Below are 72,089 nucleotides of genomic sequence, written 5' to 3' on the forward strand. Positions count from 1 at the left end.
GATGGAGAGTATGATGTTTATGCACTTCTTTTGTCCTATGAAATTGTAGGGTCAAAACTAAAATTTTAAAATCTGCTCCAGAACATTTTCTCAAATTCAGGGTTAGCTTTTATTATCATAGATTTTAAAAATATTTATTGAGCATTTAACATGTTCTCGACTCTGTTCTAGGTACTGGGGATTCAGCACTGACCAGGACAGATGCTGTCTCCACCTTTATCAAGCACAGAGTTTAGTGGGGATGGTACCGGTATGCACACCATTTATTAGTGCTACACTGACAAGTGCTACAAAGGAGATTGCAACTGCTCTGATGTTACACATCGAGGGGGCCTGTCAAATGGGAATGTGGTGTGGGAGCAGGGCAGCAGAGATGATTTTTTTAAAAGTGAATGTGGTTTAAATGGAGGCCTGAAGGACAAAGAGAGACTAGCTAAGTACAGAGGGAGAAGAAGGAAGGATGCAGAGGTGGAGGGAGTGACATGTGCCAAGGCCCAGAGGCAGGTGCTGAAGGAAGGCTCACGTGGCTGGACTGGCAAGCGCGGGTGTTGGAGGGGTAGGAGTCCTATCACCCAGGGCCTTGTAGCCAAGGCAAGGGTTTTGTCATATCATAGAAGCCATGGAAAATCAGGGATCGGTTTGAAGCAGGGAAGTGACGCTGGAGGGCAATTAGAGACAACAGGGGCTTGGACCAGGATGGAGGGTGTGGAACTAGAAAGAGATGCATTTGGGATGTGTTTTGGAGATAGAGTCAACAGGACTTAGTAAATGACTGCACGTGGAAAGGGGAAAAGAGGATGTCAAGGAAGACTCTATGTTTTTAACTTGAATGATTCTCTGGATTTTGTGCAGAGGAGCAAGTTTTGAGGGGAAAAGGGTGAGCTCTGTTTGGGACATGCTGAGCTTGAAGTGTCTATAAAACATCCAAGGATGATGTTTGGTTTAGAGATCTGGGATGGGGAACGCTTTTGGGAGTCGAGCAAATAGGATCAGCAGTGGAGGGGGAGGGAGTGGAGAGTGAGGAAAATAGAAAGCCTAGGACAGAACCTTGAAGAATCCCGAAGTTCATAGGTTGAGTAGGGGAGGACGAGGTGGCTAAGCAGGCTGAGAAGTGGTCAGTGAAGTGGGCGAGAGAGCAGGGGGCGGATAATGTTGTGGAAGCCAAAGGAAGAGAGCATCTCAAGAAGGTGGTGGTCAACAGTGCTGAATGCTGCTGCAAAGTCAGAATAGAAGAACAGAGAAGGCTCTACTGTTTCCAGCAACTTCCATGCTCTTCCTTGGCAAAGGCAGATTTTGTGGAGTTTGAGGGTATGGAGTGGGTTGTACTATAAGTGAAAGATGAGGAAATCTGACTGTGCAGGAGAGGAGATAGGGCATGGAGCTGGGGACAATGTGGGACTGAACAAGGGGTTTCTACAGATGGAAGAGACTTTAATAGGTTTCACTGCTGATTAGAAGGATCTATTATTTGACAGAAAGAGGTTCAAGATATCTTCACTGGAGAACCCACAGGGGATGTGGCTAGAGCCCTGGGAGGGGTGGTGGCCTGAACAGAAGGACACACAGCCCCCACATTGTAAAAGGAGGCAAAAGGGAGGAGAAGATGGCAGAGTTCAGGAGTGTATATCTGATTGGATGTTCTGTACTGGGGTTGTTGGCTGTAAGCTTTCCAGTGGGCGATATGGCTGCACCATGTGTGGGGGAACTCCTACTGCATTCCTCTCGGGCTATCACCTTCCCCCCGGAGAAGCTTCCAGTATCCTGTGTAGAGGGCAAAGGCCTACCTGCCTGGATGTGGAGAGCTGAGTGGGAGAAGAGGGTTGCTGAACTCAGCTTCTGGTATGCATACATTCATTTCATCTTCTCCTTCTTTTAATACTAGAACCCTGCCTCCAGTTGCCTGATGTTCTGTCCCAAGCCTGCATTTTACTTTCTCCAGAGATTAAATCTCCCGTCTCCTGACCAGGTAAGGCAGAAGGTATTCTGGAGTGGAGGGGAGCTAACTGCTTCTCAAACCACGTTTTCAGCTCCCCTCCCTCACCCCTACTTCCAGAAGCACCTGGAGCAACCATTTCCTGAGCATTTTGAAGATGCAGCAATTTAAGTTGTGTTGAATCCCAGCTTTCTAAGCTGCCAGCCTTGATTTTCATCTCCTTCCCAGCTCCCAAACCCTTGTCTCCTCTCAACTTGTATTCGGTCCTACTTGGGCCCAAAACCTTCAGACGTACAACACCAGTCACTAAACACAAAATGAGAAAAATTTAGGAATATGTTTTACACTTCTTAGTAGAGTCATTAAAGAAATATTCTTTAAGTTCAGAGAAATTTCTTTTCCTGAAGTCTACAAAGAAACTTTATGAAAACATTAGCAAAACTCCAAAGGAAAACGACAAATTCTTTTCCCAATGCATCATTTTTTGATTTTCGTTTTCTGTTTTCCAGGTTCTCAAATAGTTCTGTTGCATAGGCGTTCATAATTTCATAAAAAGAATGTCTTTCTATGTCAGTAATTGTTGGTTCGTAAACGGGAGCATCCCCCCACCCTTCCAGGGCCCCTCCCTCTGTCCTTTGGAAAGCACATGAACCGTTGCTGGTCAATAGCAACCGGAACAATGCTTTGATCTTCTAAAAGAGCTGGAGGAGCCTTATCCTCTCCTTCTAAGAAGCCCTCTGGTCCTGTACTTAAGTAATTAGGGACCCGACACAGCAGGCTGCAGCGGAGCCCTGGACTCCGTATCTTTCCCACCAGTCGGCCAGCAGGCCTCACTGCCTCCCTATTAGAATCTCTTTCTGGGCGCTTAACACCGAGTCCGACCCGAGGAAGTACAGCGTTTCAGGGTTAGAGAGCACGCTAGAAGCCGTCGGGTCCAGCGATCCGCCCAGGCCTCAGTATCCACCACAGCATCTCCGGCCAGTGCCTGTTCCCGCGGCCAGCGGCGGAAAGCTCAGAACTACATTTCCCAGACTGCCTTGCAAGCGTGGTTCTACGCGTGATTTGGATTCCACCACGCAGGCGTGAGACCTTCCTCTGGCGCGGCGCTGAGCAGGAAGAGGGTCGTGTCGCACTGTTGGAGGCTGCGGAGGCAGTGAGTTTGTGGTTGCAGCTTCCTGCTGAGAGGCTTTCTGCAGCGCGGGCGTCCCTGTGCTTCTGAGGCGGGGAATCGTTCTTGGAAACTGGCCCTGGAGTCTGCCTCTCCAGCCCTTACCGGGATTTGTGTAAGCCACGAAATACTCAGTAATTAATCTCTTAAACTAGCCAGGGTTTCTGTTGTTGGCAAGAAAACCCTTTTTTCATGTACCCTCAGACTCTGGCTGACATATTTAATATATATCCACCAAGTGACGACCTATGACAGCCCAGTCACTGTATGCTGTCTCATTTAACATCACAACACCCTAAGATATAGCGTTATCCTCATTTGGGAGATAAAGAAACTGAGATTCAAGGAAGTTAAATATCTTTCCTAAGGTTTTATAGCTAGTAAATGGCAGAATCTGGATTTGGACACATAAATCACTTTGTTCTTTTCCACACTAGTAACCGAGAGTGTCCTCTGAGATACCACGGCTTTGCGTGAAACCTCCATTTCTTTCCACCTGGCACTCCACTCTATAGGTCCCCAGGCTTCATTTCACTCTCAGTTTTTTCTTCCGAGATACGCACAATCCCATGCTCATCTTTTTCTGCAGCAGCCTGGGGAGAGAAGGGCTGGAGTGCAGTTCAGTGCTTCTCAAACTTTCACATGCAAGTGGACCCCTGGAGACATTGGTAAAATGCAGGTTCCGAGTCAGGGGTCCGGGGTGGGGCCTGAGGCTATAGTTCTAACAAACTCCCAGGGGACCACACTTCGGGTAGCACGGGTGGCCTGGCATAGCATCTCGCTTTTGAGTTTCATCACTACCACTTATTAACAGTGTGATCTGGGGTAATTTATTTATTTAGTCTCCCTGAGGCTCTTGTTCCTCATCTGTAAAATGGGGACAATATTATGAACCTCACTGGTGAGTTAAAATTAGAAGAGATGATAACACAGAAGAGCATCCCACTCATTTCAGTTAGAATCAGAGGTGACATCTTTGTTGACATTAAGGCTGCTTTCCAGACAGAGCATTTAAAATTTGGCTTGGGGACCCAGAGTGCTCCGGTTATGGCTTCAGTTCTCTACGCCACCTAGGAAAGGTGGTCTTAAGGGAGATATGTCGAATCCTAAACCCCAGTCCCTGTAGAGGTGAGCGTGCTTGGAAGTAGGGTCTTTGCAGACGTCATCAAGGTGAGATGAGGTCACACAGGACGTGGGTGAACCCTACTCCATTGCAACTGGTGTCCTAACAAGGGGGCGGAGACACAGCGACAGGGGCGGCTGCCATCGCCCCCGGAGGAAGAGATTGACCGGAGATTGACGGGCAGCCGCTGCGGGCCTAGGACTGGCAGCAAACGGCCGGAGGCGGGGAGGAGCGAGGAAGGGGTCCCCTACAGGTTTCAGGGGCGTGGCCCGGTGGGCACCTTGGGTTTTGATTTCCAGCCTCGAAGGCGGTGAGACAATGGATTCTGTTGTTTTGAGCCACCCGGTTGTGGGGATTTGTTACAGCAGCCCTGGAACTACTACACCTCCAGGTTCAGGTGTCCAATCGCTCCCTCCAGCATAACTGCAGAAAAGCAAAGCGAGTTCCAGGTTTACATAGAGAGAGAGAATAGAATCGCATTTCTTAAATCCTCTAAGGAAGCAATCAGGATGCATCCAGGCCTGTGGAGCCTGTAGCCCGCCCAGAGCCAGTCTGAACCCCTGGGAAGAAGCAGCCCCAGGACAAGGCAGGTTAGAGGGTCCCCTCACAGCGTCCCTTCATCGTTTCCTTTCTTGGAAGAGCGGTTTGTTCTCTCTGGTTGGAGTTTTGAGCATTTCCATCCAGGACTCTTGTCAAGGCTTCATTTTTAAGTCAGACCTAAAAATGGGCCTTGAGCTGAAACTTGTAAGATGGGAAATTAGCATATTTGAAAGGCGGCCAACTGGTCTTCCCTGCTCTTTTTTTTTTTTTTTAATTTTATTTTGAAATAAATTCAAAGTTATAGGAACAGTTGCAAAAACAATACAAACCCCATACACATGACTCCAGCATACCCTGATGCCCCTCCCCCGATACCCCAATCCACCAACTTTAACATGCTGTCACACCATTTCTTTCCCTCCCTTCCTATCTGTCATCCATCATCTGTTGCTCTGTCTTCTGAACATATGAGAGCTAGCTGCACACATCCTTGAACAAACACTACACTTCACATATACATTTCCCATGAACAAGAACATTCTTTTATGCAATCCCATTAAATGCAGCTTAGAAGTACAAAAGATTCAACATTGATACAAAGCTTACATTCTATATTTCCTTTTTTTTTTTCCCCTTTATGTCTCAACTGTGTCCCTTTGAGCCTCATGTCCTCCATCCTCAGATCCCATCCAGGGTCATCCTTGGCATTCAATTGTCATCTATTTAGACTGTCTTTTTTTTTTTTTTCCTCAATTGTGGAAACATATATACAGCCTAAATCTTCCCATTCCACCCCCTCCCTAGCATTCCGTTAGTGGGATTAATCACATTTAGAATGTTGTAATTCTATCTCCTTCCCACCATCCATTACTAGAAATTTCCCTTCACCTCAAACAGCAACCCTACACTCATTTCTTAACTCCCCATTGCCCCTTCCCCCATTTCTCTTAACCCATACTCTACTTCTCATCTCTATGGTCATATTCTCTGATAATTTCTTTGTGTTTACTGTGGGGCTTAAAATTAACCTCTTAAATCCGTATCAGTCTTGTTTTTCTTTGATACCAACTTAATTTCAATAGGACACAAACTATGTTCCTATACTCCTCCATTTCCCCACCTTTATATAGTTCTTGTCAAAAATTACATATTTTACGTTGAGTTCAAAACCACTGATTTGTCATTAGAGTTTGTGTATTTTATATCATGTAGGAAGTAAATAGTGGAGTTTCAATTCAAAAATTATTGGCTTCTATTTGTATTCCATTGTGGTCAGAGAATGTGCTTTGAATATATTCAATTTTTTTTTTTTTTAATTTATTGAGGCTTGTTTTATGTCCCAGCATATGGTCCATTCTGGAGAAAAATCTGTGATCACTAGAGAAAAGTGAGTGTCCTGGTGATTTGGGATGTAAGGTTCTATATATGTCTGTTAAAATTCTTTATATCTCTTTCTCCTTTCTTTGTTTCTCTGTCAGTAGGGCTCCCTTTAGTATATAAAGTAGGGCAGGTCTTTTATTGGCACGGTCTCTCAGCATTTGTTTGTCTGTGAAAAATTTAAGCTCTCCCTCAAATTTGAAGGAGAGTTTTGCTGGATAAAGTATTCTTGGTTGGAAATTTTTCTCTCTCAGAATTTTAAATATGTCATGCCATTGCCTTCTCACCTCCATGGTGGCCACTGAGTAGTCACTACTTAGTCTTATGTTGTTTCCTTGGTATGTAGTGAATTGCTTTTCTCTTGCTGCTTTCAGAACTTGCTCCTTCTCTTCAGTATTTGACAGTCTGATCAGAATATGTCTCGGAGTGGGTTTATTTGGATTTATTCTATTTGGAGTTCACTGGGCATTTATGCTTTGCATATTTATATTGTGTAGAAGGTTGGGGAAGTTTTCCCCAACAATTTCTTTGAATACTCTTTCTAGACCTTTACCCTTCTCTTGCCCTTCTGGGACACCAATGAGTCTTAAATTTGGACATTTTATTTTATCTATCGTATCCCTGAGATCCATTTCAATTTTTTCGATTTTTTTCTCTATTCTTTTTTTTGTTCTTTCATTTTCTGTTCTGTGGGCTTCTAGGACACTGAGACGTTGGTCAACATCCTCTAATCTTGTATTATGAGTATCCAGAGTCTTTTTAATTTGGTCAACAGTTTCTTTTATTTCCATAAGATCTTCTGTTTTTTTAATTTATTCTTGCCATGTCTTCTTTATGCTCTTCTAGGGTCTTCTTTATGTCCCTTATATCCTGTGCCATGGTCTTATTCATGTCTTTTATATCCTTTGCCATGTTTTCGTTCCTCGATTGTAGTTCTTTGATTAATTGTGCCAAGTACTGTGTCTCTTCTGATATTTTGATTTGGGTGTTTTGGATTGGGTTCTCCATATCATCTGGTTTTATCATATGCATTAAGATTTTCTGTTGTTTTTGGCCTCTTGACATTTGCTTTGCTTGATAGGGTTCTTTCAAGTTGTAAAAAAAAAAATACCAACCTAATTTTTCAGAAATACAAGTTGGTGGCATACACTTTCTCTAACTAACCAGCAGATGGCATCTGCGAGTCACCTATACCCCTCAGGTCAGTTCTCCTCAACTGTGTCTTTGTGGTGTGTGGGGAAATGATTCTTGTGGGGTTCAGTTGGTGAACTCAGTTTGGGTGTGTTGTTGGAGCTCTCTGCCATGAATGTGGGGTGTGTGTCTGGGTGGTTAGGGAGGCAGGGCAGCTTTAATATTCAAACCTCCCCGGTGTTCCCGAAGATTCAAGGCTGTTGCAAGAGTCTAAGCCTTCATTTCACTTTTCCCCCAGATTTTCTCTGTCGCTGACCCACAAACCACCGGCATTGACATAACATCCCTGGGTTTTCCAAGCGGGCCCCCCTTCTCAGCTGTGATCTTCCAGGACCTTTGCTGTGGGAAGGCTGTGCTATGTCACAAGTGCTCACCGTCCTTCAAAGGAAGCCCCAGGCCGCCGGGCCATGCAGGGGTGCTCTCTGCCTGATGCAAAGATGGCTGAATGGGGTGTCTCAACCCTCCCCCCCCTTTTTGCACAGTTCCTCCTTCCCAGCTCCAGGACAGCTGGCGCAGCTCTGGGCTGTGGGCATGGCCCCGGGCAGGAGTGTCTCCAGCCTGCCAGAGAGCCAGCTGCAAGCAGCGGGGGTTCTTTCTCCTTCTGGCTCTCCCCTCTGCTCCCCTAGCCCTGAGGGAATCTGCAGCAGGCTATCCCCCACGCCAGACACTGAGAGGTTGGCTCAGCCTGCTCCTGCCATGCTTCACTGCACAGTTCCCATTGTTGCAACTGCAGCCGCTCCTGGGTTTTTCCCTTTTTTTTTTTTTTTAAAAGAACCAGTCCGTCTCCAAATGCCAACACCTGGCTTATCCACACCACAGCACGGCCGCGGGTCTTTCAGCCGGCTTAATCGTTTCAGAATGCGGACTCCTGGTTTCAAGTGCACGGCCCCTGTGGTTCTAGCAGACCTTGTCCAGCTGGTGCATCACTGAAACCCATATTCTGGGTCACCTTCTGGTTTTTATCTAGTATTTTTCACGGAGATGTTTTTTTGCCCTGTCTCACCTAGCTGCCATCTTAGGTTCTCTCCCGTGCTCTTCTAAATGACAAAAAGCGTTTGTCAGCTGTGGGGTCCTTTTAAAAACTAAGCAGTAGACCTGGACTTTAGCTCTTACACACAGAAGCTCACAAGACAATCGTCTCTGAGCCACCGGGATGGTGTCTACAGAAGGGGGTGCTAGCCCCAAAGGGCTGTCTGCTGATCTGAAGGAACCTGGGCATTTAATTAACAAAAGAGTTGGAAGCCAAGGAACTCTGTGTTTAATGTGGGACTCGTGGAAGCGGCCGAGACCCCTGCTGGCTTCCAGAAGGCCCTTCGGAAAAATGCTGACCAGCCAACCGACAAATATTTATTGGGTTCCTTCTCTCCACAAGAGACTAGTTAGAGATTTAGAGCTGGGGCTGGGGAGTGATAAAGAAAGAAGTATGCAATTGAAGCAGGAGGGTTGTCTGCATCTAGAAAGATTCACAAGCACAAGGTTAACAAATGCGCCTTGTGAAAGAAATAGCCAGACAAAAAGTGGTATAGAAGCTCAGGTGGGGAATGTCTATGAGAGTCGGAAAAAGGTGTGTGTGTGTGTGTGTGTGTGTGTGTGTGTGTGTGTGTGTGTGTGTGTGTGTGTGTGGCAGGGCATGTGGAAGGAACAATTGCTTTGGAACTAAGAACATCTGCTTTGCCAGTTACTAGCTGTGTGACCTTGGCAAATTTCTGAGCCTTTGGGAAATGATTTTAGTAGTAGGACGGGGTTGTTGTGAAGATTAAATGAGATAAAGCATGTAAAGTGCTTAGCATCTAGTGCTGGGTAGTTAGCATTTCTAAATGGTGGCTACACCAGTTTTGGGATTTAAATAATCGAGAAAATGGTTCTGGTTGGAAAGCCTTGAAGATATGGGCAGCAGGTAGGAATGTGGGGTGTGCTGACTCTGCGGCAAAGAGGGCAGGATGTCTGTAATCCCCTCCCCTCTTTTTGTGCATGCTAGGTACGTAATTGTGGGTTATTTTCTCATAATTCACATGAAAGGACTTAAAGTGTTTTTCCTACAAAACAAGCTGGAGATTAATATAACTAACTAGGGCTGCCAGATAAAAAACAGGGTGTTCCAATTGACATAATTATTGTAAAACTCATTGATATTAAAAAGTTATTCATTGTGTATCTGAAATTCAAATGTAACCAGGTGTCCTGTGTTTGTGTATGTGTGTGCATGTGCTGATTCTGTCAACATTATAACTAACACCCATGCACCTACCACTCAGAGTTAACAAATGTCAGTATTTTGCTGTATTATCTTGAGCTATTTTTATGTTTTAAATTAAAAGCTACACATCACAGCTGAAATCTCTTTGTAACCTTTGCCAAGTAATTCCTCTGTTCTCCCCCAAAGATACCCACTATTTATTGTATTAGTGAACCTTGTTATTGAGGTGCTTTTCCGCTTTTACTACATGTGCACATATCCGGAAACAATATATACTCCTGTTTTCTTTGCTTTACAAATTTAAGATAAATATATCTTATGGGACTTCTTTTTTCTGCCACATAACTTTTCCATTTTAAACATATAAAATATTTGATACCAATATTATATATATATAATATGTAAGATATACATAGTATTAAAAATAAAGCCTGTACCTGTGTATTCACCACCCCCCGTAGGAAATAAATGATCACCAATACTTTCGAAGCTCTTCTGCTACCGTGAATTTAGTGCTTATTGTTTCTTTACAGTTTTACCACAATATGTATAATCCTAAACAGCATGTTGTTTAGTTTTGAATGTTTTAAACCAATTATAGAAGAGTATCATGTTGTGTGTATTCTTCTGAGACTGTTTTCTTTTTATTTTGTGTATTTGGTGGGGTTCATTCAGTGGTGGGTATAGTTTTGGTTCGCCGACTTTTTCACTGCTGTATAGTATTCCATTGAATAAATGCACCACATCTTGAGCTGCTGTTGGGTGCCTGGGTTGTTTCACAACAAACAGTGCTGCTAGCAGCATTATTGCATGTTTTTTTCTGGTGTAAAAATGCAAGAATTTCTCTGTGGTAAATACCTAAGGGAGGGAATTTCTGGCTCCTTGCATTATTGTATTTATCATTTTTCAGTGTGGTTCTACTAATTTATAACTTCCTGTAGTTTAGAGCAGTTTACACCTCTGCAATGTGTAAAGGTTCTGGATGTTTCAGTCTCTGTGATATCTGCCAGTCTGTTGGGGAAAAATGATGTCTTCTTGTGGCTTAAATTTACATTTCCCTGATTCTTAATGATGTTGGGATTCTTTTCATAGGCCATTTGCTTTTCTTTTTCTGTAAAAAGATTGTTCCAGTCCTTTGTCCTGTTGTTTCTCTTTTTTTTTCTATTGTTTCTCTTTTATTTATTTATTTATTTATCTTATTTTTTCTTATTTATTTATAGGAATTGTTAATATATTTTGGATATTAATCCTTTGTTGGCTATATATGTTGCAGATATTTACTTCTGGTTTGTGGCTTGCCTTTTCATTTTCTATGGTGTCTTTTGATGAGGAAACATTCTCAATTTCAATAGGATCAAATTTATTAATCGTTTTTCTTTTATGGTTAGCACTTGGTGGTTTATTTAAGAAAGCCTGTCCTGTTTTGACATCCTAAGGCTGTTCTCTTATGTTTTCCTCTGAGAGTTCAAAAGTTTTGCCTTTCATATTTAAGTGTTTAATCTACTTGAAACTGATGTTTGTCTATGGCGTAAGGCAAGGATCCAGTTCCATATTTTTTCCCATTGCACCACTAACTATCCCAGTGTCAGTTATTGAGAAGCTGAACCTTTTCTCATTGATCTGCAATGCTGTTCTTTTCAAATGTGCATTCTTCTGTTCCATCAGTTTGTCTGTCTTTGTACTAATTCCATGCTGTCATAGTCATCATAGCTTTATGATAAATCTTGATGTCTAGTGGAACGTGTGTCCCTGCCGCCTTCTTCACAGTGTCCTGACTATTCTCAGTCCTTGACTTGCAGTGTAAGTTTTGATGCAACACATTTCTGTAGGATTTGTCCATGTCAGTATATATAATTCTGTGTCATTCATTTTAAGTGCCATTTAGTTTTCCATTGATGGTGTATTCATCAATTGTTTGGTTGGCTTTCCAGTGCCCCACTAATGAACACTAAATGGTTTTCCCTTTTTTTCCCTTAGCACCTGTTGCTGCAACACCTTTTCTTATGCCTGTCTCCTTTTGCCTACAGTTTCTAGTGATTAATGGAGTTATTGAGTTATGGGGTATGTGCATCTTCAAATTTAATATATGTTGCAAAATTACTCTCTAAATGTTGAACCACTCCCACCAATAGTTTTAGAATTTTACTGTAGTTGAGTTACATCTTCTTTTTTTTTAAACTTTGTTTATCGAAAAAACAAATAACAACAAAAAAACACATTTCAAACAAAACAAAGCAAAGGATTAAGAAAACAACCTAAAATAACTACTTTGCTTCCAACATGTTCCTACCATACCCCAAGAAAATTAATAAACCAAATCTCAACAAAGGAATAGGAAGAACAAATAATCTAAAATAGCTACATTGCTTCCGAGATGGAGCAGGAACTCTTTTGATATCACAAAATAGTGGCCATGTTATAAATTTTACAGATGAGGATATTGTTGCACTATTCTCACCATAGACCTGCGTCTTCTGAAACACTTAGGTTGTACCTTTTTTTCTTTTTTTTTCTGAAAACTGAAGGCAGCAGTGTGATCTGATTGATGTTTTAATTTGCATTTCCCTCTCTCCATGCAAGGCTTGTTTTTGTATGTTTATTAGCTATTCAATTTCCTGTTTCTGTCAATTGATTATCTTTCTGTTGGACTGTCTGTATTCTTTGTAATTTGTTAGGAAATCACGTTACATTATAATTACTCATCCTTTGTTGTTCATTCTGGCTGAAGTTATCTTTTCCAATTCTGCAGCTCATTGGTTGGGGGTTGGCAAACTATGGCCCTGACCTATGACCTGCTTTTACAGGCCCTTAAGAATGTTTTTTACATTTTTTAAGGATTGTTAAAAAAAAGAAAAGAAAAAGAATATACCACAGAAGCAGCCTAAAATATTTACTCTCTGACCATTTAAAGAAAATATTTGCTGATGCCTGCTATGTTTTTGTCACTGTTGAATGGAAGTGTTGGATTTCAGTGTAATATAATCCATCAAATTTTTTTCATTATAATATTATAGAGTATGAATATGGTTGTGTTACTGGCTCTGGTCTCTTCATCTATCACAAGGTCACAACCACTTTTAAATTTATTTATGTTCCCAAAAAGTCTTGATATCTGATAGGATAAATCTGCCCTCCCTCCATCCATATGCTTCTTTAAACAGTTCCCACCAAATCACATCCCTACTCTGTCATGAGGACCAAGGTTGATTCAGTGCATGAACTGACTTCACGTTTACACATTTCCATGGCCAGAACTTGAGATTCAAAGGTGGTGGTGGTGGTGGTTGTTTTCTGGCTGATTGTTTTTACAGCTATTCCTGAAAGGAAATGAGTATTTTCCAGCCCATGGCATTTGTGTGTATTAGTGATAATTAGGAAACTTGAGAGAACAGACTCATTTTGAGGACATCTGTTTGGCTTTCTCTGCCCTTCTGCTCCTTCCTGAGCAAGAGCTGAGCTCTTAATTAATTACTGCTTCTACTGAGCAGGATTACCCCCTGAGAGGGGAAGCAGCTTGCACTGATGAAAGCAGAGCAAATAATAAATTGCTGTAAATAGCCCCCCCCCAAAAAAAGTTTACTGAACATTTACATTTTTAAATATGAATAGGTACATGAACCAATCTTCTTAGAGGTTTGTCAATTAAATTCACAGTCATTCCAAATTCTAACTTAACTTCAGCCGCCAAAATGATTGACAGCAAAGCAGAGCCAACTGGGTTGCAGTTGCATTTTAGGTCTCGATAGTTGTAACTGAGAAGTTAGGATTTAAGGGATGATTATGATTGCTGAATCATTATATAGATATTCCTTTTTATTTGCTAGTCTATTAGAGTAGACAGAGGGAAATACCTGATATCTCTGAACTGTAATCCAGCTGCCTTGATCTCAGATAATGTTTGTACAGCCTTTTCCTTCTTGTAATTGTAAAACCTTGTGGCTAAACTTCACTTGTACCCATTTATCCAGTTTTTCGACTTTAGAGTCTTATGATCACTAAAGACAGCCCCTAATGTTTATGAATGAAAAGCTTTGAGGCAACCCGGAACTAACCCACCCCAAGTCCAAATCTTGATAATCGAAGCTGGATTTAACCAAAATGGGCCCACCTGATGTGCACAGTAGCTTAGATTTTAAACTACAAGTCACCTATACCTCGTTATGATACTGAAAACCACGCCCATCATCATATTAAGGCGGCCGTTTTCTTACATACATTCTGTGACTAAGCATGTTATCGGTCTGCACATGCTCAATAATTAGATCACCTCTAATTACAGCATCTGGGGCCACTGTGCTCATTATCCTAAAACCTGCCCATCTTTTGATTTATTTATTAATTCACATTAATTCATTAATTTATTTATTAGTTCACAAATTTACAGTTCTAAGGTAATGAAAATGTCCCAATTAAGGCCTACCTTTGCACTAATATCACATTGTCTTGATAATTGTGGCTTTATAATAAATTTTAAATTAAATATTGTTAAGTCCCCCAATTTGTTCTTTTTAAAAAAATGTCCTGGCTATTCTAGGTCCTTTGCATTTTCATATAAATTTTTTAAATCAGGTTGTCAGTTCCTATAAAAAAACAAACAACTTCCTGGGAGTTTGATAGGGTTTATGTTGGATTTATAGATCAAATTTGAGGGAGAATTGCTATTTTGCAATATTGAGACTTCCAATCTGTGAACATGGAATATCTCTCCATTTATTTAGATCCTTAATTTTTCTCAACAATATTTTGTCATTTTTGGTGTTCAACTCTTGCCTGTCTTTTTAAAATTTATTTTTAAATATTTTATTCTCTCTGATGCTATTTTTACAGACATGACACCTGAAAATAAAGACAGTTTTACTTACTCCTTTCCAATCTGGATGTGTTTACTTTTTGTTGTTGTTTTGTTTTTGCCTTTTGTACTGGCTGAATCCTCCAATACAGTTTTTAAAAGAAGGGACGAGAGAGAGTGGACATCTCTACTTTCTTTCTGATCTTAGGGGAAGGCATTCAGTTTTTTCACCAATAAGCACGTTAGCTGTGAGTTTTTCACAGATGCCCTTTTTCAGGTTGTGGAAGGCCTCTCTCTTCCTATTCATTGAGAGTTTTTAACACAAATGGGTGTTAGATTTTGTCAAATGCTGTTTTCTGCTTCTGTTGGAATGATCATGTGGATTTTGTCCTTTATTCTATTTATACAGGATATTATATTGTATTAATTGATTTTTCAGATGTTAAAACAGCCTTGCACTTCTGGAATCTTTTTTTATATGTTGCTGGATCTGTTTTGCTAATATCTTGCTGAAGAATCATGCATCCAATATTCATGAGGGATATTGGTCTGTAGTTTTCTTTTCTTGGTATGACTTTGTCTGGCTTTGATATCAAGGTAATACTGACCTGAAAGAATGAATTTGGAAGTGTTCTCTCCACCTCCATTTTCCGAAAGGATTTGTGAAAGATATTATATTTTGCTTAATTATTTCGTAGCATTCATTAGTGAAGCTATCAGGACCTGAGCTTTTCTTTTTGTTGTTGTTTTGTTTTTTCTTTTGTGGAGAGTTGTAACTAAACCAATTTCTCTACTCTTTATAAGTACTATTCGAATTTTCTATTTCTTCTTGAGTCAGTTTTGTTATCTTTCTGTCTTTCTAACAATTTGGTCGTTTCATCTAAGTTGTCTAACTTGTTGCCATAAAGTTGTTCATAATTTTCCTTTATAATTCTTTTAATTTCTGTAATTTCAGTGATTATGTCATCTTTTTCATTCTAGACTTTTAAAATTTGTTTCTTTTTTTCTTGGTCAGTCTAGCTAAATGTTTCTCAATTTTATTGATCTTTTCAAATAACTAACGTTTGGTTTCATTTATTTTCCTCTATTGTTTTTTCTGTTTTCTGTTTCACTGATTTCTCTTCTAATTTTTATTCTTTCCTTTCTTCTGCTTTGTTTGGGTTTAGACTGGACTTTTTATATTTCTTATATTTTCTTAATTGTGGTCTTAGATTATTGATCTGAGACTTTCTTCCTTTCTGATATATGCATTTAAAGCTATGAATTTCCACTTAAGCACTGCTTTAACTGCACTCAAGAAATTCTTATATGTTGTGTTTTCATTTACATTCACTCAATATGTTTTCTAATTTTGCTTGTGATTTCTTCTTTGACGCATGGGTTATTTAGAAGTGTGTTATTTAATTTCCAAGCATATGGGATTTCCTAAACTTCTTTATTTTGTTGATTTATAATTTAGTTCCATTGTAGTCAGAGGACATACTCTATATTGCTTCAATCCTTTTAAATTAATTGGCCTTTCTGGGGAATATGGTCTATACCGGGAACTGTTCCATCTACACTTGAAAAGATTGTGTATTCCTTAGTCAGAGGGTTCTATTTTTGTCATTTAGATTGAGTTGGTTAGTAGTGTTCAACCCTTTTATTAGTTATTGAGAGTGGGGTATTGAAATATCCAACTAGTGTTGTTGAGTTGTATATTTTGACTTCAATTCTGTCACTTTTTGCTTCATGTGTTTTGAAGCTCTGTTTTTAGATGTATATGCGTTTGTATTTGTTATACTTCCTGATGTATTGACTCTTATCATTATGAAATATTTCTTTTTTATTTCTAGTAATATTTTTTATCCTCAAGTCAATTTTGTCTGATATTAGTGTAGCCATTTGAGCTCTCTTATAGTTACTGTTTGGTATACAATTTCTATCCTTTTACTTTCAATCTCTAACTGTCTTTAAATCAAATACATATTTCTTATAAACAACATATATAGTTGCATCTGTTTTTTATTTAATCCAGTCTCACAATTTCTGCCTTTTGATTGGAGTGTTTAGAATCTGACAAGTTTTGCTCAAGCCGAGTCACCTTAAGCCAGCAAGGCCTCTGTCCTTTGGTGGTGTGCGTGGATAGGGGAGAACATTCAAAGTTCAGGCCATTTTCAAGTTTGCTCCAAGCTTTTACTAACCACCCAACATCTTTCCGTTTCCTCTGTGTCTTGTGCACAACCTCATGGTTGGCCAGGAGTGCATGGTCAGCTTGGCTGTCTCCAGCCTCTGTCGTGTACACACACAGACTCAGCCGAGAACACGCATGCCCCAATCACAAGTACAACCCCGAGCTAATAGAGACACTGCTTTTCCTGCTCACCAACTGCCAAGATTCACATTTCCAGACCATCTAGCTGGGCAGGGTTGTCATCCACTGCTCCAGATCAAGCAATCCTCCTTTGATTGCAACTATGAAGCCGCTGACCCTCGTGGCCTGCTCTACCCCGGCAGAACATTCTTGTCACACACCCTGGGCATGGGTGGATGGAAGCTATCCCAGATGAGAATGTCACAGGCCACCCCCACCCCCCGTTCTTACCAGAAATTCAGTAATGTGTTCATGCATAAATGCCTCTTAGATTGTTGTATGCCTTTGGTCCGTTTCCAGAATTCTGAAATTGTTTCTGACAATGTTGTCTAGCTTGAAAGCTGTTTTTCGAGGAGAGGATTTGTTGACCTTCCCACTTGGCCACAGCTGGAAATCTCACTGTCACATGTTTTGAATTTGAAAAGAGTTATTAAAACATTTTAATGTGTACAATCCCATAGTTTTTAGGGTGTTCACAATGTTGTGCAACCATCACCACTAGTCTAATTCCAGAACATTTCCATCACTCCCAAAAGAAAACCCATACCTGTTCACAGTCGCTCCACATTCCCTCTTCCCCTCATCCCCTGGTAACCACTAATCTGCTTTCTGTCTCTATGGATTTGCCTATTCAGAGCATTTCGTATAAGGAATCATATGTTATATGGCCTTTTGTGTCTGGCTTCTTTCACTTAGCATAATGTTTTTAAGGTTCATCCATGTCATAGCATATATCAGAACTTTGTTCCTTTTATGGCTGAATAGTATTCCATTGTATAGATATGTGACATTTTGTTTATCCATTCCTCCATTGATGGACATTTGGTTGTTTCCACTTTTTGGTTGGCTATTATGAATAATGCTGCTATGAACATTCATGTACAAGTTTTTGTGTAAACATATGTTTTCAGTACTCTTGGGTTTGTACCTAGGAGGAGAATTGATAGGCAACTCTGTTTAAGTTTTTAAGGAACTGACAGACTGGTTTCCAAAGAGGCTGTACCATTTTACATTTCCACCAGAATTTTTGAGGGTAACAGTTTCTCCACATCCTTGTCAACACTTATTATTTTCCATTTATTTTTATCATAGCCATTCTAGTGGGTGTGAAGTGGTATCTCATTGTGGCTTTGATTTGCATTTCCCCAGTGAGCATCCCTTCATGTGCTTATTGACCATTTGTGTATCTTCTTTGGAGAAATATCTATTCAAATTCTTTGCTTATTTTTTCATTGGGTAGTTTGTCTTTTACTTTTTTCGTTGAATTGTATATTTGTTTCCTAGGGCTGCTGTAACAAAGTACCACACACTGGGCACCTTAAACAACAGAAATCTGTTCTCTCACGGTTCTGGAGGTGGGAAGCTCAAGATTAGGGTAATGGCAAGAATCCTCCTTTACCTGTTTCTTGCTTCTGGTGGAGTTCGACAGTGCATGGCCTTCCGTGGCTGGTGGCTGCATAACTCCAGCTCTGCCTCAGTCTTCACGTGGGCTCCTCCCCTCTGGGTCTGGGTCTGGGTCTCTTCTTCTCTTTTTATAATGACCCTGGTCATGTCAAACTAAGGGCTTACCCTACTCAAGTGAGACCTCATCTCAGCTTAACTGATTACACCTGCAAGGACCCAGCTTTCAAATGAGGTCACGTACTGAGGTACTGGGGTTGGAACTTCAGCATATTTCGGGGTGGGGTACAATTCAACCTATACCAAGTTGTAAGAGGTCTTTAAATATTCTGGATACTGGATCCTTATAAGATATTGCAAATATGTTTTCCCACTCTCTGGGTTGTCTTTTCACTTTCTTTATAGTGTCCCTTGAAGTACAAAAGTTTTTAATTTTAACCAATCCAATTTATCTTGTTTTTCTTTTTTTGCTTAGGCTTTGGGTGTCACATTTAAGGCAGCTGTAAAAGCCTTAAATATTTGTTAGACACATCCCTTCTTTCTCTTAAAATTCTGTAATTTAGATTGTTCGTATTTCCCAAACCTGAATATTATCACAGAATAGCCATATCATTCTTGCTGACATTGTAGTGAAGTTCTTTAAGCTTTCTACTCACCAAAGGAAGATCAGAGGCTTGTTAAAGTCAACAAAGCTATGAGCCCCATTATTCTAGAGGGGCCTCTAAACTGGGCTAAAGGTGAGTTCTTATCTGTCAGAAATAAGAACAGTGGCATTGAAAACTATTTCATTAAGAGCAACTGGAAGTTTCAGGACTTAACATTGCCTGTTAGATCCCAAAGACTGCTCTTACCTCACTTGTTATAGAGCCGAGTTGCACAATCCTGGTTGAGCTGTGATCCTACTCTAAGGGGGTTTAGCTAATGAAATGGTTGGAGACCTTCACCATGGGACAATTTCCCCAAAATAGCATTCCTCAATAGGGTGTTAGAGATGGCATGTTAATGTAATAGTAGATTTTTGTATGTGTGTTTTGACATTCATGACTTTAAGTTTTACAGCATCCCTAAGTAGAAGATAGAAGGTGTGGTGGTTTGGAGCTGTGTGTACTGTATAAAAACATGTTCGTAAACTTAATTCATTCCTGTAGATGTGAACCCATTGTAAGTAGGACTTTTTGATGTGGTTACTTCAGTTAAGGTGTGGCCCACTGTTCTAGTTTGCTAATGCTGCCGAATGCAAAACACCAGAGATGGATTGGCTTTTATAAAGGGGGTTTATTTGGTTACACAGTTATAGTCTTAAGGCCATAAAGTGTCCAAGGTGACACATCAGCAATTGGGTACATTCACTAGAGGATGGCCAATGGTGTCCGGAAAACCTCTGTTAGCTGGGAAGGCACGTGGCTGGCGTCTGCTCCAAAGTTCTGGTTTCAAAATGGCTTTCTCCCAGGATGTTCCTCTCTAGGCTGCAGTTCCTCCAAAATGTCACTCTTAGTTGCACTTGGGGTATTTGTCCTCTCTTAGCTTCTTCGGAGCAAGAGTCTGCTTCCAACGGCCATCTTCAAACTGTCTCTAATCTGCAGCTCTGTGCTTTCTTCAAAGTGTCCCTCTTGGCTGTGGCTCCTCTTCAAAATGTCACTCACAGCTGCAGTGAATTCCTTCTGTTTGTCAGCTCATTTATATGGCTCCAGTGATTGAGTTTAGACCCACTCTGAATGGGTGGGGTTACACGTCCGTGGAAATTATCCAATCAGAGTCATCACCCATAGTTGGGTGGGGTGCATCTCCATGGAAACACTCAAAGAATTACAATCTAATCAGCACTAAAATTTCTGCCCCACAAGATTGCATCAAAGAATATGGCTTTTTCTGGGGGACATAATACATTCAAACCGGCACACCCACCTCAATCAGGATAGGTCTTAATCCCATTACTGGAGTCCTTTATAAGCAGAATGAAATTGACAGAAAGAGTAAAAAAGCCACAGGAAGCAAGCGCACCTGGAAGAGAAAGGAGAGGCCTCCATGTGCATTGCCATGTGACAGAGGAGCCAGGGACCAAGGATCGCCGGCAGCCAGCTCTAGAGTGGAATCCTCAGAAAGAAAGCATTGCCTTGATGACACCTCAGTTTGGACTTTCTCTTAGCCTCAAAACCATAAGCTAGTAAATTCCCATTGCTTAAGCCAACCCATTGCATGGTGTTCCTTGAGCAGCCAAGGGGACTAAAACAGATGGTAAGATTTCTTATGACCATGTCACAACTAGCATAATTGTGTCTTTAAACGGTGATTGTCAGGAACACTTGTGAGTGTTCTGGTACCCATCATTGCAATGACTGTGTCACCTACACAGTAACTTTGTTCCTAGTTCCATTTTATAGTTGGGAAAATAAGGGGCCAGGAGTTGCTAGCGAGCTACTGGACTCTGAAGCCAGGCAGTTGAGCAGCAGAGACTGAGTCCTTAGTTACTCCACTCTGTGACTTTGGGGCGGCTCTTGAAAGTTATAGGCTTGGAAGTGACCTTTCACAGCTAATCAATAGGAAGGTGGGAAGTCATAACCTATTTCAACATTAAAGAAAGGAACAAGGAGATCATATGTATGCCCAGGTTGGATATTGAAACTACAGCTCTTTTGGTGAAATTCTTCCCTAAATGTGCTTGATTGGCTCCAGATGACTGGGATGGGGTAGGGACTAGGAGGAGGTCCAGGCCAGCAGGCAGAGCATGGCATTCGGAGGGCAGGAGGTAGGCAGGCAAGCCCATCATGATCTTCGGCTGTTGCCCCTGTGGGTGGTACCAGCAGAGATGGTGGTGCTGGTGGGGATGTTTGTTTGTATCGGGGGGTGTCAAACACAAATGAATGGGTATTATTTGACAAATGTGGGTAGTGTTGTCATGGAGAACCAAGTATTGGGAGAGACTTAAAACTCCAGGCAGCTTCAGGAAAGCTAGTGGGCAAGGATATACCGTGGTTGGGGCATCTGTTAGATCTGGGCACAAGCTGGGGAATGCATTTTAGGAAGATATGAGAAGTAGGGCACAAGGTCATGGCTGGTTAAGCAACAGGGTGACTTAATGCTGAGTATCATGGTAATTTTTTTAAATTTCTTGCTAAAGGTGGTATCTCTCTGGTATGGCTTTAGCCCTGAGGAGTGGAGGCAATTTGAGCTGAAGGAAGATTCATAGAAAGGCTTGAACAAGTCTCAGTCCTACATCACAGTGTTCTAATCTCTTGTATCTGGACATAAGTGTCACAACATGGCTGGGAGTTGGCAAAGAAGGAAGGCGGCTAGTCAGTGGTCAAAGGTCGATGGACAAAAAGAGACTGTGCAAAAAACACAGTTACTGAAAATGAAGCCTTGCGTTGAATGGGCCAGTATTGAGAGTCATTGCAGAAGGAGAAACTTAATGCTGTGTGTGCACGAAGGGGTCACCGGGTGGAGAAGGAGCCGTTACAGAGAGAGAAAGAATAGCAGTGGAAGGAAGCACTTGCCTAAATACCATCGGGACATTTTGGGTTAAAGGATTAGAGAATATGTTTCTGTTTTAGGGTGCAACATACAGTTGAATCTTGGTTGTGTTTTTTTTTTTTTTTTCTTTTAATCCAGTGTGAAAATCTCTACCTTTTAATTTGAATATTTAGACATATACATGTAATGTGATTATTGGTTTGGTTACTCTGTGTTGTACATTTGTCCCATCTGTTCTCTGTTCCCTTCTCTCTTGTTTTCTGCCTGCCTTTGGATTAGCTGTGTATTTTTTTAATGATTCCATTTTATTGCTTTTGTTGGTTTATTAGCTATAGCTCATTATTGTGGTTTATAGTGGTTGTTTTAGGATTTGGCCTAACAGTCTGCCTTCAAGTGATATTACATCTCTGCATGTACAACAGTATACTTCTATTTCTCCCCCTCCAGGCTTTGTGCTATTGGTATTATGAGTTTTATTTCTGTTTATGTCCCTTCCAGACTTTGTGCTATTGGTGTTATGAGTTTTATTTCTGTTTATGTCCCTTCCAGACTTTGTGCTATTGGTGTTTTGAGTTTTATTTCTGTTTATGTTAAAACCTCACAATCTCAATTCACTGTTATTATTATTATTGCTCTAAGAGGTCAGTCATCTTTTAAAGAGATAAATATAATGACAAAGATGCTCTTACACGTACCCTTAATAGTTGCCATTTCCATGCTCTTCATTCCTTTGCGTAGATCCAGATTTCCATCTGGTATCATTTTCCTTCTGCCTGAAGGACGTGCTTTACCAGTTCTTGTAGTGCATGATTACTGGTGATGAAATTTTTCAACTTTTGTATGTCTGGAAAAGTTTTTATTTCACCTTTGTTTTTGGAAGATATATTCTTTGAGTAAGAAGTCTAAGAAGACAATAACTTTCTTCAGTACTAGCTTGCCTTGTTTCAGACAAGATGTCTGCAATCATTCTTATCTTGTATTCCTCTGTATAGAATGTGTCTTTTCTCTTCTGGTGGCCTTTAAAATGACCTCTTTATTATTTTAAGCAATGTGGTTATGCTATGCTTTGGTATAGTTTATGTTGTAGTTCTTATGCTTGTGGTTCATGTGACTTCTTAGATTTCTGGGTTTATAGTTTTCATCAAATATGGAAATTTTTTAGCCATTAGGTCTTCAAATATTTTCTTTTCCCCTACCCCCCCAGGGACTCCAGTTATTTGTACATTAGGTCACTTTAAGTTGTCCCACCATTCACCGACGCCCTGTTCATTTCATCCCAGGCTTTATCTCTGTGTTTCTTTGGGGTAATTTCTACTGCTATGTCCTCAAGTTAACTAATCTTTTCTTTTCTTCTGTAGTGTCTGACCTGCTGCTAATCCCATCCAGTGTATTTTTCCTCTCAGACATGGAAGTTTTCATTTCTAGAAGTTTGATGTGGGTCTTTTTTGTGTGTCTTCTCTGTCTTTACTTATGTTCAATCCTTTCTCTATCCTCTCAAACGTATGGAATACAGTTATAATAACAGTTTTCGTGTATTTGTCTACTAATTCTGTTTGTGTCATCTCTTAGTAGCTTTCAACTGACTGATTTTTTTCCTATTATGGATCATATTTTCCTGTTTCTTTGATGCCTGGTAATTTTTGATTGGATATCAGACTTTACAAATTTTCCCTTCTGAATGCTGGCTATTTTCATATTCGTATAAATATTCTTGAACTTTGTTCTGCGATTTGGTTAAATTACATGGAAATAGTTTGAGATTTGGGGATCTTGGTTTTAAGCTCTGTTAGGTGGACCAAAGCAGGGTTTAGCCTAGGGTTAATTTTGCTCCACGATTGAGACAAAACTCTTCTGAGTATTCTACCTGAAGCTTTGTCAGTTGAGAGATTTTCTGCTCTGGCTCGTTGGAATTGGAGCTTTCTTGGCCCCATGTGAGTTCAGGAAATTGTTCCTTCTAATCCTCCTGGGTGGCTCTTTCCCTGGCCTTGGGTGTTTTCCACACACACATTTGCTGATAAGTACCCAACTGAAGACTTGCAGGAGACTCGCTGCGGATCTCAAGAGCTCTCTTTGGGTGCAGCTCTTTCCTCTCCGTCACTCTGCCTTGAAAACTCAGTCACCTTGACTTCCCTGGTGTGGTAGATTGGCTCACGTACCATGGTTTAGACATGTTCTTAATCTTAATCTGCATTCCCCTGATGTGAACCCTTTGCAAATGTGATGTCTTGAAGATGTTATTTATAGTTAAGGTGAAAGTGTGGCTGAACCACATGAGGTTGGGTCTGAATCCACACTGCTGGAGCTTGTATAAAGAGAAAGAAACTGTGTGCCAGAGTTAGAGAAAGCTGCAGGGAGAAGCCAGAAACTGGAAGTTGCTGGGGACCCAGTGGAGCAAGGAGAGGGCCTCACCCTGGGACATGAGGAAGGGGTACAAGTCTAGGAACCCCAAGGTTGCTGGCAGCCAGCACCAGAATGTACAGACTTTGGGGAGAAAGCATTGCCTTGCTGATGCCTCAGTTTCAGACTTCGGTTCACTTCAAAACCAGGAGCCAATAAATTCCCGTGGTTTAAGCCAACCCACTGTGTGGTGTTTGTCCTAGCAGTCGGGAAACCAAGGCACCTGGACTCCCAGTTCTATCTCCTCAACTCAGGGAGATCGCCTGACCCCACGTGGGTCTCCCACCCTGTACTGCAGCCTGGAAACTCTCTGTAAGCAGTAAATTGGGGCAAATGTAGGCTCGCCTTGCTTGTTTCCTCTCCTGCAGGAATCACTGCCCTTCAGTTTCATGTATTTTCTTCAGTGTTTTGATTGTTTCAAGTGGGAGGATAAATCCAGCCCTTGTTACTCCATCTTGACCAGAACCACAAGTTCATCTGTGGTTTTGAATGTTTTCCACCCACGAGGCTCACTTGGCTTGGTTCTTTAGGTGAGAAACAGATGAGGTTTTTGACCCTGTGATTAAAGCACCTCAATTCCAGTGCTGAGCAGGAATGAGAAACACGGGACTTTACATTAACAGGCCCGGAAGTCTGTTCTCTGATATACTTCTGACCCCACTGATCTGCCTGCTTCTCCAAACCCAGATTGCCTTGGCTCTTGTTTCTATACCTTCTGTTAGTCTCAGGGAACCAAAATTCGTTAATGTCTTCCTTTTCCTCCTAGAGAGAAGAAAATCCTTCAATAAACCCAATTCCTAACAACATATCCAACAAAAGCTATTCTACCCAAACCCACAAACTTAACATTCATTCATTTATTCAACAAGTATTTACTGAGTGCCTGTTGTATGCCAGGCACTTTGCTTGGCCTTAGGGATAAAATTGTAAGCCAAAGCTGACACAGTCCCTGCTTGCATGGAGATATTCCAGTTTTTTCTGGCCACAATAATCAACAAATATTGACACTTGCACGTTTGACCTTATCTAATTCTACAGTTAACCACAATGATTACCGCAAGTAAGTACCTCACTTCCTTTCTCCGTTACTCAGCCACCATCGCTTGGGGTGAGCCCATGAACATTTACATTAACTTTAAAGACTATTCAAAATCATGTCATTTCCTGTGCATATCAGCTTACCACGAAGGCCATCAGAGGGCCAGTTATCCAATTTTCCTCATGAGTCCTGATCTAGAAACTGGATTTCTATTTTCTGCCCTGGCTCCCATGTTAAAATCAAACGAACAAACAAAATCCCCGCTAAGCTTCTGTTTCACCACTGAGGATTTGTTTAGGCATAGACACAGCAGATGTATTTTCACCAAAGTTCTCACATGAAAGTCATCATTCAGTCATCCACTTGAACTAGTAAATAACCCAGCTGACACAACCGTTTCTTGGTCTTGACCCTTCATTAAGTGTGTGATTCCAGGGGCAGAGAGTTTGATTCCTAATTTTCTTTTTTTCGTTCCTTTATCCCAAATCCTCAGTGTCACCTCCCACCTACCCACCCCAACACACACCCATGTTAGAAAGGAACCCTTCTCTGCCGCTGCTCCCAGGGCCCACAGAGAGAGCTCTTCCTGGGTATCTCTCCAGGCATGCTGCCCTACCCCTTACTCTCTGGGGTCACCTGGGTCATGGGTGGCAGCCATCAGGCCACGCTGCTCCACTGGGAGGGCTCCTCTATTAAAGCTTCTAAGAATGGAGGTGCCAGTCTGCCTTCTTTCCTCTCAGACTCAGACCAGTGTGAGGCCCATCCCTGATAAGGGGGCACGCTGGCAAACCCAGGCTCTGCTTCACGTGGGCGTTCCATGATCTTGATTTGGTGGAAGGAGAATATGGGTGAAAGAGGGATGGAGAGGGTGTTGGTAAGTCAATTTTGGTTCCTCAGCTACACTGCATCTTTGAAGTTTTGATCTCCGTGTTCCTGATTCCTGCATGTGTCATTCACCTGAGTCTACACACAAGCGGGAGAAGAGAGCGTGTGTTCTGGAGCCTTTCCTATGACAAACTGGTGATAAATGGCTGTGACGAGCTAAATCACCAGACAGGGAAAGGTCACGTGTACAGGGACCTGACACCTAATGTTCTACAAGAACATGTGAAAGGGAGAGCAACAAAATCCAGTTCCCCTGTCCCTGGGAGACAGAAACTTTCCCACAAAATCAGTCCCTCGGAATTCCCACAAAATCTGCTCATGGCTGCTCACCCGCACCCAGGCCTGACATGGGGAGCGTGGGGGTGGGAGGGGGAGGGGTGGGAAGCGAAGGGCTTGGTTTGGACCAAGCCGAGATGGGGGCAGTGGTCCAGGAAATGCTTTGACCCTCTGATCTCATTTCTCCACTTAGAGAGAGGCCTCTGTTCCCTGGATGCGGCACGAGGGATTCTGTGTAAAAAGCTAAATATAACCTCTGATACAGTGTTTCTGGACAAGCAACAACAGTTTGAACATAAGGAACATGATAAACATATTGACCAAGAAAGCCCAAACATTAAAATCCAGCCAAAGAAACATTGATAGCTTTCATTTTCAAGACATAGAAGAGAAAAAAGAAAATTTTGGAGAGATAGATGGATGGGTCGTTTTGTTTTTTTGTCTTTTAGGGTAGCCTAAAGTAGGATGTGATGTCAAAGTGGAAAAATCCAAATTCCATTTTTCTTTGAGAAAAACATCACCTTTAACTTCAGTAGAAGCTGTGGAAATAGAGCATTCAACAGTTTTTTATAGCTTTTAATATTTTTATGAAATTTTTATTATGAAATAATTTTTGTTGTTCATATTTTTAAATACCAGCACATTTCTTTCATTTAAAATACCAGTACGCAAGGACTTCTGATGATAGTGGAAGTGCTGTGGTTTTGGCCTGTCTGCAGAGACACTGGGTTTCTTTCTCTTATGACACTGTGGTCTGCTGTCTGCTCATTCCATACTCCAGAAAGGGTCTCACAGGGACCTAAACACAGAGACATTCTCCTCCTTTCCACTAGCAGTCCAGTCTGTGTGCTGCTGTTCTGGCCCAGTGGGCACATCAGACAGTGCATTAACACCAAATGATAATCCATACCTCAATCAATCATTTCATAAAGTTGGTTTTTAAACTTTAAATTGTGGAGAAGGCTGAACAAATACCAGAGTAGCCAGGACCTCCACGTGCCCATCACCAGCATCAACGAGGGTCATCGTCACTGCCCCCATCGCTGCCCACTGCCTCGTTCATTAAATATTTCACTATGCGCCTCTAAAATGTAAAGTCTTTAAAAAGTTTCCAAAATACCATTCCCACACCCAAAATCTTAGCAGTGATTCTTGATATTATATTATCAGGTATCCTCACTGGATTATTTTGAAGCAAATAACAGGCATCCTAACATTTCATCTATAAATAATTCAGTATATTTCTCTGAAAAAGGGCACCTTTTTTAAGCAAAACTACAATACCATTATCATACTTAATAAACAATAATCCCATAATAGCATCAAAATCCAGTCAGTGTATAAATTTTCCTCTTGTCCTTGCGTTATCTTACACATGAGTTGTTCGAATCTGGATCCAAACAGATCTATGCATTGCGTTTGATAATTATGTCCCTTAAAGTAATTTAAATCTATGGGTCCTCCTTCCCTCTTTTGAAAAAACTAATTAATTTGCTGACGAAACGTATCCTGTAGTTTTCCACATTCTGGATTTTAAGTATTGCGTTCCGTTAATGTTTTTCGCCCAGAAAATTGTCCTTATTTTGCCACCATGCTCTTTTTTTTATTGAGGCATAACTAAAAAACAATAAGCTTCACATATTTAAAGTGTGCAATTTGATAAGCTTTGACATATGTATACATGGTGAAACATGAGCGCAATCAAGATAATGAATGTGTCAGTCATCCCCCTACATAGATGTTGCTCGCTGACCTTGGGCACACAGCTTCTCCAGGCCTCAGTTTCTTCTTCTGTTAAACGAGGACACATAAAGGATCTGTCTAGAACTAGAGGATTGTTAAATGTCCCTTCCATGCCTAGCTTTCTATTATTCTTTCATTCTTGGCTCTTCCTTCCACCAGATGCTAGTCATGGATATAATCGTTCCGTTTCTGTAGCTAAAACCCACAGCCACAACTGGTAGGATAATTAGTTTTTATATTTTATAGGCTTTTTAATTAAAATAAGATCTTTAGCTGTTTTCTCTCCCACATACCAGAAAGATTTATAAATTGGTTGCTCTTGTGGAGAAATGTCGTATTTCTTTTTAAGTTTCAGCATCACAAATATCCCATAATGAGCCTTCTTCAAACCAGACTGAATGCAGTGCAGGCTCTAATCATTCTCTAAAAAAAGGAAAGCTCATGGGGACGAAGGATGAGAAAGGATCAAAACTTGTTTCAGGGAGGAGTTAGAAAGACACTGATTTTTAAGGTTTCGAGAAATGATCAAACTGAACACAGCAGGAAAAGGTTTAAAACTGGCAAAACTTTAAGCAAAGGCCGTTTGAATCAAGTGGTAGTCATCTGCACGGCATGGTCTAATCTGGACTAAAGTATTAGTAAAAATATGGTGAAAAGTTTCCCGGTGATTTAAAAAGTTCAAGGAAGGTAAAGGTTTCTGAGCAACACATTGGCTTGCTCATTTATTCACCCATTTAGTACTAAGTAGCTGATGGATCTAGGGACACTGAAATAAATAAGGAGCCGATTCTCTCTCAGTGGGTCTCCTGAAGAGCTACAATACTAAGCAGCCTATATTTCTGACCCCAGTCCCTCCCTGAGAAGGTTAAACTTCAGATCTCCAGGATAAAATACCCACCGACAGTTCAGAGGGAAGTGACGGGTTTGTTTCATCACATCCTTGAGCCACTGTCCTCTCGCAGTCAACATTCACTCATTCATTCATTCATTCATTCATTCAAACTGTAGTGCCTCCAGCAATCTTTTCCCCACCCATTTTCCTGATTAATTCCAATTTACCTGTCAGGTAACAAACACAGCAAGACTTCAACCAGACTGGTGGTTTCCAGTTTTGAGGATTCGAGGGGTGAGGAAATAGACAAGGTACCTTGTCCATTTTTACAGTCTTCCACATTGATTGAAAAACTGAAGATAGTATTCCTCAGGAAAAAAGCTGTGCTTTGTGTCAGACAAGGAAAGGAGTCCTCAGGGAATTGTCAGGAGTGACTTGGAATGAGCAAAGAGAAATAAATTGCTTTGAACTAAAAAGGTCAGAAAAAAGAGAGAAATGTCCATTGGAGCTCAGGAAGTAAGAGAGCCGTGAGGAGAAGGGAGCTGAGAAACATGGAAACCCTGATTCCCTCTGTGAGGGCTGGTGCGAGGCTCTCCCACTGGCAGGCTCGTCCTCCAGACCTTGGCTAAAGGCCCACCTGAGGCTCCCCTAGACAGGTGACCTGGGGAGTGCCTGAGATAGGTGGGCTGGCCAGGTGAGGAGGGGTGGAAAGGAGTCCTGGACTTTCACCTGGGGCACTTCAAATTATTCCCTTCCACAGGCGAGTTTTAGAGACGTTGCTGGATGCTGTATTTTTGGTTTAAGCAATACTAACCCCCCCATTTTTTGCATTTTATTATGGGGAATTTCAAACAAATATGTTAGAGAGAAAAATCTAAAGACTCCTCATGTACCCATGACCCAGGTCCCACGCTGATCAATTCACAGATGATTTTGTTTCGTCTCAACTCCCACCCCTCTCTCCGCTGCGACAGCATTTGAAGCAAATTCCAGATCTCTCATCTGTAAAAATTTCAATATGTGTGTCTAAAATAGAAGGAAAATGTTTTAACAATGTGTAACCACAATATTGTGGTCACAGTAAAAAAAAATCAACAGTAATTCCTTCCCATTATCAAATATCCAGTTAATGTTCATATTTCCAATGGCCTTTATGAGAAGACCCAAGCATCATGAGGAATTGACGTGTCTTAGTTCTCTGTTAACCCACAGGATGTCCCTCTCCTGCCCTTCCACCTTATTCTCTCTTCCTTCTGATGTATTTATTGAAGAAACCAAGTCATTTGTTCTAAGGAGGTTCCCACGGTCTGGATTTTGTGGATTGCATCTCTGTACTATCATTTAACATGTTCTTCTGTCTTCCATATTTTCTGTAACTGGGTGGTGGGATCTAGAGGCCTGAGGAGTTGCTAATTCATTAACTTTAGCAAGGCCATTTCATTGGCGAAGAGGGGTGCTACCCCTTTTATTTTGAAAGATTTTTTTCTCCAATTACATTAATTTGTACCTTGAATAAATAAAATGTTCACAGTCTTTTCCTCCCAACAAATGAGGAAATTTTAGTTTCTCAGGTTTACTAGCTCTGGTGAGAAATAGGGAGTGAGGGACACTCAAGATTTTTTGAAGAACCGAAGCAGTAATTTTTCATGTGGAGATGTGTTTTCATTTTGGATATGTGTGTGGTGAATGAGTGATCTAATTCCCAGCACTCAGCTATAAAACTTTACGAGAAGACCCAGTGAAAAATCCAACACGCCAGTGTGAACCGTGAACTGGCAGCATCTGGTTAAAGAAAATCAAAACTGTGGGCAGGAAGCTTCCGATACAGGCTGGGAAAAGAGTGAGAAAACGAGGGTTGCTGTATCTTCTGGCACCCAGTGTAAGCGGCAGCCTTGGAAATAAGATATTTCTGTCTGTGTTGGCCATTAGTAAATATCTGGGTTGCTGGCCAACTATTCGTAATCTTATTGTTAGTTAGGAGGTAGAAACTCTGCTGTAACGTGTTTGCAAATACACACACCATACCGTAGCTTGCATCATTTCTTTTAAATGGAATCATTATCCCTGTTTGAACTATACAGGCAATGAAAGCAATACTTATTTATTACACACTTCATATAATAATCTTAACAATCAGCTGGTTGGAGCAATGTATTTGGGGGAAAGGGCAAACTATAGCAACCCCCTATTCTCAAAATTCCCACAGGTGGGTATCTGCCACAGAAGGGAGCTGGCCTCCTCGGCTAGGTTCGCGCTAACTGATGTGTGATGAAGCCAGGGAAAGAAACTGGCCCACATGCCCTGGGTCTAAAGGATGTGAGGCAGCAAGCCTGAAATTTAATCTGCACTTGGCCTCCCCAGTGTGGTCCCTTTGTCTGATTTTTATGAGCCTCTGTAAGTGGTGGGAGTGCACGCTCTCTCTTCTTTTTCATTCTTCTTGTTTTTTTTAAAAAATTATTGGATCCTCTTATTTTTCTAAACTAGGAAGCAATGGACAGAGGTGACTTCTGTGAAGAAGCTATAAAAGGTGACATTTTAACTTGATACCACTGAAGACTGGAAACTGACAGAACTGTTCCAGCGGATGGACCTGCTGCTGGTCTGCCATTGCCTGCCTAAAAAATCCCCAGATTAAGTCATGAAAATGACTCTTCCCACCAGCAGCTAGAGGAGGAGGGTAGATGCAGGGGAGGAACTGCACAGCCGCGCACAAACCCTGGGCCTGGAGTCGGGATCTGGGTTCCAACGTGGGAGCTGCTCTTGGCTGCTCAAGTGGGAGCAGGTGCTAAGCTCCCTGCAGCCCTGGCTGCCTCTCAGCAACCAGACGCATCAGAAGATGCTCGTATTGTTTCCTATTGCTGCGGCAACAAATTACAATGAATTTAGTGGCTTAAAACAACCCAGATTTACTATCTTGCAGTTTTGTGGCTCAGAATTCCGACATGGGTCTAACAGGTTAAGTTCGAGTCTCTTCCTGGAGACTTTAGGGGAGAATCTGTTTCCTTGCCCTTTCCAGCTTCTAGAGGCTGCTGCCCACACTCCTTGGCTCATGGCCCTTTCCTCCATCTTTAAAGCTGGCAAAGGCAGGCTGAGTTCTACGTGAACTGCAAAAACTTTTTTCAACTCTCAACAGCTTCTGACAGCAACTATAAATACTGCAGTGACTCAGTTCAATTCCATTCTGACCCCGGCTCCCTGAAATCAGGACATTCCCCACAGGTTCAGGGCTGTCCTCTACAAGATGGTCCTTTGGGAGTCAGTTGCAAGTTTGGGGGCCCAGGCCACTTCTGACCAAGAGCTGAAAATTTGGAGGCTCCCACCACCCCTCAGTTCTGATAATTCACTAGCACAATTCACAGAACTCACTGAAAATACCATAATTATAATTAGAGTTTTATTATAGTAAAAGGATACAAATAAGAAGAAGCCAAAAGAAGAGATACATAGGGTGAGTCTGGAAGGGTGTCAACCGCAAGCTTCCACGTCTTCTCCACGTGGAGACAGAATGCATCAACCTCCCTGCACAGAGATGTATTTTATCCATTACGGAGGGTCATCATGTAAGCATAATTGGTGTATTCAGTGCCCACTCTGGCATCTGTTTGCGTATGAACTATCAGGTGTGGTTCTCAGCCCTGCCAGGAACAACAAAGAAACACTCCTATCGTGGGAAGTTCCTGCCCCACCCCACACCCCAGGAACAGGGGACGAAGATCAGCCAAGTGTTTGTTATGCGACCATCTTTCTGGTGCTCTGCAACCTGGAAATGTTCCCTTCTTTTAAGGACTCAGGTGATTAGATCAGGCCCTCCTGCTAATCTCCCCACCTCAAAAGCCTAATCTTAATCACAGCTGTAATGTTCCTTTTACCACGTAAGGTAACACACTCACAGGTTTGGAAATTAGGGCATGAATATCTCTGGAGGCCATGGCTCTGCCTATTACAAACAGAAAGTTTTCCTTAGGAAGAGGGAAGGAAAAAATTGAGGAAGGGAATGTTTTCAAGGAAGCTGCAAAAATTCACATTTTACCTTAGAATTTAAGGGTCATTTAGACTTTCCAATATTCCCTTCCAAAATCATCGCTCAATTTCCCACTTGAAATATTCTCCAATTTCTTTACCTGACCTTAACCATACCTGCTCTGGGCTTTGACTCATCTCACTCTGATGCTGTTTCCTGAGAAGCCATGCCACCCCCACCCACTTCTCAACACTCCTCCAAGGACTGGTGAGTGGACACCTCTTACAAAGCCTGCCCTCATCCTCCAGGAGAGAAGCAAGCATCAGCATTTTGCCTGCCCTTTTTTGTATTCGTGATGACCTTCTCCCTGGTCTGACAGTTCCTTGTGTCCACATCTTAGAGCTCCTGCAAGAGGTCCCGATGTGTGTGTCCTCCCCAGGGCCCTGCACACAACAGGAGCTCCACATGTGTGTGTTGGCTGAGGCACGGATGACAGTCAGTGGACTCACAGTGGGAAGCAAGCGGCAGTGGAGGGAAAACAACTCAGAGATGACATTGTACTTCTAGATCCTTGAACGAGCACAAAACTCTTCATTTGGTGTTTGCACCTGTCTACGCAGAGGATATGTGGGTCCCCGCATCCACCTTAGGATACCAGTGAACTTCCATCTCAGATCTAAGAGGTTTTAGTCGTTACATAAGAAGAAATTATGTAAACATGGAAAGAAGGCCATGGAAAGAACCTTATGGCATATGTACTAGTTTAATATGTAAACATAACTTTCTAGCCTGACTTTGCAGGCCTTCAACACTAGCATTTCGTCTCCCACTCAGCCCATTGTTTCCCTCACACAAACCTTTTGCTCAAGCGAGCACTGACTGTTGATGGGTGACGCTGGTTCCCCAGGGACTGTGTATTAGCAGATTCTAGGCTCACACCTGGGCTCCGTGACAAAGACGACTGGGTACAGTTAGCAATATACCCCAGGGGCACGCGAGAAGGGAGCTGCAGGCACACCCCATATGTGTCCATCTTTGTGTTTGGGGGATCGAAGCCTGCCCCCCAGAAAGATACGTTCAAGTGGTAGTCCCTGATCCTGTGGGTGTGAATCCATTTGTAAATAGGACTTTGAAGATGTTGCTAGATAAAGGTATGGACTCATCTGCGAATAGGATGTTGGAAGATTGAATCCAGCCTTAACCCGTATGACTCGAGTCCTTATTAGCAGAGGAAATTCAGAGGCAGCCAGTTGGGGGCATCCAGAAGTAGGAGAAGCCGGAAAAATAAATTACCACATGACGGAGTCACGTAGTTTACATTAGGGTTCACTTTTTGTGTTCTACAGTCCTAAGGTTTTCTGTTTTTCTTTAATTTTTAAAATTCTAGTCACATATATACAAGCCAAAAATTCCCCTTTCAAATATATGATATAAAATTTCACATTCAAATGTGTAACTCAGTGGTGCTAATTGCATTCACCATGTTGTGCCACCATTGCCACCGTCATTCACCTAGACTTTTCCGTCTCCCCAGCCAGAAGCTCTGTGCCAACTGAGCAGTAACTCCCCATTCCCTACCCCCACCCCAGTCCCTGGTAACCTATAATCTAGTTTCTGACTCTATAAATTTGAATTTGCTTATTCTAATTATTTCATATCAGTGAGATCATGCAATATTTGTCCTTTTGTGTCTAGCTAATTTCACTCAACATTATGTCATCAAGGTTCATCCACAATGCTGCATGTATCAGAACTTCGTTCCTTTTTATGGCTGAAACGTATTCCATTGTATGTATAGACCACATTTTGTTTATCTATTCCTTGGTTAATGGATACTTGGTTGCTTCTATCTTTTGGCAATTGTGAATAATACCGCTATGAACATTGGTGTGCAAATATCTGTTTGAGTCCCTGCTTTCAATTCTTTTGGGTATGCACCTAGAAATGAGATTGTTGTGTTATGTGGTAATTCTATACTGAACTTTCTGAGGAACCACAAAACTGTTTTCCACAGCAGCTGCACCATTTTACACTCCCACCAACAATGAACAAGGGCTCCTATTTCTTCACATCCCACATCCTCTTCAACACTTATTTTCTGTTTGTTTTTTTTTTTTAATAGTAGCAAGTAAAATGGTACTGTATCTCATTGTGGTTTTGATTGGCATTTCTCTAAAGGCTAATGATATTGAGCATCTTTTCACGTGCTTTTTAGCCCTTTGCATATCTTTGAGAAATGCCTATTCAAGTCTTTTGCCCATTTTCTGTTAGGGTTGTTTGAGTTGTAGGATTTCTTTATATATTCTGAATATTAAACCCTTATTGGACATGTGGTTTCCAAATATATTCTCCCATTCTGTAGGTTGCCTTTTTATTTTCATAATAAAGTCCTTTGAGGCATAAAATTTTTTAATTTTGATGACATCCTATTTACCTATTTTTTCCTTTTGTTGGTCATGCTTTTGATATAAAGTCTAAGAAAACATTGCCTAATGCAAGGTCCTGAAGAATGCTTCCCTGTATTTTCTTCTGAGAGTTTTATAGTTCTGATTCTTATATTTGGATCTTTGTTCATTTTGAGTTAATTTTTGTCTATGGTGTGAGATAGGGGTCCACCTTCATTCCTTTGCATGTGGATATCGAGTTTTCCCAGCATCATTTGTTGAAGAGACTGCTCGGACCCAGTTGAGTGGACTTGGCACCCTTGTTAAAAATCTTCTGACCATAGATGTGAGAGTTTATTTCTAAACTCTCATTTTTATTCCATTGGTCTATGTGTCTGTCCTTGTGCCAGTATGTCCTGGGTTGTTTGTTTGTTTAATGTGGTGGCATTCCAGACAGAAATAAGCCTTGAGGAGCTGGGATTCTCTAAGGGAAGTTGTACCGCAGGGGTTCTTTAACTTGAGATCTCAAAGTGAAGAATGACTGACCTTAATGAATAATGAGATCTACTTTTTAATGTACATCTTAATTACCTAAAGCAAACTGTCTGCCCAAGTTCCTCAGATACTTGGCTCTCAGCCTCCAATTCCTTGCTGTGGCCAAGGGCCTGGTTGTGGTCCAGCCCAGGCTGTCCACGGGCTGTACTTCTGCTTTGGCCTCCCTCTGTCTGTCTGCCCTGGGACCCTCATTCCTAGCTCCAGGTCCTCATTCCCACCCTGACTCCTGCTTGTGCATAACCAGAATCATCTAAAGGGGTGAATTCCTATTAGTTTATTTCTACAAAATTTTGCTTCCCTCCCAAATCTTCTGCCACCTCCGGGGTTTGTCTGTATGTGCCGGAGCTCTGTCACTCTGAGTGTTTTGTGACTACATTCTCACCCGAAATGTTATTCCAGGAGGGGGTGTTCAAGTTCCTTTTGGCAGGAAGGGCTATTTCCTGTTTGGACCAGAAATTGAAATTGATTTCACCATTTGCATAACAGCTTGCCACTTTCTACGTGGTGCTATTAATGTCCCCCCCATACCAAACCCCCCGTCCTCTGCAAGCAACCATCCTGGGGGTGAGTCCTCTTGAGACATACCATGTGTCTCAACCTTGGATAAGTTATTTCTACTTCCGCTGCTGCCATCTGGCTAGGAAATGGGGCTGGGGCTGGCTTGTGTGAAAAACTCCGGAAAGAAGACAGATGAGTTAACAAAAGGATATTAAAGAGTAGGAAAACCAGAAGAGTGATCCTTTTTTTTTTTTTCCTCAATTTTTTAATGCATTTTTAAAATTGTGAACTTTAACGTATATACATAACAGTGACAACTTTCAAAGTACGATTACAAGTAGTTAGCAAATTTCAAAGAATGTTACAGGTTACAGTTCCACAATTTCAGTTATAGTAAAATATAACATATAAACAGAAATGTGTTAACTTTCAAAGTACAACTCAACAAGCAGTTTTATAGGTAATTTCAAAAAATATTTTGGGTTATAGTTCCACAGTTTCAGTTCTTTCCTTATTGTGAGATATAGGATATATACAGAACGATGATAACTTTCAAAGTACAATTTAATGAGTAGCTATAGAGCAAATTTCAAAGAATGTTATAGGTTAAATTTCAGTTATTTCCTTCTAGCTATTCTTACACCCTAGCATCTAAATATATATATATATATATAAAGTTTCAGTGTTCATAATCCTTTGTTAAATCCTATCTTGTTTGTTGCTGCCCCTTCCTCTCATTTAATCTCTTTCTCCACCTTCAGGGGTGTCTAGGCAGTGAGCACCCTAACTTGTTCATATTGAAAGGGGGTGTTGACAGTATGGGGAAAGGGGCTGCATCTGATTGTTGATCTTAAAGAGGCTGCTGCCTCTGGGTTTTAGGACTTGTCTGGCATAGGAACACTCTGGTGGATTTAAGTTTCTGAGAGATAAAACTTAGTGAGTGAATCTTTTATAGAGTCTCAGGTAGGGACCTAAGTATTGGGGAAGTACTTTTGGTAAGGGCATGGCATACTGTGGCCAATTTGGGAAGTCTAGCTGGAACTTGCATGAGAGAAACCTCCGGGACAGCCTCTTGACTCTATTTGGGATCTCTCAGCCACTGTGACCTCAGCTTGTTGCCTTTCTTTTTCCTCCCTTTTGGTCAGTAGGCATTTTCAGTCCCTTGCTGCCAGGGCCAGGAAGAGCCCTCTTTATCTGCCTTTTTGACTCTTAAACTGCACAGAAGAGTAAAGAAAACTCACCCTGTCATGAAACATTTTTCACCAACAAGGAACATTTCATTTTTTGTTTTAGGGTTTCTAATTAAAGATTAAAAATAAATGGATTTTTAGTATCTTTTTGGTTTGTAAAGAAATATCACCTCCAGATCAATCTCACAAAAAGAACCTGGAAGTCAAACTCAGACTTTCTCGTTCTCAATTTCAGGGCCAAGGAACCGTGGCAGGTGATGGCATCTGGGTGGAATAAAGCCCTGCAACTTCTGCATCCTTCTGCCATGCTGATTCCAGGTAGTTTGGGTTAATTTTTTATATGTATATTAATAGGACACAAGGCAAACCCCCTGAGCTTTCCAGCAATAGGTGAAATGCCTGCTTTGTTTGGAGGAACTCCGATTCCATTCTTCCGGTGATCCTCTGTCCCGGGGACCCGCACTGGCCCCAGTGCCCTCGGCCGCACCTAGCAAGGCCTTGCAGCAGGGACAGCTGCCAGAGCCACCAGAGGCGCTAATGCATGGCGTCTTCACCGGGCCACTGTGCAGGAGCCCTCCAGGGCTCGGGTCCAGAGGCCTCGGCCTTCCAGCTTGAATCACCTTTGGCATCTCGGGAAAGGGATACCATCACTCCATCACATTTTCTCTAAACAGTATGCTTCATTGCAGTGGGAACACCAGCGGATGTCCCGTCATGCAGCAGCGTGGCAAGAACCTTCCCTGCACGCCCCTCATTAGTTCCACGGCCTTAGATGAGATCCCTGATCTTTCTGAGTCAGTTTTGTCATCTATCAATTGGGGATAAATGAGAATCAATGAGGAAAGCAAAGGAGCAGACGCGTAGAAGGTTGAAGGCTTTTTCCCTTCCTTAGGGCAAACTATTACCAGGGCAGTTTTAGGTTTACAGAAAAACTGATCAGAAAGTAGAGTTTCTCATAAATGCCCTCCTCCCCTTCCCCCACACATACAGTTCCACAGTTTCCCTCTTATTAACATCTTGCACTAGTGTGATGCATTTGTTACAGTTGATGAGTCAATATTGATACATTATTAGTTACTAAAGTCTGTAGCTTACTTTAGGGTTCGCTCTTCATGTTGTGCAGTTCTATGGGTTTTGACAGATATGTAATGTCATGTATCCATCATTTCAGTGTCATATAATAAAGTTTTACTGCCCCCATGTCCCCCTATTCATCCCGGCCTTCCTTCCCCTGAACCCTTGGCAACCACTGATCTTTACCCTCTCTGCGGTTTTGCCTTTTGCAGAATGTCGTATAGTTGGAGTCGTACAGTATGCAGCCTTTTCAACCTGGCTTCTTTCACTTGTCAGTGTGCATTCACAATTCTTCCAGGTATTTTCATGACTTGATAGTCCAGATTTTTTTAATCACTGAATAATACCACAGGGTTTGGATGTACCACAGTTTGTTTATCCATTCCCCTATGGAAAGGGCATCTTGGTGGCTTGCAATTTGGGGCAGTTATGAATAAAGCTGCTGTAAACGTTGTATGCAGGTTTTTGAGGGAACATAAGTTTTCATCTCATTTGGGTTAATACCTAGGGGATTGTGCAGCTTCGTAAGAAACTGCCAAACTGCCTTCCAAGGTGGCGGTACCATTTTACCTTCCCACCAGCAATGAATGAGAGCTCCTGCGGCTCCACGGCCTCCCCAGCGGGAGGGGTGTCGTCAGGGGTTTGGATTGGAGCCATTCTGGTGGGCGTGTTCGCGCCCTTCCTTTCTTTCCTGGCAAAAGTCGAGTCCCAGAGTTCCAGAGACTGGAACCCCCGGCTCCACCTCAGGCAACTGTCACCCAGTGAGGCTCAGCCAGGGACTCAGTGTCAGCTTTCCGTGGGTGCTCATCTCCATTTCCACCCCAGACGGCTGCCCCAGACGATGCAGGGCGTCTGTGAAATGGGCCGATTCTCTGTAGGCCTGGCTATCAATAAGAGCTGTTTGTAAAAGGCCCTGTGAGGACCAGTGTCGTCATTGTTTTGATAATGTGATTATCGTGGGCGTTCTCCAGAGCTGTTTCCCACAGCCACTCACTGTGAATCCAGAGTCGATTCCTCGAGAGGAGAAAGGGCCCCAAGGTAAAATCTTGGCTTGGCCTCTGCAAAAGATACCCAAGTATTATAAAATGCCTTGATTTCCTTTCCTTTTCCATTTTCACGTAAGGACTTGTAAAAAAAATCATAAAACTCCTCTGAATCTGAAGCAAAGAATTGTATCAATATATTTCTCTGAGAAGAAGCTTAAATCAAACATCTATGTGTCAACTCACATAGTTACAACATCTTAATTTGGGCTAATTAAGAGAATTGTAAGGCAACTTCCAGTTTTTTTCCCCTATAATAGCTCTCTTTTGGGATAAGCAGATATCTTCTCCCCTTCAGTGTTTTATTTATTTGGCTTTTAACCAATCCTTAGACTCAGCTTTCCTCCACACTCCAGAAGGGGACGGAACGCTGATGCCATCTGACATACTTCCCTCATGCGAATGGAGCTGTTTTCCTTTGAACAACCTCTGAGCTCATAAATTGTGTTACCCTGAAATGACGGATGCATGACATTATGCATCAGTAGGTCATTCGCAGAGGGACTGAAGAAGTTTTCCTTTCTTTGGGCACCTCAGCATCTACCCAGAAGGCAGAAGAGGTTGTGTCCCGGAGCGCCGTCTTGCAGGCGTTACCCGTGCCCCTGCCGACTCTCCTGGGCCATTTTCCACTTGGTGGGTCCCCTTCCTGGAGGCTGCTCCTCTGTAGTTCTACCTGCTGATGGCAGACAAGTGGTTAACTCCATTTCCAGGCACAAAATATCAGTTCCCTTTTCTGGTTTTTACAGTTCCTGTTACCCAAGATGGAGTCCAATAAGTCATGGTTAGGATAGTCCAAGTTTGAGCTCAAAGCTCAGGACGTAAGTCTTGATGGGGGGAAAGTAGGCTTTTGGCTTTAGAGGCATTACTGGGAGTGCAGATTCTCACTTCTGAGTTCGGGTAAAGCAGTGTGGATGGGATGAATGGGAAGACACTATAAAAACAAAATGTCTTAGGTGATTGGAAGGTTAGAATTCATAGGCTGCTAAGATTTTGCACAAAACTCCTTTTTGCTAGTTAAAAAAGCAGCTCTCAAACTTGGTACACTGAATAAATAGGGCCCACAAAGGTGGTCTGCTAAAACCTAAAGGGCAGGAGTTAACTCTGTGCACAGATAGCACTGAAAGTGCAAACCTAGAGCTGAAAAAGCACTGAAACACTTTCTGCTCAAGCTTCAAAGAGACTCAAGCCGCCGCAGCTGTGCCCTGGCGGCTTCTCCTTTGATGATGAGACCCACCCCCCCCCTCGCCTGGTGCACCAAGGGCAAGCCAACAACCTGTGTGCAGAGGAGACAGAAGGCATCACTGATAAAATACCTTCCAAGCTACGGGGAGACAGAATGCAAACAGGAAAGATCAATACCTAGATTCAGTCTGATATGGGATCAAAGCAGAAGGACAAGTTTAAATACAAGCAAATACAATGAATCAATGCATAGGAGCAGTTTTAGAAAAGTAAATGTAAAATTTTATAATAGCAGGAAGTACTGGTAAAGCTAACAAATAAATTAAAAATGTACACATCCAGCTTGCCCAGACTCAGTGCACTCTAAATCGGTTTGATCTTTCAGCACGACCATATGGAAATATGTTTAATAAGAGCTAAAAATGTGTTTCATGACCTCTACCCCAGTACTCTTCTTTGGAAGTTATGCCCCATAAAAATTATTTGTTTACAATTGTGAAAAATTGTGCTCAAGAATAAGGAATTGGTTCCCTACATTATGGCACGTGAACCTAAAAGCATGTAGCTCTAACCCCTTATTTTTAGGACACCAACACCCATGAGAAAATCTATATGGAGAATAGTTTTCATCTCATGTGCCAATTCGTGTGCTTGAGAAGCGTGCCTTGGAGTCCTGCAGGGAAAAAGACTCTGCGGCTGTATCTGGCCTCCTTGGAAAGAAAACCTGCCCCGTAAAAGAAGTCTACCAGCAGGCATGAGTATGAGGAGCTCGCAGGCCACACAGCCAGGAACCCCGGGTTTTGAGCCCGTCTGCAGACCCCCAGCCGCGGTGGAGCCAGTCTCTGCATCGCTCCCGCTGGGAAAGCTTCCAGGGTGCAAACAAAGGTGAGCCCTCCCTCAACAACTGGTCAGTTTCCCAGAAGCTGCTCATCAGGCCCCTGCATTTCCCAGCCTCACATCTACCCCTGTGAAGGGCGAGGTGGCCCTGGATGGATGAATGAAAGTAGATGACAGCGTGAGGGGGAAGAGTAACGCTGTTAATTTCACTGTTGCAGCTTTGCTTTTTCCATTCCCCCTTCACTGCTGCTAAAGAGCGACTTTCTCTCTTGAGGAAGAATGAAGAACCCTTTGAGAGCAAAACAGAGAAAACGTTCCTGAGAAATCCTGATTACCAAGAGGAGCTTATTTTCATATTTAAATGTAAGCTATTCTTCTCAGCTATTATCTATTCTCATCCCTAGGAGGTGCCATTATCTGGAAAGAAATGCACCTTCCAATAGCCAGAGAGCTGGAGGTTGGTGTCACTGATTATATTAAATGTAACCAGAAGGCTTGCTGGGGCTACCAAAGTTTTCAAGATTCATTGACTAAAACGCACAAATAAAATTGTTACATAATTTATTTCAGATTTGATATCTTATTCAAAGTAGTGGTTAAAATCTATTTTATAAAATATTATTCAATATTTACTTCAATTATGTGGATCTTCAATTTTATCTTATAGAATAACATTTTTTACTTCTTAATACAAGAAATAAATAATATGCTAGCTGCTGCTAAGCTTTGGGCAATGTTTACTTTTCATTAAATACACAGGAAAAGTTTGATCATGATGCATCAGCTTTAGAGATGCATGGCCAATAAAATTTTGCTTTTTATGTTTCATTATGTTAAAATTGATAACATATTATTTTGATCAGTTGTTTTCTAAAATAATCATTGTAATGAAAATGAAAACTCAATCTGAAAGAAAAATTATATGGTCACATTGAAATAGTAAAATTTCAATTTATATGTATTTTTTTGTATGATGGGATAACCAGTAAAACTCTTCCAAGCATAGCAATATGGTAGGAAGATAAAAATCTGTGCAGGAAGTGAGTTGGAAATATAGGTTCAAGAAGACAAAACTAGCTTAGTTCATTTTTTAAAATGGATTTTGGTGAATATCACATCATTATAGTTTTGAAATTCCATCAGATGCTTTTATTATGAGATGTTCAATATTTGCATCTTTGCAACTCTCTAAATTGGTGAAAATTTATAAATGTCAACTTAAAAATATGCAATGGAATGAATCATTTTCAAAATTCTTTTAGGGGGTATGTGACAAAAGCATTTGTAAACTATTATTCTGCAGAGCTAGTTGTATTAGAAATGCCTCACCAAAAGGGTATCTTGATCAAATAAATTTGGGAAATGCTTCAAATCCCCATTTTGAAAATTTACAGTGTATAACTCTGAGAAATCCTGTGGTAAAGAAACATGTTTAACTTTGTTTAATCCAGTGTCTCTCAAACTTATTTGATCTCTGATCCATGTTTTCTCAGATTGCCCTGTTAATATCCATTGGGATATTCTTTGGGAAAAACTGCATTGCCATATTTCCATAGCTCCTTATATCCAGACAAAAAAGAAAAGTGTGAATGAAATATTAAGTGAGAAAAAATAGAACAAAATAATACTGACAAACATTACAACTGTACAAAACTTTATATTGGTCCAAAAATTTTTAGATAAAAAATGTGGATCAATGTAAATATTTTAGCATTCCCTTTTCTTCTGTGATGTTGCCTAAGACAAAGACAGAAAATAAAAGGAGACAGTGGAGGAAGGGAGCTGGAGGGGGAGCCCCCAGGTGGCAGGAGTGAGAGCTGGCTGGCTGGGGAGGGATCCAGGAGAAGGTCCTGACCCTAAGACAGAGCTGCGGGCCTCAAAGGCCATCAAGACTGGCAGACAGTGCAGAATCCACACTGTGCCGGTTTGGATGTATCATGTCCCCCAAATGCCATGTTCTTTGATGCAATCTTGTGAGGGCAGACGTATTAGTGTAGATTAGGTTGGAAACCTTTGATTGAGTGTTTCCATGGAGATGTGACTCAATAAACCGTGGACAAGACCTTTAATAGGATAATTTCAATGGAGGTGTTACTCCACCCATTGAGGGTGGGTCTGAATTAAATCACTGGAGTCCTAAAAAAGTGTTCACAGACAGAAGGAGGTGCTGCAACCAAGAGAGACACTTTGAAGAACACACAAGAGCTGAGAGTAGACCTGGAACACAACCTGGGATCAGCAGATACCAGCCACGTGACTTCCCAGCTAACAGAGGTTTTCCGGATGCCATTGGCCTTCCTTCAGTGAAGATATACTTGTGTTGATGCCTTCATTTGGACATTTTCATGGCCTTCAGACTGTAATTTTGTAACCAAATAAAGCACCTTTATAAAAGCCAATCCATTTCTGGTGTTTTGCGTAACGGCAGCATTAGCAAACCAGAACACACATCAAACATCGGTACCTGGGGAACAGTCTCAACCAGGAAAGTTGTTTTAACCTCCAGAGCCCAGCTCTTGAGACTGAGTATTCAGTGCAATCTGGTGGACATTTAAGTTTGGGGGCAAAAGAGCCAATCTCACATTTGGGTGTGGGAAAGTTCATCCCACTTGTGGAAACGATCACCAGATAATGATGTTCCTCTAAAAAACACCTTGGGAAGGACTGGAGCAGCTGGCTGGGTTTCTTGATCTCACGGATGAGCTGTATGTGCTTCCTCCTTCTAGAGAATTCATTTCTGGCAGGTGCTGGTGTCTGTGTGTCCCATCTTAAGGAAGACAGCACGTCTGCGAGACAAAACCTTCGGACTTCAAAGAGAATACGGTATCCTAATTGAGCAACATCATGGGTGTGCCAGTTTGAATGTATTATGTCCCCCAGAAAAAGCAATATTCTTTGATGCAGTCTTGTGGGACATATGTTTTGGTGCTGTTTAGATTTGCATGGAAATGTGCCCCACCCAATGGTAGGTGATAACTCTGATGAGATATTTCCATGGAGGCGTGGCCCCACCCATTCAGGTTGGGCCTTGATCAGTAGAGCCATATAAATGAGCTGACAGGCAGAGGGAACTCAGTGCAGCTGTGAGTGACATTTTGAAGAGGAGCCACAGCCAAGAGGGACACTTTGGGGAATGCACAGGAGCTGAGAGAGGAACTGAAGTTTACAGAGACATTTTGGAGATGGCCTTTGAAAGCAGACTTAAGCTCCGGAGAAGCTAAGAGGAAAAACACCCCAAGTGTGGCTGAGAGTGACATTTCGGAGAGAAGCTGAAGCCTAGAGAGGAACGTCCTGGGAGAAAGCCATTTTGAAACCAGAACTTTGGAGCAGACGCCAGCTACATGCCTTCCCAGCTAACAGGTTTTCTGGACGCCATTGGCCATCCTCCAGTGAAGGTACCTGATTGTTGATGACTTACCTGGGACACTCTATGGCCTTAAGACTGTAACTGTGTAACCTTTTATAAAAGCCAATCCATTTCTGGTGTTTTGCATTCTGGCAGCATTAGCAAACTAGAACAATGGGACAGATACAACAGGAGTGAGAATACATCCAGCAGAAAGTCACCAGCTCAGCCCACCAATTAGACCAGCTTCTTTTTTATTTTTATTTTTATTTTTATTAGAGAAGTTGTGGATTTACAGAACAATCAAGCATAAAATGCAAGGATCCCATACACCTGCCTACCACCAACACCTGCACTGGTAAGGAAAATTTGTTACAATTGATGGTAACACCTTTTTTTTTTCCTTTGTAGTTCTACTATTTTTTTTTAACAGTAGTTATATTTATTACAATAGATGAAAGATTATTAAAGTAATACTATTAGCCTATTTTTTTTTTTTCATGCACATCTTTATTTTATTACTCATCTGGATAAAGGGAGTGTCAGTCACAAGGTTTTTACAATCACCCAGTCACAAGATGATTATATATAGTTCTACAGTCATTATCCAAGATCAAGGCTACTGGATTACAGTTCAACAATTTCAGGTATTTCCTTCTGGCTATTCTAATACACTAGAAACTAAAAAGAAATATCTATATGATGAGTCATAGTCATAATCATTGGTTAAATCCTGACTTTTCAGTTACAACTCCTCCCTCTCATTTGATCGTTCTCTCAATCTTCTGGGCAATGACCATTCTGACTTCTTCGTGCTGAAAAGGGGTGTTGACATTATGGGGTAGAGGGCTGATACTGGTTGATGTTCTGGGAGAGACTGGTACCTCTGGGTTTTGGGGCTTATCTGGCATAAGAACCATCTGGAGGCTTTAAGTTTCTGGAAAAATAAACTTAATAAGCAGAAGTTTTATAAAGTCTTAGATAGAGCCCAGGTTATTCTTTAGGGTTTTCAGGAATGCTGTTCGTTGGGGCTTGGCATACTGTGGTAATTTGCAATATCTTGCTGAGGCTTGCATAAGACTAACCTCCAAAATGACCTCTCAACTCCATTTGAGATCTCTTAGCCACTAAAACATTGTTTCATTTCTCTTCCCCCTTTTGGTCAAGAAGGCATTGTTGATCCCATGATTCCAGGGCCAGACTCATCCCCAGGAGTCATGTCCCGTGTTGCCAGGGAGATTTGCACCCTTGGGAGTCACGTCCCACGTAGCGGGGAGGGCAGTAAATTTACCTACAGAGTTGGCTGAGAGAGAGAGGCCACATTTGAGCAATAAAAAAAGGTTCTCTGAGGGTGACTCTTAGGCATAATTATAAGTAGGCTTAGCTTTGCCATTACAGAAATAAGTTTCATAAGGGCAAGCCTCAAGATCAAGGGCTTGGCTTATCAAATTGGGAGTCCCTAATGCTTGAGAGATCATCAGGAATTCCCCACACGGGGAAGTTTAATAGTTTCACCTTTTTTCTCCAGTCCCTCAAGAGACTTTGCAAATATTTTTTTATTTTCTACCCAAAATACCCTGGAATTTATCAGGGTATTACAATAATCTATATATAATTACAAGATCTCATTCCCTATTCTAGTTTCCACATAATTATGTTGATTAAATGAACTGACCAGACAGGTTAAATCAGATAGTATGCTAAAGCAAATTTAAATTTTGGACAAAATAAACTGTCTTACTTTGGTCTCACACAGAAGTTGAAGTTTTAAAATACAGACAATAGCATCCTTTACCCTGTAGTCTGATTTACCTTAGTCCTAACCAAATCAGCTTCATTCCTATCTCGAATTGAAATCTGATCTCTTTCTTGTCTTCTTTAACAGTGGCTGTATGAGGTAATGCTGACTTTCAGGGCTGCAGAACCCTCTCTCTGAGTCTCAGGTGTCACATGGATATCCAAAGTTCCAGGGAACTACCAGGTTATACATAAAGTGCTCGGCATCTCAGAATTTAGAGAGAACAGTTAAGACTCAGAAGTAAATGTGATTGCTGTAAGAGCTTACAATCTAGAAACTTTTACAATGAGCCTTATTGAACATTCTCTACTCCTTAATCATCGATTGCCCAATCTCTGCCCACTTTATCTCTCTTGATAACCTATGCTCTCGAATTCAATTCTCAGAGTTTGCTCAGTAGAGTCAGTTTATGTTACTGAGACCACACACTATTTGTCCTTTCATTTCTGCCAGCTTTTTGAATGAAGACAGGCCCTACTAGGATTCAGGAAAGCCCACATCTTGACAGAAGGGTAGAGAAGGGCTCAGAATACCAGTTTCAAAAGAAGGAAATATTTTAGCAGCTTAAGTTTCTAAGAAAGAGGTCATTCCTTAAATCACAAAGTCAGAAGTAATCTGCCTTTGATTATCTGACAATTTAATTGCAGATTATCTATAGTTTTCATCTACAGATACATATAATTCCAAAGATGGTCCCAAGTGTACCTACCACCCCCTGTGCTCTTTTGCATCGAGATGGGCTCTTGTTCCCCTCACCCTGAATCTCTGCTGGTTCTGGATCCCATTTCGACCAACAGAATGTGATAGAAATGATGCTGAGCATCTTCCAAGCAAGCCCTTAGGGGATGTGCAGCCTCACCTCCTTCTTGAAATCTCACCACCATGCTGCGAGGAGGTCCAAGAAGCCACGGGGAGAAACCCACGCGGAAGAGAGCTGGGGAACCCAGGGGCTCCCAGCCGGCAGCCAGTGCCAGCATGTGAACAAGGCCATTTTGGACCTTCCAGCCATCCCAGAAACCCGGCAGATGCCACGGAAAGCAGAACCGCTTGGCCAACCCACAGAATTGTGAGAAATAATAAACTGTTATTTTAAGCCACTAAGCTTTGGGGTGGCTTGTTCTGCAGCAGTAGAGAACAGAAACAGTAACCCAAGTCCTTCTCTTCCCTCCACCCCTCAGGGTCCCGTGGGCCATGGGGTCAGGGAAGGGATCAGAGGGGGAGGTGGCATCTCAGACTGCATGCGACTCCTTCGTGTGCTCAGGCCTAAGAGTGCCTCTGAATGTAAGAAGTGCGTGTGGATTGCCCATAGACTTTGTGGAGTCTGAAAACTCCAAGGACATTAGAATTAGGCAGCTGGAGTTCAAAGCACACGTCTGCTGCTTAGCAGTTGGTTGTATGACCTTGGACAAATTACTTAAATCTTGGGACTCCGGGAAGTTCAGTAGTACACATAGAAAAAAAGACTCAGCAGGGTTCTTGCAAGGATTTAACGAAGTAACGTATTTGACTACTACCATTTCCCTTCTTCCTTCTTTAGCTCGCTCACAACATAAAAGGAGTGCTCTGGAAAGGGTGAAAATGAGTACGTCAAATCTGGGGACCATTTCATCTAATTTACTAGCCCTAAGACTGGGACAATGGAGTAGGGACAAAGTGTCCCAACACCTTAGAGAAAAAGTTCTTGAGACTTTAGAAACTTGCCTTCTCTGTCCTCCCGCCTTCCCTACCACCTGTCAGACTCACCCTATTCATGTTTATTTCTTTTGCGCGGCCCACAGTGCATGGGGAGGCCCTGAAGACAAGGGATGAGGAAACTTAGTCTAGCCCTGTGCCTACCGGGAACTCGGTCTCTGCAGCAGGCACCTTTGGGGGGCTGCACCCTCACAGTAATTCTGTCTACTGCTCCCTCCCTGGGCCCCAGGAGCTCTTGCTTATATCACAGAACCCCCTCCTGGGCCCCAGCTACAGCTGCTTGAACTACATTGGACAACTCACCCAAACGGGACCAACCAGATTCTTTCCTCCGGAAACTTGGATGAGGAACTAAAGAGAGGCAGCCCGTTTCTTGGGATGACTGGAAGTGGGCTTGAGAGTGAGTGCTGTGGGCAGACCACCCCTCCCCATGTGGATGGGACGGCAGATGGCCAGGGCCGAGAAAGGTTAGGTGAAGGGCACAAGGGGAGAGAGAGGATTCCCAGTTCTTCACAGCCTTCTATAGCCCAATTCAGGGTCCGGCTCTGTCTGTCCCTTTGGATTCCATGGAAGACCTCTGAGTCCTTATAATAAATTCTATTTATTTATTTTTTAAGACAACTGGGATTAGTTGCTGCTTGCAACCAGATATTCCTCTCTAGGCCACCCTGGGCAAATCACTTACCCTCATTAGTTTCCATTTCTTCATCTATAACAACAAGGCAATGGGGCCAGATACCTCTCGAGCTCTAATTTACATTGAATGGCCTTTTCTTTAGAGTCTGTCTCCCAGAGGAGTCTAGGGTTTTGCTTACCATTGGCAGAGAAATGGGAAAGAGTCCTATATCAGTGAGATCTTGAGATGTTAGCACACAGGTAGACTCTCCCTTCCTCCAAAACATGTCAGCCAGAGGAAGTTTATCTCTGTGTACACCAGATGAGGCCTACGCTCAGAGAAATAAAAGTCTCTAGGTGGGGAGGACTTTGAAGACGGAATCTGGGTAGAATATTTTTCTAGTTGGGATTTTCAGGCATGACCCCATAAACATAGAAACATTCTAGGGGCCATCTCTATATTTTCAACCAGTCCCATTAAATTATACATTATATACTGAATTATATAATTTCTTATATTATTATGTTTGGTTTTATAATCACAAATCTTGTTTTCCTAATCAAATTATGTTCTTCCAAAGTAGAGATCAAATTGTCTACATTGTCCCTGTCCTGAACCCCTAGCCTGCCCAGCCCCAATCTTGGTATGGAGTCGTCAGTCATGAAAAACATGCAGTCAGATTGCACTTACTATGCAAAGAAACCATTGATTAAGGATGCTCTTTCCTACCGAGGTACTAAGATACGTATATGCAATTTCCTGGCCTGAGGAAGTTGAACAAATACATGAATGATGCCAACAAATATTTGTTAAGCTCCTGCTAAGTCTCAGACAAAGCTCATCCACTCCCACACACGGGCACCAGCAGCTCAGCTCTCCAAGAGCAGGGAAGAGGACGTGGGCCCTAGCTGCTCTCCCATTCCTTCTGACAAGTGTGTTTCTCGAATATGCCATGGACGTATACTCGCAAGCAAAGGCTGTGGTAATCCACGTCCTCCACAAAGCAGGTGGGTTTAAATGAGTGAAGATTTTTATTAGGGGAAATGCCCGTGTGAGAGAAAAGGGGACGGAAACCGGACAAGGCTGGGAGAGCCGTCGGCCCACGACACAGATCTGACTCGGAGTGCAGGAGAGAGGGAGAGAAGGTTGGTGAAAGCGTCCCGGACCGCCATGCAGTGGAAGGAAGCTTCCCGAAGGTCAGAGGAGCCCGTGGCTCCCGGGAACAGTCTGCCTCGGTGTTCCTGACTCGCTCTGTCACCGAGGGCAGCCACCACGTGTTCCAGCCGTTGCTTCACTGAACTCAGTACGACCCAGTTCCATCCTGCCCTCTTCTTACCCGGTCCCTTCTCACCTTGACTGATAAGCCGCAGCTCCCGGGAATTGAGTGACTCCAGTCATTCACTTTTAGAGTCTGGGCCAATTCCCAGAATATCAGTCCATTAGGAAGTATCTAGGAGCCAGGCTTTTTTCAATTTCAGGAAGTTCAGATCACCCGACAGACACCCCATTTCCTTGGTATGGTCCAAGATTTGTTCTCCAAAAAATACATAGGGTGCAACAGAAGTGTGTGTTTGTGCGAGAGAGTAAGTGCGAGAGCGACGGACACATACCTGGCAGAGTCAGAATCCGCAGCAGCTAAATTTTGAATCTGAATATTTCAATATTTACCTTCTTTGAAGAAAATGAAAGAGCAGAGATAATGTAGTCGAAACCACTTCATGTCAACTCGTTAATAAAAAATCTGTTTACGGATTTTTCCTCTCCAGTTTCCAAGCAATTTGGCAACATTGCAACACAACTTAGCCAAATACTCACTGACATCAAAACGCTCTCAAGGTTAGCGTTCAATGAAAAATCACTGCTTTCCAGGACTACAAAACACTAGTATCAACCAAAGCAAACAAAACGTAATTATTTGAACAAATTAAAACTTGCCATTTTGTGCCTCCTTAATAGATGCTATTGGTTACACACAATGGTACCATTTGAGCAGACCAGAAAAATGTTCCTAATTCTGTAGAATTAAAGGACTAAGAAATTGCCTCTGCCCTGGATGATGTCATTTTCTGCTACTTTTATTTATAGAACACCCTATTTACATTACTCTGGATGAAGGAATCTAATTATATTTAAATCATATTTTCTAGTAGCAGATCAAGCCTGATTTGTAAGTGGCTAGATAGATGACAAGTTTAATAACATTTGCAGAAGATCATCTTTAACCGAAAAGGAGACTTATTTTGCGTTCACATCTGACCTTTCTATACAACCATGGCAAGAAAGAAAAATTGTTCAGGGGAAGGCCATTTGGCTATTTTCCTTGGACCTGTGGGCTCAATCTAATTTAGTCAAACTAAAAGGACTACAAAAAGCCAAGTGTTAATTTATACATATCACTCAGATCAGCTTTTAAAAATTACCTTTGTTCAGCATTCTCTTCTACAACAATTCAATACCTTTTGTTTGGAATGGAAAACGGGAATATCTGTTCCCAGCTTTTATGATTGTCCTCCTATGAGCACTTTCTTCTTGAACACACCTTCATTCTTTCATTCCTTCCAACCCAACGTATACTGATTACTTTGTGTCTATCATTTTGTTAGGTGCTATGGGGGACATAAAATATCTGAAATGCATCTTTATTCTCATGAGACTTTCAGTTTAGTTGGAGAAATGAGACAGGTGCGTGCACGTCTACGATACATGACCATATGCCATCGGTGCAGTGGACGTGTAAGGCTGAGAGGTAAAAATTTGTGCTCAAGCCTGGGTGGTATTTGAGGTAGACATTGTGGTCTGAGGTGAAAGAAGACAAGGAATATTCCAGCGAAGAGAAAACTGTGTGTGTGTGTGGGGGAAACATAAAGCATGATCACTTCTGTGGAAGGTAAGGCCCACTTAAGGGAGAAGCGAGACATCAAACTGGACAGGTGGGAGAAGGCAGACTGTGGGGCATTTTTAATACCAGACCAGGGAGCTTAGCCTCTACTAAGTAGGCAACAAGGAACCACCGAAGGCTTCTCACAGGGGAGTGACTCAAACAAAGTTTAGGAAGATTAATCTGTGCAGATTCCCTAGAAGAGGCAAACTGAAGAAGCAGGAAAGCAGGGGTTGCGTTATGGGAATGAAAGCACGAGGCAAGAGGGTCCAAGCTGGGATTGGGGCAGTGGGAAGGGAACAGTGAGGTCAAAAGGGAGAGCCACTAAAAATGAAGAACTGATAGGATTTGGTGACTCTAATGTTCGAGGAGGGCAAGAGAGAGGGAGACAGAAGTGGCCCCATTCCAAGCCTGGGTGAAGGAAAATGGTTGACTAACTAAAAGAGAAATAGGGAGGAGGGGAGGTGCTGGTGTGGGCTGAAGGGATGCAGGGTAGGGGGAGGCCGAGACCCTACATTTGCCCATGAGTCTGTGAGTCTGCAGTGCAAAGGCTCTATCCCCAAAGTCCCTCTCTCAGGGGGCAGCTTATGGATTTGGGATCGGAACTTGGGAGTCATGACAGTGAGTGAGTTTGGTTCCTTAGGCATAAATAAGCCCATGGAAGTAGATAGTATGGGAGAGAGAGGAGAGGAGTGGTGTGGTGGGAGCAAGAGAAGAACCGAAAAGAGAGCTCGAGACAGAGCTGTAGGAGGTACTTATGATTGTAATCCAAATGTCTGACTCCTCCTCCTCTAAGTGTGCCTTCCTCTAATATATTTGGAAAGGGGGTGCCTGCAGTCCAGCTGCCCCTCCGTCATCACTTCCTCCCACCAGCCCCTGTTAGCAGCATCACTACGGGGTCTTCCATGTCCCCTGTCCTCCCCGGGTGGCGTGGAGATGGTGCAGAGATGTCAGCCTGTTTCCTTTCTGGTTTGCCCCTTATTTATCCCCAAAACCACTCACAGAAGGCTCTGGGGTAGGTGAAAACATTATTAAAAGTTTGGAGATAACTAGAGTAAATTACAATGCAGGAAAAAAATAAATCTGAAGTCTGTATGCTAAATATTATTATTCCCAGAGTCCTGGAGAAAAGGAAAAAAGTCCCTTTCGCCTGGCACACTCAACTTCCTAGTCTTGCTTGCAGGACTTGAGGTCCATCCTTTTCTTTCTCTCCTTAAAGAAAACTCTTACCTTTTTTGCACACGTCCAGCCTGGGCCCAGCAGTTCCTTTACCCTGGACCGTAGCCTCGCTCCACGCTGGCATGCAATCCCAGGAACACAGTGTGCTCCAGGACACTTCCCAGAGCCGCTTCCTCGCTGGCTTCAGAAGGGCAGTCCGAGGGCTTTCTCACTCCAAGTTCAGTCCCTGTAGGGGCATCTCCCCTGCTGGGAGGTGAGGAGAGCCCTCTAAACTGATAACATGAAAACACAACCTCACACACACTCCAGGACAAACAATAATTCCAGAGATAAAATAACCTAAATACATATTTCTAGAAGAGAATCCTTTTCCTAAAGGCAAGGTAACCATAAAAATTTCCCCAGCTGTCACTGAAACAGCCTTTTGCATCGTCAGGCAGAACAATTCCAGTTTCCGTCTGTTCACTCTCTGGCCCCAGCACCTGCCGAGGGCCCACCTGAGAGACCCTGGGCTCCCCGACAGCCAGCCCCCCTCTACCCCAGAGACCGCGTGACACCAGGACCCAGCTGAAGCTCTGAAGTTACGCCTGTCTGACAAGGAACCAGAGAGAAACAGCCAGCCAAAGGGGCAGAGAACTAATAGTCAGGAAGGTAAAAGAATGAGGAAAATACAATTAGGATTTAGGCCAAGGGAAGAAGGAGATTTCGGGACCAGTAGCCCACAATTCTAGGTGCTCCAAAGGAATCAGCATGGAAGAAAATGACAAAAGTCATTGAATTTGCCAACCTGGATGCCACAGGTGACCATCTCCAGAGGAGTTTCAATAGAATGGGCGAGTGGGGGTGGTTGAAAGGCAACACCTGCCAAAGTGGACTCCCAGACTCAGCAAAGATATACTTCAAGAATGAAGGTGAAATGAAGACATTTCCTGATGTACAAGAACAGAGAATTTCTCACCAGCCGAACCACACGGAAAGAAAGACCAAAGGACATTCTTGAGGCACAAAGGAAAATGACGCATGACAGATTAGAGATACAGGAAGGAATTAGGAACAACCGAAAGGGTAAATATGTATGTAAATCTAAATGAGGGTAAATATGTATATGAGTCCAAATGAATATTTGATTGTATAAACACTAATAATCATTTTCAGTCCAGATGATGAGTTTATTAGTGTTCATGGTTTAATCCTCTCTGTCCTTTGGGTATGTTTGAAATTCTTCATAAAGTTTTTTTTTTAAATAATGTCTTCTGAGATTTAAAATAGATGTTAAAATGCATGACAGTATTAATAGATTTGTAGGGGGATAAATGGATTTGAAGTTCTAAGGTGCTTGCATTGTCCAAGAAGATGGTGAAAGTCCCGATTAACATCAGATTTGATAAGTCCAGGATGCATGTTATAATCTTTAAGGTAACCACTAAAAGAATAGTAAAAGTGCATAACCTTCCAAAACTAACAGGAAAATAATGGAATAAGAAAAAACAATAAATTCCAACAAAAGCAAAAATGGAGGGGAAAGGCACATAGAATAGATGGGTTAAGTAGAAAGCAAATAGTGAGGTAGAATAATCAAACCCATATATATCAGGAGTCACGTTAGATGCCAATGGGCCAAAAGCTTCAAATAAAGTAAAAGTTGTCAGAATTGATTAAAAAATAATCTATAAGAAAAACATTTAAAGCATAAGGTTACAGAAAGGGTAAATGTTAAGAAGTGAATAAAAGAAAACTTGCATATTTATGTTACCATCAAACAAAAATAGATTAGAAAAAATTGATAATGATTGAAACTAGATATTGGATACATGGGGGGTTATAATTATACTATTTGTGTATGGTTGAAATAAAGAGACCCAAGGCAGAAGAACATTACTAAAGAGAGAAACTTCATTAGATAAAAGCTTTTATTCACCAAAAGATTTAATCATTTTAAATTTGGAGACACCTAGGAACATAACCTTAAATAAAAATCAACAGAACTACAAGGAAAAATAGGAAAATCCATAATCATAATGGGAGATTTCAAACATACATATCTCTATGACAGAACAAGCAGGCAAAGAATACCTGTCAGGATAAAGATTTGAGAAACATGATTGCACTGGTTTGAATCTATTATATTCCCCACAAAAGCCATGTTCTTTAATTCTTGGGGGGGTGGGGACAGACATTAATCTTTTAATTAGAGTGGGACATTTGATTAGGTTGTTTCCATGGAGACGTGACTCACTCAACTGTAGGTGAGACCTTTTGATTAGATCATTTCCATGGAGGTGTGGCCCCACCCATTCAGGGTGGGTCTTGATTAGTTCACTGGAGTACTTAAGAGAGCTCAAGAGCTAACACAGATGCTGATGCTCGGAGATGCTTGGAGATGCAGACAGAAGGACATTTGGAGATGCTATGCTAAGGATAAAGCCCAGAGTTTGCCCTGGAGAAACTAAGAGAGAACCCCTAGATGCTTAGAGAGAAATGCTGTGGGAGAACAAGCAAAGATGCGCAGGAGCTGAGAGAGAAAAGCTAAGAGAGACAGAAGCCCAGAGACATTTTGGAGAAAGTCATTTTGAAATGCAACCCGGGAGCAAAGGACCAGCGGACACCAGCCACGTACCTTCCCAGCTGACAGAGGTGTTCCGGAGGCCATCGGCCTTTCTTCAGTGAAGATATCCTCTTGTTGATGTCTTAGTTTGGAAACTTTTATGGCCTTAGAACTGTAAATTTGTAACCCAGTAAGTCCCCTAATAAAAGCCAATCCATTTTTGGTATATTACATAACAGCAGCATTAGCCAACTGGAACAAGGATTAATAAAATTGATCTACTAGATATATAAAGGCTATGTCCCTTAACTGCAGAATTCAGATTATTTTATAGAACACTTACAAAAATTGTCCATAAAGTATCAGTAAATTTTGAAGGATTTAAATCTCACAAAGAATATTCTCTGACCACAATATAGCTAGAAATTCATAACAAAAAGATACCATAAAAATCTTCAAATATCTAGAAAGTAAGCCACATACTTCTAAATAGTCCCTGGGTCAAAGAAGAAGGCACAATGAAAACAAATTATTAACTAAATGATAATGAAAATAATACTTATCACATCTGCTGGGATCTAGCTAAAGCTGGAAATACATAGCCTTAAATGCTTGTATTAGAAAAGAAGAATATCTAAATACTGATGAATTAAGCAGCCATCTGAAGAAATTAGAAAGATAACATTGAATTAAACCTAAGGGAGAAAATAATAAATAGAAGTAGAAATTAATGAAATAGAGAACAGATAGAAGCAGGGTTACTAAAAATCCTACAGTTAAGAAAAAAGATCAAAAGATTTCAAGAGAATAAAATAAACAATTCTATCCAATACATCAGAAAATTTAGATGAAATGGACAAATACTTAGAAAAATACGATTTACCAAAACTGACACAAGAAGAAATAGAAAATTGGAACAATCCCACAACTGTTTGAATATATTGAATATATAGTTTAAAATCTTGCTACAAAGAAAGCTCCAGGCCCAAATGGCTTTGCCAATAAATTCTACCAAACTTTAATGGATAAAAGAATATTATTCAGATTCTTCCGGAGAACACAAAGAGAGAGAATGCTCTCCAGGTAGTTTATCAGGCTAGTTTAGCCTAAATGCAAAAACCTGACCAGGACATTAAAAGGAAGGAAAATTATAGGCCATCTAACTCTTGAACTTACAAGCAAAATTCCAAAACAAAATGTTAGGAAACAAAATCCATAAATATATAATGAGAATACATCATGGCCAACTTAGGCTTTTCTGGGATTAAATTTGGTTGAACATTCAAAAATCAATTGATATATGTACCACACTAACAGAAGAGGAAAATCATATCGTCATTTCAATAGATGCAGAAAAATCATTTGATAAAATCCAACACCTATTTATAAGAAATACTTTTAGCAACCTAGAAATAGATGGGAACCTGCTTGGTCTGATAAGGGGAATTGTGCCAGTTAACCATTTATTGCCTCTCAGCTCCAAATTCACCCTTCAGTGCCTGCTCTGTGGTCAGGGACTGGGTTCTTGAAACATTTTCCCTTTACAATGAGCAAAACATTATGTTTTGCCATTAGGGGGTGGAGGTCAGAAAACGTGAGAGGGAGCCCTCCTTCCTGGTCCCCATGTGCAGGTTTTTGCTTTTTGTTGCTCCTGCTGCACAGGTGGTCAGAGGTGTGAGTGTGGGGGCGTCTGGGGAGCTGTGCTCCCACCGTGTGCTGATTGTGGGGTCCTTGGCAGTCCTGCAACCTCAGCCCAGACCCAGTGAACGCCATCCCACAGTCCTCCTGAAGCTCCTGGCTGCATGATCTGCAGCAATGCCCTAGCTCCTCCTGCACACCCTCCCACCAGTCTTGGCGCCTCTGAGCCCTGGAGGTTATTTCCTGCTTTCCTGGCAACTACAGACCGCCTTTGTCCCCAGAAACCCAGCAAACTTCTCCTCCAATCAGAGTGCTGTAAGCACATCTTCTATAAGGAGGTCTGAACCCTGGTTTGGGAAAGGAACAGCCCTTTGGAATTTGTCCTTCCTTGGGTACTCTCCCTCAGCCATAACGTTCTCCTTATTTCCTTCTATCATGGCTTAATAATTATTTATATTGAACTTTTCCCATTTAAATTACTGTATAGTTTCTGATTGGGTCTCTCTGGACCCAATTATTGATATGCAGTTGTTCCGGTTTGCTAATGCTCCCAGAATGCAAAATACCAGAAATGCATTGGCTTTTATAAAGGGGGTTTATTTGGTTACAAGTTTATAGTCCTAAGGCCATAAAAGTGTCCAAACTAAGGCATCAACAAGAGGATACCTTCATGGAAGAATGGCTGATGGCATCTGGAACACCTCTGTCAGCTTGGAAGGTACATGGCTGGTGTCTGCTGCTCCTTTGCTGCCAGGTTGTTTTTCAAAATGGCATTCTCCAAAATGTCTCTGGGCTTCTGTCTTTGCTCCTCTCTATCAGCTCCTGTGCATCCTTGCTTGTTTTCCCAGGGTGTTTTTCTCTAAGAGTCTGGAGGTCCTCTCTTAGCTTCTCAGGGGCAAATCTGGGCTTCATCTCTTAGCTTAGCATCTCCAAATGTCCTTCTGTCCCCATCTCCAAGCATCAGCAAGCATCTGGGTCTGTGTTGGCTCTTAGCTTCTCTCTTAAATACTCCAGTGAACTAATCAAGACCCACCCTGAATGGGTGGGGCCACACCTCCATGGAAATAATCTAATCAAGAGAGTATCACCCACAGTTGGGTAAGTCACATCTCCCAGGGAAACACTCAATCAAAAGGTTCCACCCTCATCTAAAGACTAATGAATCTGCCCCCACAAGATTGCATTAAAGAACATGATTTTCTGGGGGACATAATATATCCAAACCGGCACAACTGTCCACAAAATGTCTACAGTAAACATCATATTTAATGGTTAAATGTCCTTGTTCTCAAAGGAAAATCAAGGCTGTGTACTGGAGGCCCTAACCATTGTAGTAAGGCAAGAAAAACACAAGGCATTTGGATTAGAAAGGAAATTGTCATGATTCACAGGTGATAATGGTAGTGTGCATTAAAATATTTTAAAAATCTATTAAATTAAAATTAATAAATGTGACTAGCAAGACTACTGGATACAAGTCAACAAACAGATATGAATTTTATTTCTGTTTATGAACAATAAGCAGTTAGAAAAAGAAACTTAAAAAAAAACAAAAAACACAACATCAGAAATATCAAGTACCTAGGAATAAATATAACAAAAAAGCATGAGAAGGGAGGGCCCTGGGGAGGAGGTGTGAATTTGATATTCAGGTAGAATTAAGGTCAAAGTCAAGTGCCCTGGGAGAACAGAAGAGGGTTGAAAGACAAAAGGCCACAGTGAGAGTGAAGAGTTGGTTCTTGGATGTGTGAGGCCAGAAGACGTCAAAGGTACAAAACACAAACGAACTTTCAAGAAGCAGGAGTAAAATGTAATGTATTGATACTACGTATACAAAACGAGGCTCTTTTAGCCTAGTATTCATTCATTTGTGCATTCATTCATTTATTCAACTAGTATTTATTGAGTATCAGGATCAGTTCTAGGTGTAGTAGAGAATACAAGAAGGTATAAGACACAGTCCTTCTTAGTTTTTACTAAGATAAAACATGCCCATGGGAACATTTAAGTGATAATTCAAGATTCCCACTGCCCAAAGGATAAAGCCCAAACTACTCCTTCCCCCATGGTGTACAGGAGCCACCCCAATTTGGCTCCTTGGCAGCAGCTGGTGCCACCTCCCATCCATCCCTGCCCTCCTCCAGAGCAATTCGCACTCACCAACCATATGGCAGGCCTGGCTCTTTGCACCCCACATGTGTTTATTCCCACAGCAACCTCAGGAGGTGGGTACTGTCATTATCCATACCGTATAGATGAGGTAAGTGAGGCACAGAGAGGTTAAGTAACCTGCTCACAGTTACACAGCTTGCAGGTGATAGGGCCCCCCTCCGGGCAGCCTGAGAGTGTGGCCTCAGTGCACCTGCTCCTAACCACAGCTGGGCCACAGCAATCTTTGCTTTGTTCCCGGACACGTTCAAATCCTCCATCTCTCTGTGGATCTGGATTTGCTCTGTGTTAGCTTCTCCATGGGGAGAAATCTTATTCAATTGTCAAAACCCAACTCAATGTCAGCTAAGTTCCCAAACCCAGAGGCAATAGCCTCTTCAAGAACATCAACTAGATGTGTCCCCTTTTGTCATAATGTCGACACCCCTTTTCAACATGAACAAGTTAGGGTGGTCACTGCCTAGAGATAACTGAAGATCAGGAAAGTGAATAAACTAGGAAGGGTATCAGCAGACAAGATGGAATTTAGCAAAGGATTATGAATATTGTATCTTTACATAATTTTCTTTCTCTTAGTTGCTAGGCTACTAGAATAGCTAGAAGGAAAGAACTGAAATGGTGGAACTGTAACCCATAGCATCCTTTGAAATTTGTTCTATAGCTACTCATTTAATTGTAATTTGAAAGCTATACCTTTTTGTATATATGTTATATTTCACAGTAAGGAAATAACTGAAACTATGGTACTATAACATGTAATAACTTTGGAAATTTCCTATATAATTGCCTGTTAAATCATACTTTGAGAGAGATTACCTTTTTGTATATATGTTGTACTTCATAATAAGGAAATGACTGAAACTGAGGAATTGTAACCTATAATATGCTTTGACATTTGCTCTCTATTTGTTAAATTGCACTTGGAAAGCTATCACTTTTATGTATATATGTTATATTCCACAAGAAAAAAATGATTTAAAAAAACAACTCAAAGGCTGCCTTCAGCCACTGCAGCAGGATTAGTCTCCACCGTCCTCTTCCAGGCTCTCACCTTTCACAGAGCTCTCCTAACATGTCCCTGGATGTCCTCAAGGGCAGGAACTTTGACTTATTTGTCTATATATCTTCTCTAGACTCTGTTGCATATGAGATCACATATGAGGAAATGTTGAATTGAATCCAAAGAGGAACATAAATCTTAAATAAGTGGTATTGATATTGAGGGCTATTAATGCTAGAAGAAAGAGGGACCCCTGTAGTCTGAAGTAGCCGCGAGATTGCTTCCAGAAAGGGTGACCCTTGGCTCACCTTAAAGGATAAGCAAAATGTGCAGAGCTGAGGATGACCAGAGAAGGTGACGGTGGTGCAAGAAAGTGTGAAAGGGCCTGGAGACTCCAATGCACAAAGCGTCCTCAGGGCTGGGTTATTAAGCCACATCCGCCATGGCAGAGGCTGCAGGTTATAAAATAATCAATGATATCAAGGATGTCAAACACCCAATATCAAGCCCTGCCCCCAGGAGATCTCAAAAGGTTCTGTTCCTTCACTAAATCCAGAAAACCCGATTGCTTCTAAGAGACCTGGGGTGGGGTGCACAGACTTCCATTTAACCAGATTTAGATTTTTGGGGTACTTTTTATGGGATAATATGGTACATAATTCACTGCAGGATTGGGGCTGCCATGAATTAGGTACTGTTTTAAATCAATCAATATTGGCGTCCAGAGACTTTACTGTATGTTCTTGGCACCCATCTGAATTGTTGTCATCCATCAGGCTCCAACCTGAGACACCACCCAGCATCCATCGATGCCCACCCAAGCCAAGGGCAAGCTCCACTGATAGCTTCATGTAGTCATGATACAAAAGTCCTGTTATGTGCAGGAGCCAACCAAGAAAGGGGCCCTGGGTGTACAAGAGGGGTATTTCTCGACGGAGACGTGGGGTGGCTTCTAGATGGCCCTTTGATTGGAATGCCGGGCAGACTGGAAATACGTGCCCCTGGGCTGGGTGACGGACGGATGTCTTTGTAAGACAGTCTGAACGGATTCGGAGAGCTGGGCCCTCACTCTCTGACCTGCGCAGCCTGTCCTGTTCGGTCTTTGTTCATGTTATTACCTTTCTTCTGAGTCAATGTTAGGAAGATAAGGGATATATAAGTATTATTTTCAGCAGGTGCCTATAAAAGAAAAACTCCCAAATATTCTGCAGAAGACACCAAACCCACCATAACCTTCTTTAGGAGTATGAGAAAGGCCTCTTGTCCCATGTCTACCTTCTCAGCAAGCATCACTAACAGAGAATCAAATGTAGGTACTAAGATCATTACAGAATCAGGAAATCTTTCCTGTTTCTTCTACTTCCACATATTTGCCTTAGATTCTCCACAAATAAAAATAAAAACATTTCATTGGCACTTTTCCACCTACAAATTACCTTAACATCCTTGATCTCATTTAAACTCATTTTGCCAACGAGAAAACATTGCTCCATTATTTTACTGATTTGCCTAAGATCACAAAGTCACTAACTCGAAGAGAGTCAGGTCCAAATCTAGGACTTCCGAGTCCAGCTCTGTCCTGGTCATTTTAGGACCATTGAAGGCCCCAGGCCCCAGCTCACTTCACAGCAAACACATTACAAGGCGTTCAGATCCCACAGGTAATCTACGTTGTTTGCTGTATAGTTTTTATAGTTCTAATTTGGAGTTTTGTTATAACATAAATAAGACTTTTTTCTCCTGATTAAGACGGTGTTATATTTTTATGTAACCATATAAGGCTTGAGTTGAGTAGCAGCTGATGCGTTGATATCACATTACATTTTGCAGTCACGTAATCAAATATTTATTTCAATTTCAAGGTTTTTTTTCATGCTGAGGAGCCGATACTTTTTTTTTTCTGGTTTCAGACATTGCATAGACCCCTGATTGCGCACAGGCCGTGAGTTCCTAGCCAGGAAGCCTCATGGCAGAGAGAGCCTGTCCTGGCCACCACATCAGTGACCCCAAGCACAGAGTGTGTCGTGAGCAAAGGCTGGGAGGCTGGAACACAGAAGGCGGGCGGAGGTGACCATCCACGGAAAGGACAGGATCCCAGCGGTCTCGGCCTTCGAATAGCAGAGTTTACCTCCGCATGTCATCCTGGACAACCTGCTGCCTGCACCCTGAACCCACACAGTTAAGCCAGCATCCAGGAAAAGTCCCAAGAGGACCAGAGGACGAGCTTCTTCTAGATGCTAGCAGAGTTCCTCCTGACACAAACCTCACGGGTTGGTATTGGAGATCCAGGGATGCTCGGATTTGTCCTGAGAGGCAGGCTGGTCCCCACTGACCCCATTGCCCAAACCCTCTCAATCCCAATCCCAGAGGGGCTGGGGGACAGCAGAGGGGAGCCCCTCTTTCTGTTGCCATGGAGACCCTCAGACCCCTTCCCTCAAGCGTTGGATTGAGGATGTTTCTACTGAACTCTCCAAGACCAGCTTCACTATGTAAACAACACAGTCCCAATAATTGTGCCTAAATTGAATTTTTGTAAAATGTGAAACTAACTATTTAAAGGCATACTGCTCCGAGTCCTTTTGAAAGAAAGAGAAACAAATCCTTAATAGTACAAGCAGTCATTGCCTAAAAAAGTCTCTCTCTGGGTATCCATTTTTCATGTTCCACAGAGTTTGATTAAATCAGAACACATTACTCTAGCATTTGCTAAACCACATTGCATCAGGCCTTGGAATTTAGAAAGAAAAGTTATTTATTGTTTATGTCATGCCTCTTTTCTTCAGTAATTGAAACAAATTTGAAGCTTTAAAATATGGAGAAACCTGGGGATTTGGGCAAGGCTCTCCACTCATCCATTCCTCAGTTGCCATGGAGAATAACAGTTTTAAAGCATCTTTAAAGGAAGACGGCGCTGAGCTGAAACCTTTCTCTCCTTGAGTAAGAAAGGACACTGAGAGGGGTAGGGGTGGGGTGGAGGTGAGAAGGGGAGGAGTTTCCCTGCTGCTCTAAACATAAAACAATTCCAGGAGGAAGCCACAGGCCTTGTGCTTATTTGGGAGAGGAGAAATTAATCTAGGAAACAATGAGCCATTCTGGGGCAATGCACCTTCCAGAATTTTCCAGGGCCTCCCTATCGCTCTCAGCATCAGATTTCTTAAACTTCAGAGCCACGGGCCTCCACGAGCTGCTGCTTTCTACCACGTTCATCTGGCTTCTTTTACCAGTTGCCTGCTTTTCCAAGAATAATGTTTCCTCTTTGTCCACATCCTTTCCTATTGCCTGAAAATAACTTCCATCTGCCCATGTACCAACTTCTCCCTCTCCCCCTACAAGTTCTGCCTGACGTCCCTCAACCCTGTTCACCTTAAGGAAGGAGGGGACTAGGATATAATAAACTAATAATAATCAACCTTTGCTACACCCACGAAGCACTCTCCGTGGATTACTGTATTTTATCTTCTGGCAACCTTGAAAGGTCCTATTCCTACCCCCCACTGTACAGAGGAGGAAATGTTCTTAAAAAACTTGCATAACTTGGTCACACACAGCTGGGAAGTGGTAGAGCTGGGGCTCAACCCAGACTGTTCAACCCCAAATTCTCCCCTCTCGATGTCTCTGCATTTTATTGTTCATTCATTTATCCGACCAGTAGTTATTGAGCCCCCACTGGGTGCAGGCAGTGCTCAGGGCAGGGAGCAAAATCAAGGCCAAAAAGGGTTCCACGCTCCACGTAATTCTTTGATTCTAGTAAGAAGAGATAGATAATAAATGAACAAATAAATCAGATCATTTCTGAACATGAGAGGAGCTGTGGAGAAAATATTTGGGGGAAGGGGACGGAGCAGTGGTCCTCCTACTCGAGCAAGCCTCGGACGCCTGGAGGGTTGGTCGGGTCGCAGGTTGCTGGCCCCACGCCAGGGTCTCTGGTCCAGGAGGTCTGGGCGGGGCCTGGGAATCTGCAGTTTTGCAAGCTCCAGGGGATACTGATGTTGCCGGTCCCAGGATGGCATGGGGATGGGGGAGGCTTGTCTTAGGATGTGGCCCTTTAGTTGAGCTGAGGCCTAAATGATGGCATGAGCAGACCGCCTGAGGAGCTGAGGACTAAGGATTCCATGAGTGGAGCGTCCCCTCGTTGGGGACGGAACAGAGGTCCCTGGGGTGGAATTGTGTGTGTGTGTGGCAGAGGGGATGGTAAAAAAAGCAAGCAGGGGCCAGTTTAGATCCGAGGCAGGTCAGTTCCTTCTTTCCTCTGCTCCACTGAGCCATGTTGTTTTAAGCAAAGATAGCATATGAAGATCGGAATGTCTTTAACCAATAAAATAGTGGCAGTCAGTTGACTTTTTAAAAAAAAAAAGATCCAATATAAGATTATTTTAAACAGGCACCTCCTGTGGCACATGTAAAATATGATATCAGTTGCCCTTTACCCCAATCAAATTTTCAACTGCAGTATTTCGAGTGAAAATAATCAGTTGTGTTATGTGCAATGTACACTGGTGGTATACATCATTTAACTCTATTTTCTTATCTAGGCAATTTGTCAAATCTGCAAGTTGTCACAAAAGATCAAAGACAGAATCTGTGCCTTTACTTTCTCACCTTAGTGCTTTTCAAATACGAATGTGCCTAGAGCTGAATGAACTCAGTGGTCTCCCTGGAAAGCCACACTTACTACAGAAGAGGGCTCTAAGTGAACTTCTGGTCCTGCGAGATAGAGCCCCCTGCCCACCCCGGTCCCTGAGTGCCAGGCTGAGAAAGGCTGTAATCAAGAGGTCAGCTGGGTCCTCAGCCAAGGTCAGCCTGGTTTATGTCAGGACACCTGGCTCCCGTCTCCCTCTCAGCAAACATATGGAGCTGCTTCTGCTCAAGGTCTTATTATCTTCCTCTGCTTTTATCTGCTCGGATGAAGCAATGATGTTTTTGCAAAATCAATAAGGAGAGCCTTTTATCTCATTCCTAAGAGAAGGCCATTCAGCATTCTAAATTTCTGAACCATTGCACAAGAGATAGTTGGCTGGAGCCTCCAGAAATTTGTTGGTGAATGTTTTGTGTCTTAGAATCTTATAGAAACCTTGTTACAGTCTTCACTCCCTAATTGTTTTTTTTTTAAACTTCCTTTTATAAAATAAAATCAAAGAAAACGAGGTCTCTCCCCTGAGCATCTCTCTTCAGGTTTCAGGTGAGCAGGGAGCTCAGAGGCTGGTTAGAGGGATGGGCTGGAGCTCCTGGCCCTTACTCCCTGCCCCAGTGCGGCACTGTTTCTTGCTGCTGTGACTTTTTGTCCTGCCTGCCCACTCCTATGACAGCTCTGTCCCTTCTCTTCTGTTTTCTTGCCTTGGGCCTGGCCAACAAAGAGGGGATTTCTGGGTTGCTGCTTTTACTTGGCATTTTGCTTTTGGATGAAATGTCCCCTGATTCAGATTAGCCCACTTAAGTAGCTTTGGATTCCCTCCCCTGATTCTGAGGTTCAAGAACTGCCAGGAATGAGAAGCACTTCTCCATGCCAACAAGGACAAAGTGGGGGACACCCACAGGTGGGCGATGAGGATGTGGGGAGAGCTTCCAGACAAGGCCTGAGTCCTGTTAGAGGAACTTCCTATCTGGGTAAGTCAAGTTACCTCTGGTTGCAGGTGACAGAAACCCGGTGCAAACTAACAAAAATCATGGGGTGAGGGACATGTTTGAGGTGTGATGGTTTCGGGTTCAATTCTTTCCTGGGTTCAAATCCTGTCATCAGGAATCTAGCTCTCCCTATGTTTGGATCTATGCCTAGTGTGGTGGCAAAGATGGCCACAGATTTATCACCCATAGAGATATTGAGGAAGGAACCTGTCTCTTTCCCCAGAGTTACAGCAAAATTCCAGGGAAGGGCCCTCGTGGTCCAGCTGAGGTGGTCGCCAATTTCAAAACCAATCCCTGGGGACAGAACACTCTGGACTATGGGCCCCCTCTGGAGCAGGGAAGGTGGGAGGGAGGTGGCCCCATCCAGGCCACTGAGATTCAGGAGGGGTGGTTCCTGGAGAGGGGCCAGGGAGCAAAAAGGGAATTCGTAAAACATTTGTTGGCTTCTACACCAGGCTGGCTTATGAAAAGTGCTCCTGAACTTGCTAAATGAAGAATTAATAAAAAAGGGAAAAGTGCTGTTTTGAATGTTTGGACAACAGTCATGCGGGAGAGAGAGGAATGGAAAGAGGATGAAACTTGAACTTACAGATAAAAGTTATAAGAGAAGCAGATTTCAGCCCAAGGTAATGAAAAAGATTTTTAATACTGAGGCCAACAAGAAGGCTCTCAGGAAGGGGTGAGCCCCCCATTCCTAGAGCAGTTCTAGCAGGGATGAACGGCCACCCACGGCAACGCTGAGAGGAGGTGCTGAGTCCAGGGGGCCGGGGGCCCAGACTGATCCCAAGATATCAGGATCTCACAATTCCCAAACTCCTTGTTTCCAAACTGGACAACAGGGAAGCAGCAAAGAAGGCACAGGCCAGAGGGAAGCGTCTTGGGGAGACAAGGGATGTGCAGCTCTTGCCTCATTTAATCATCATGGCACCTCCCGGAATAAGTTTTTGTGAACCCGTTTTCTAGATGAGGAGACCAGGGTACATGCAGGTTGAGGAGCTTGCCCCAAACTGCACGGTTAGCAAGCAATGGCACTGGAGTGCGAATCCAGGCCAGCTGAAGTTTAAGCCCATGCTCAGAACCCTTTGCTTTTTGGGCACAGAAAGGCCGGCTTCCTTCCAGAGAGCAGCATCACACATCTCCCCGCGCTCACCTAGCCCAGGATCAAGGTTGACAGGACCCAGGTGGCAGCGGGCAGGTCCAGTGAGATGTGAAGGGGATTCGTCAGAGGGAGCCAGCATGGCTGGGAGAGAATCCCAGATCCACATCCCACCGCTTGAGATGTCAAGAGCAAACGTGTCGGTCGTGCATTAAAAATAACGACGACAAAGCCAGCATCATCACCTGACCCTTCTGGCTCCAGTCTGACCAGGTGCGTAGGCCGGTGCATCAGTTAAGCCAGGTGGGCTCTCAGGTAAATAAACCGTATTAGCTCCTCTCTTCCTTCTGCCTATTCAGAACTAATAACTTGATTTTTCTGAGTTTTCACCTTTCGTTTTCCTTTGTATAAAGCCAATTTCACAGCATACTTCAAGAAATATGAGGAAGTCAGTGCAATTGTTTTCTGCTTTTATTTAAGCATTTGCTTACTAAACAAGTATTTATTTAGCACCAGGTAAGCTCCTGGGTTCTGCAGCAAGGAGGGATAGTTGTTTCGCTCAGTTACCGAAAATACATGTTTCCTTGGGTAAGTAGTAAAGGAATCCATAGTCAAAAGTCACACCTACCTTAATGATCGCTGGTGACCTGCGGTAATGGAACCACCAGAATTAATCTCAAAAGCTGGGGTGGATGCCCTGCCGCCCTTCTTGAAGAGGCCTTCCCAGGAAATTCACAGCTTGTTTCTTAAACTGCAGAGGGAAGAGTCTCGTGCCTGCCTTCAGAACTCATGACATTTCAGGCTTCTGATTGGTTCTTTAACACCGATACAAGCAGGTGTCCTTGTAAGTTCTGGGGAAAACTGGGGTAAGCAAGACAGCTCTGATGCTCAAAACCAAACCCACCCTGGCCCAGGCTTTCTCTAGAAAGCTCAGGAAGGAGATTCCCAGACTCAGAGGGGCCCCTGACCAAAACCGCTCAAGTCTGCCTAGCCCCTCCCTCTCGTCTTGCTCCCACCACCCTGGCCCCAGCTGGGCCTCCCCCGCAGGCTGGGTCTGTGAGTAGAGCTGGAGTCTGATTCTCTTCCCTTTGAGCCTGGGTGGGCTGCGGGTCCAGACCAAGAATTTGGCAAAAGTAAGGCTGTGCTGGACCCAGCATCGTGGGATTGAGAAAGCCCCTGGACCAAAGCGGGGGTGAGAGTGAAACAAAGTAAAGTTTCAGTGGCTAAGAGATTTCACATAGAGTCGAGAGGTCATTCTGGAGGTTGTTATTATGCATTATTTAGATATCCCTTTTTATTTTTTTAGTGTATTAGAATAGCTAGAAGGAAATACCTGAAATTGTTGAACTGCAACCCAGTAGCCTTGATTCCTGAAGACGAGTGTATAACTATGTAGCTTAAACAGTGTGACCGTGTGACTGTGAAAACCTTGTGGCTCACATTCCCTTTATCCAGTGTATGAACAGATGAGTAGAAAAATGGGGACAAAAAAGTAAATGAATAATAAGAGGGGGATGGGATGTTTGGGTGCTCTTTTTTACTTTTATTTTTATTCTTATTTTTATTACTTTTTTTGGAGTAATGGAAATGTTCAAAAATTGTGATGAATGCACAACTATATGATGATACTGTAAACAACTGATTGCACACTTTGGATGATTGTATGATATATGACTATATCTCAATAAAATTTTAAGGAAAAAAATAAAGTAAGGTTATGTGACTTCCCAGGCTGGATCACAAAAGGCTATGCAATTTCCACCTGCCTGTCTTGGGTCTCCCATTCTAGGGGCAGCCAGGTAAGAAGGTCAGCCACCCTGAGACAGCCTTGCTGGCGAGGACACATGCAGCACTCAGGTCAACAGGCCCAGTCCGGCCCCACCGAGACCCTACAGCCGTGAGTGAAGCCCCCTTGGAGCCCCCAGCCAGCCAGTCTACCTGCTGAGAACCCCTGAGGGACTTCAGGAGAGGCTGCGGAAGCAAAAGACTCACCCACCTGAGCTCTGCCCAGCTTCCTGATGCACAGGCCCCATGAACACAATGAAAGAGCTGTCATTTTACATTACTAAATTTGGGTTACTAACCAGAGTTGACTCCAATGTGCAGGCCAGGGTTAAGGACCATATTCCCGTTGCATAGCCCATCTGCCTAAATGGTTAGACCCAGTCCCAAAGACTAGTGCAACCTGCCCTCTGGTCCTCCTGGAGCTCCGGGCCTTTATCTTGTGATCAGAAATACTGCCACCAGGTGTCTGGGCCAATCACTCCCCTGTGGAATGGTCACGGAGGCACGTGGCCCACCCAGGCCCAGACCCGGGTCTCACAGGCCGGCCCGTGGCAGCACCACTGAATACCCTCACATCCCCAGGAGTGGCCTTGACCTGCTCGGCCACGAGCCACGATGTGCCATCAGAGCCCCAGCCGCCATCCCCAGCGTCCCCAGACCCATCTGTCACAGTGATTAGCGATATGCCTTTTCCTAATGGAGTAACCAGTAAAAAGAGAAGCCGCGTTTCTCCAGCCCAAGCCCCTATTCCCCACGTCAGTCCTGCCGGGGCAAAACCACAGGGTCACTGTCGCTGGCCTACTAGTTCTGCACAAGCCCGTTTGGAATGGCTTAGCCCTTTTTTCAGAGGCCTTTTTCCAGATACACTTGCCATTTCCGCACAAACCTAGGAATTTTTACCACCCTTTCTAAGAGCAGGTGCGCTTGAAAGAAGACATGGACAGGAAACGGGGGCTTCAGAGTTTGGGCTCCAGTGTGTACTATTTGTTAAAAAAGGTTTAAAATAGCCAGGCCAGCTCTCCAGACATAGCCAGTCTTGCCTAGACTGTTTCTCTGTGTGGCTCCATTATTTGTTTTCCCCAGATTTCCCCTTTCTCTTCCCCTCTGAGCCTGTTGCTAATAATCAGAGCTCCAGCTTGGTCATGTCTCCAGAAGTTTCTCTGAGGCACGCACTCTGAGCTTGCAGGTGTTGGCTCTTTCTTGGGCAGAAAGCTCTGCAGTTAATGATGAAAGCTTTGAGATAACCTTATCAAATCCTTGACCTCAGAAGAACAGGCTGTGATTGACAGGAGACTGACAGAGGCCAAGGACAAAGGCCTTTTAAGGTAAGCTGTGATGGCTTTGATGGAGTTCATTTTGAGAGGTTAGCATTGCACCAAAGGGAGATACAATTGATTTTAAAGGCAGGCCTTAACTTGGGCCCACTGGCTTGAATGCAACAAAAGGCAAACTGAGTTTGGCTCTTGCAACAGCCACTTGAAATTCGCGTCCTTTAAATGTGAGCTGTGTGCCCAGCGTCCTTCAAGGGCCTGCTTTTAAACTTCTCCCCGGGGAAGGTGGGTTCTGAAGAGAAGACGTCTTCGAGAATTGTAGAACGTTACTGTGACTTTGAGTTGCAATGGGGAAAACGACGGAGGCACATTTCTCCGATATGTTAATTAAATATAAGAACATCAGTTCTAGTGGGAAAATGTACTTCAGATTCCTTGCCAGTAACAACTGTAGCAATGACACATCCTATATGGATTGAATATAAGTTATATTTCAGCAAAATTTTATATTTTTAAATGACAAAATTGAGGGTTTGATATTTTCAATCAGTCACCCAAAAAGTATGACAGTGCTACCAAGGAATAATGAAATTGCATTTCTGAGCCCTAACATGATATTGTTAGAGTCGGGTTTTGGAGAGTCTCCAAATGATGCCTTCTGGTTTGTGCTTGCCTGAGAGATGCAGCCAAGAGAGCCCCTACTCCAGGATGCTGAGCCCCATTTTCTGTTTCTAAAAGGACCAATGTGCTGCATCAAAAATTATTATGAATAGTTGAAGGACATTCTACTGCAGGATCTCCATCTCTTTTGTCATCTCATTTTCCCCAGGAAAAAAAGCACTTCTGTTATCAAGAACTAGTCACAAGAATGAAAATGTTTAAGATCGACCTTGTGCCAGCACTAAGGCCAGATGTAGGCAAGTGGACATGGTGCTTTTTTGATTGCCTAAGTTTAGTTCAACGAAAGAATAAAACTGTCACGTGGCTTTAAACACCTTCAAAGGATACTTAAGTTGTGATCCCTGAGTTGAGCATTTAAAGATATTTTTTTAAACAAGGAAAAATAAATCCTAAATGGCCACATCTTATTTTTCCAGAGACCACTTTGCATCTTCACCAGTTGATTGCCTCTAAGCCATGGGGACATCAGTATGTACCTGGGCAAAGCCAGCCCATTGGGGGCTTTTTATTTTGTTTTGTTTTGTTTTAACTTTATAAAAATATTTTCATTGCTGATAATATATATACCCCCAAAATTGAACTAAATTTCCAGCCCAACAAATTTTCATAAACTGAACGTTCTTCTTTAACCATTGCCCAGATCAAAAAGCAGAACCTAACTAGCAGCCCTGAAGTCCTTTCACTCTCCCTTCCGGCCACTACCCACTGCCCAGGGTAACTCTTCTCTTAATCCTACCACCATGGATTGGTTTTGCTTTTGTTTGGACTTTATATAAATGGAATCATACAGTATGATCTCTTTGGGGACTGGCTTCTTTGTCCGTGAGATTCATCGGCCTTGCTGCCTGCAGTTATGGACTGACTGTTCATTCTCTTTGCTGTCTGGTGCGCCATTGTGTGAATATCCCACAATGTATTTATCCATTCTGCTGCTGATGGACACTTGGGTCGTTTCCAGTTTGGGGCTGTTACATAGAGCCAGCTGTATGAGTTCTTGCTTTGTTGGAGCGTGCTGGTGCCCGGCCCTCCCCCGATGTGTGTGGACGCTTCGTGCAGCCTGTTGGCACGGTACCGACTTGGGAGGGCCTGACAGCGCTGTCAGCTCGTCCCTTGGAGCAGAGAGCCAAAGCCACCCACCTGTGAAAACGGACCCTTGCTTCATGCAAAAAGTTAAAAAGAAATCAGCACCCAAGAACAGAAGTAAGCATTGTTTGCCTTATCGCAGAGATCTGAGCAGCTGGTCACAGGCCATTTGGATCTGAGATAATAAGGTAACCTCTTATTGAAACAGGATCCAGCCTAACAGTTCTCAAACAAGGCACGGGGCGTGTCCA

At 42.6% G+C, this 72,089-nt stretch overlaps 1 long non-coding RNA gene across 1 annotated transcript; it reads left to right on the forward strand.

The window, feature by feature from the left end:
* The first annotated feature begins 3,043 nt into the window (after nt 1-3,043).
* Nucleotides 3,044-42,029, forward strand: LOC119512599. Its single transcript, XR_005212411.1, has 5 exons — nt 3,044-3,216; nt 37,539-37,621; nt 38,590-38,675; nt 41,188-41,487; nt 41,658-42,029. It is a non-coding gene; the product is annotated as an uncharacterized LOC119512599 (long non-coding RNA).
* The last annotated feature ends 30,060 nt before the right edge of the window (nt 42,030-72,089 follow it).

Source organism: Choloepus didactylus, chromosome 17 (genome assembly GCF_015220235.1).
Source record: "Choloepus didactylus isolate mChoDid1 chromosome 17, mChoDid1.pri, whole genome shotgun sequence".
Lineage (NCBI taxonomy): Eukaryota > Metazoa > Chordata > Mammalia > Pilosa > Megalonychidae > Choloepus > Choloepus didactylus.